Source organism: Anomaloglossus baeobatrachus, chromosome 11 (assembly GCF_048569485.1).
Source record: "Anomaloglossus baeobatrachus isolate aAnoBae1 chromosome 11, aAnoBae1.hap1, whole genome shotgun sequence".
NCBI lineage: Eukaryota > Metazoa > Chordata > Amphibia > Anura > Aromobatidae > Anomaloglossus > Anomaloglossus baeobatrachus.
This window is the reverse complement of record NC_134363.1, coordinates 117,655,736-117,727,824: the sequence shown is the minus strand read 5'-3', so window position 1 is coordinate 117,727,824 and position 72,089 is coordinate 117,655,736. Positions and strand designations below refer to the sequence as shown.

Genomic DNA, 72,089 nt, shown 5'->3' with positions numbered 1-72,089 from the left:
TCGGCCACATGTGTCAGACACTACAGGCCGAGCGGTCCTTCGATTAGCGTTTTTGGTCACTACTCGAATGTCCACGTGTGTAGGAGACACGTCAGGCCAAGGGATCACACCAGTAGCGTTGACTGGGAAGCCCAGGAGGATATAGGTTCACACACCCAATCCTGGAACACCCTGTTAACTCCACAGGGGTCCTGGGGTATGCTGTCCGTGCATGTAGGAGTCACAACAGGACAGATGACGCAGCAGCCGCAGCCCAGTTAATGCCACTGGACTGCTATAGCACAACAGGAATGGTAGCAGGGAAGCATGGCGCCTGACCCTCATGTGCTGAGCCACGAATCTTGGCGTGACAGGCACCGTTCGCCTAGCCTTACCTACCGCTTCCAACAAGGCTTATGCCACCATGAATTCTAAGTGAATATGAGTGAAGACTGCGCACCTCCATGTTGTCTCCAGCCCTTTTTATAACCTAGATCCGCCCCAAACCCAGGTTGGAACCACCAAGGTCCAATAGCAGAGTGCTATATCATCAGCGACGTCACCAGTGGCCTATCTGGAACCTCCACGTCACTGATGACCTCATTGCAGCCACGCCCCAAACACTTCACCAGTCATCGTCTGACGACCAATGGTGAGGTGCCAGATCATAAGGGTGGGCCTCTGCGAGCCAGTCCGGAGTGGCCATGTCATCAGGACATCTGCCCTATCAGGGCCTGCCACCTCACGTACATGCTCAGTGAGGTCCTTACCGGACCTAGCCTCTGATGTACTAAGTGCCTGAGCATGCTCAGTAGACTGAACAACAGACTCAGAAATCAGACTATCTGCCTGAGCATGCTCAGTAGGCACATTCCAGAACTTAGACACAGCACGAAGTCCAAGTACCTGTGCAAAGAGGCTGTTAGGATTAATTGTGGGAGCATGCTCAGTAGCCTGAACTGAGGACTTAAGCCTGCTTTACACGTTACACGTTACAATATTGTATGCGATTTGCAACGCCCCCATCGTATGTGTGGCACGTTCAATTTGTTGAACGTGCCGCACAAACGAGTAACCCCCCGTCACGTGTACTTACCTTCCATACTACCTCGATGTGGGCGGCGAACGTCCACTTCCTAGAGTGGGAGGGACGTTCGGCGTCACAGCGACGTCACGCGGCAGCTGGCCAATAGAAGCGGAGGGGCGGAGATGAGCGGGACGTAAACATCCCGCCCACCTCCTTCCTTCCGCATTGTGGGCTGGGAGCTGCAGGACGTAGGTAAGATCTGTTCATCGTTCCTGGGGTGTCACACACTGCAATGTGTGCTACCCCGGGTATGATGAACAATCTGACGTGCAATTCTAGAGAAAGGTACGATGTGTATGCGATGCAAGTTTTAACGTTCAATCGCAATCGCACGTACCTGTCACACACTGCAATGTAACTTACGATGCCGGATGTGCGTCACTTACGATGTGACCCCGCCGACACATCGTAAGATACATTGCAGCGTGTAAAGCGGGCTTTAGTCTCAGAAATGACACAATCAGGCTGAGCATGCTCACTAGGCAAAACACCGGGCTTAGACTCTGGCTGGGGTAAATTGGCACGAGCATGCGCACCAACCACCTCTCCACACTTAGACGTGGTGGAAGGAGCAGCCAACTGGACGACCCGAGGCACGGCAGCCGGCGCCTGGTCGCAACAGGAACCGCAGCTGGCTGTTTGCGGCTATGGTGACGCCGGTCCGTAACATATCTATATATATAATTGCCTTATTCTGTCTGTCTGTCTGTCTGTCTGTCTGTCATGCTCCAAAATTGTGTCCTTACGGTGACACAAAGCTGATTGGCCGCTGGGCTCGCCATGGCCCCGCCCCCCCACACGGATTGGCCTCTCGCCCCGGCTCTCTGCAGGCCCCGCCCCCCTCACGCAATGCACGCTCGCTCTGGCCCAACTGACACGGAGCTCCGACTCCCAGGTGAGTACACACACACACACACATCAAATCACAATCACTCTCACACACACCTCACACATCACATCCACACACTCACAACATCCTGGGATATCGCTTGCTTCTACACCGGCTCCGTCACGATCCCAGCAGCGCCAGACATAACCTTGCGATGCTGGGATCTTGACGGAGCCCGTGAACGCTGGTAACCATTATACACATCGGGTAACTAAGGTCCCTTGGTTACCCGATGTGTATCATAGTTACCAGTGTACACCGGCTCCGTCAGGATCCCAACAGCGCCAGACATAACCTTGCGATGCTGGGATCTTGACGGAGGCCGTGAACGCAGGTAACCATTATACACATCGGGTAACTAAGGTCCCTTGGTTACCCGATGTGTATCATAGTTACCAGTGTACACCGGCTCCGTCAGGATCCCAGCAGCGCCAGACATAACCTTGCAATGCTGGGATCTTGACGGAGGCCGTGAACGCTGGTAACCATTATACACATCGGGTAACTAAGGTCCCTTAGTTACCCGATGTGTATCATAGTTACCAGTGTACACCGGCTCCCGGTACACATGTGCAGGGAGCCGGCATTATACTCCTCTCCCCCCAGGACTACTCCTCCTATTACAGTCCTCCTATTATACTCCTCTCTGAGTATAATAGGAGAACTATTATAGCATGGGGGATGTAGCACGATGGGGAGTGCGCAGAATGGGGGATGTAGCACGATGGGGAGTGCGCAGCATGGGGGATGTAGCACGATGGGGAGTGCGCAGCATGGGGAATGTAGCACGATGGGGAGTGGGCAGCATGGGGGATGTAGCACGATGGGGAGTGCGCAGCATGGGGGATGTAGCACGATGGGGAGTGAGCAGCATGGGGGATGTAGCACGATGGGGAGGTGCGCAGCATGGGGGATGTAGCACGATGGGGAGTGCGCAGCATGGGGGATGTAACACGATGGGGAGTGCGCAGCATGGCGGATGGAGCACGATGGCGGGTGCGCAGCATGGGGGATGTAGCACGATGGGGAGTGCGCAGCATGGGGGATGTAGCACGATGGGGGATGTAGCACGATGGGGGATGTAGCATGATGGGGGGTGCGCAGCATGGGGGATGTAGCACGATGGGGAGTGTGCAGCATGGGGGATGTAGCACGATGGGGAGTGCGCAGCATGGGGGATGTAGCACGATGGGGAGTGCGCAGCATGGGGGATGGAGCACGATGGGGAGTGCGCAGCATGGCGGATGTAGCACGATGGGGAGTGTGCAGCATGGCGGATGGAGCACGATGGCGGGTGCGCAGCATGGGGGATGTAGCACGATGGGGAGTGTGCAGCATGGGGGATGTAGCACGATGGGGGATGTAGCACCATGAGGGATGTAGCACGATGGGGGGTGCGCAGCATGGGGGATGTAGCACGATGGGGGATGTAGCACGATGGGGGATGTAGCACGATGGGGGGTGCCCAGCATGGGGGATGTAGCACGATGGGGAGTGCGCAGCATGGGGGATGTAGCACGATGGGGAGTGCGCAGCATGGGGGATGTAGCACGATGGGGAGTGCGCAGCATGGGGGATGTAGCACGATGGGGAGTGCGCAGCACGGCGGATGTAGCACGATGGGGAGTGCGCAGCATGGCGGATGGAGCACGATGGCGGGTGCGCAGCATGGGGGATGTAGCACGATGGGGAGTGCGCAGCATGGGGGATGTAGCACGATGGGGGATGTAGCACGATGAGGGATGTAGCACGATGGGGGGTGCACAGCATGGGGGATGTAGCACGATGGGGAGTGCGCAGCATGGGGGATGTAGCACGATGGGGAGTGCGCAGCATGGGGGATGTAGCACGATGGGGGGTGCGCAGCATGGGGGATGGAGCACGATGGGGGGTGCGCAGCATGGAGGATGGAGCACGATGGGGAGTGCGCAGCATGGGGGATGGAGCACGATGGGGGGTGTGCAGCATGGGGGATGGAGCACGATGGGGAATGCGCAGCATAGGAGATGGGGCATGATGGGGGGTGTGCAGCATGGGGGATGGAGCACGATGGGAGGTGCACACCTCCCCCCAACACACACACACACACACACACACAGGGAACCACAAACACCGCCATACACAGACACCCACACACACAGACAACGCTGCACACACACAACACCCAACACACAAACACCGCGGCATACATAAATATACGCACATACCGCACAACACACACATTGCACAAAACATACCTCCCCCCAAAACACCCCACACCCACACAAACCGCGCAACACACACACACAACGCGACAGACACACAGCGCTCCACAAACAACGCAACACACATACAACACCGCTCTCACCCCCCGCCACACCCAGACAACACCCAGAACATGTACAGCGCCCTACACAAACACTTGGTAACTACACACAACAACATCTATATATATATATATATATATATATATATATATATATATATATATATATATCTATATCTATATCTATAACAAAAATCATACATGAACTACACAATACGTAAATTCTAGAATACCCGATGCGTAGAATCGGGCCACCTTCTAGTATTTTGTATAATATACAGAAATTGCAGTATCTCCTACATAACATATATATATAGCAGTCTCTGTATAACCTGCATGATGTATATACAGCAATCACAGTATCACCTTTATAATGTCTATAGACCGCTGTATTTTACATTATGGAGGGAATACTGTGACTGCTGTATATACATTATGTAAGTTACATTGTGACTGCTGTATCTACATTATGTAGATGATACTGTGAATGCTGTATATACATTACGTAGGTCATATTGTGACTGCTCAGAAAAAAATATGAGTCATTTCACCAAATGTTTTTTAAGCAAAGTGCATACAAAAAACTATTAAAGTGTCAAGTGCATTAAAAACAGAAGGATTTTTTACAATTATTCATTCAGTGGTAAAATACACAAATCCAGTAAAAATGTGGCCTTTTAAGCAAGTGACCCATATGGCGGTACGTTAAGCCAAATAGTTTGCTCCAATAATACAATCTATGTAATAATGCTGTATCACTCTGTATAGTTATCATGTCCAACCAAAATTCGATACCACAATGTCAATATTCCATTCATAAATCAGTGCAAAACGTCAGTAAGCAGTCGATTATACACCGCACATATAGATACACTTTTCATCACCGACTATATTGGTATAAAGTATAGTGATTTTTCCAGGCAAATTACTGGCCAAAATGTTAAATTCATGAATAGGAAAGAATGGCTGAATCAAACACTGGTTACCAGATTTTACTCACCTCGGGTAAGGAGGGGGTTAATCACCGGTGTTACACATTCACACTTTACATACAGCTTGGGAGCCTTCTCACAGGGGGGGTTGACTCAGGGTAGATAGGGGGTGGCCATCACAATGCATGGGCCTTCCCCGGTCACTGAAGCCAGCCACCTGGGGGGTGGGTTCCACTGGGGGTAGAAGTAGGAGCAACTCACACAATCTTCAGTCAGTTGACCCGGGACACCAGTTCTGGGACACAACACCTCCACCACGTTCTTCTCTTCTCTTCATGGGGCCTGCGGCTTGTAGCGGAGCGCTCAGCCCAGGTTCCTCACGGCTGGAATGGCAACTCTGAAAAAGGATTCTTTCAAACACCAGTGGTTTCTTCCAACTTATCCGAGGTCGAAAGGCCTTCGCCATCATCATCCTTCCCGATGCCTGCTCTGCCTGTGGGGAGCGATACCATCTTCTGCTGCTATTACCATACGCTCCGCCCCGGAGGACAGCGACAGCAGTGGCGGCTGATCTCTGGCCGCGTACCAACCTCGGATAAGTTGGTTGCCCCGTCGACCAACTTATCCGAGGTCGACGGGGCACACCACAGCGGGTGACCTGCACTACCCGGGCGAGCGGCACAAATAGTGAGTAAAGACACCTGGAACCGCAGCATCTGACTTGGACTCTTATTACCGGCGCCGCCGCCCCGCGCCGAAGCGCGAAAGGCCTTCGCCATCATCATCCTTTCCGGTGCCCGCTCTGCCTGTGGGGAGCGATACCATCTTCTGCTGCTATTACCATAAGCCCGCCCCGGAGGACAGCGACAGCAGTGGCGGCTGATCTCTGGCCGCGTATCACAGATGGCGTCACGACAATCATTATATTACAATCCCCATCATCCTCCCTCCTTATTTGTGTACACCTCGGGTACGAAGCCAAGCAGGCCACCGCGACATCCCAAACCACCACACCGGCCCGGTGACGAGTAAAATAGGTACGAGACCCATGCCTGACTACCCCCTGCCTCCTGGGTGCTACATATATACATTATGTAGGCCATATTATGACTGCTGCATATAAATTATGCAGGTGATATTGCCAGCAGCCACTGTATCATCTACTTAATCTTTTTTAAGTGCATTTTATGTTTCGCCACATTGTTTTTTTTTTTCATTTCTGGACTGTGGCCGAAGTTTAGTGTTTCCTGATGTTTTGGCCTGATTCATCATTTCATCAGCAAAATTTGTTGCAAAAGTCCTCCTGTCCAACCCTGGAGTGATTTTTTATAAGTCAGTACAGTAATTTTCACAAAATGTTTGTGGCATTTTACAAAATGGGCAACTATCAGCACTTAGAAAAAAAGCAAAAAAAACGCAAAGACCATTTTTTTTTTTACCACATGTGCCATGTTGATGAATTTAGCACAAAAGACATCAGCGAATACAAGACAAAAAAGAAAGTGACTACAGTAAAAGACAACTATGAATCTGAGCCATAGTGTTTAGAAAAGCAAAGTATCTCCTTATCACTAGGATGTGTGGAAGCATTTCACAGTTACTACCACATAAAGTGACACAGGTCAGATATGAAAACAGAGTCTGGTCATTACGGACAAAATCTGTGGTCACTAAGGGCTCATGTGCACGTTGCGTAATTGCATGCGTCCTGCGTCCCCTGCACAATCTATGTAGATTGTGCATGATACGTGCGCACGTTGCTTTTATGAATGCAGTGATTTGGGTGCTAAAATTTTGACCCAAATCTGTGCGTTCATAAAATGAGCATGTCAACTATTCCGTGCGCTATGGATGCGGCTCCCGCTCTGTCTATGGTGGGGGCAGCAGCCACAGCGCATGAAATCGGCTTTTTTTTTGTTTTAACAAAAATACTGCATTCATTATGCAGTCTTTCTGCAGCGATTTGACGTGCACATGTGCTGTCAAATCGCTGCAGAATATTCAGCAGTTACGTGCGCATGTGCCTGAAATTTCTGCAGGGATTTGACAGCACATGTGCGATTCCAATTGCTGCAGAAACACTGCATAATGTATGCAGTGTTTCTGCAGAAAAAATATGCCGATTTCATGCGCTCTGGATGCTGTCTCCCCCATAGACAGAGTGGAGAGCTGCATGCAAAGCGCACGGAATCAGTGACATGCTGCATTTTTTAAATGCACCTTTGACACAAATTGCTGCGTTCAAAAAGCATTGTGCGCACTAATTATGCACAATCTACATAGATTGTGCTGGGGACGCAGGACGCACGCACTTACGCTGTAGTGCTAACCGCTGCATAAACGTATGAAATTACGCAACGTGCACACGAGCCCCAAGGGTTCAACTGATATTCTCGCTCAAGTGCTATCCTCAGTCTGCACGGACAGTAGTCGAACCTATGATATTCTATGGACTGTGCAGATGTCCGTTTTTTATACCCCTCAGACTTAGTGGCCTATAAAAAAGTGGAGATATGTCCAATTTTGATGACAGGGGTCAGATCAAAATTGGCAAAGGAAGTCTATGGTGCCGTGAAAAAAAGGAGTCTGCACTTAGATGTCATCAGAATGGAGACGGTGGAGACACTTTTTTTCCTCTTCATTTATGAGGAAATCTGATGCAATTCTTATCAAATTCTGATGAGAATAATTGGACCATTTTTCTAATAATTATTGACCATTGTAAACTATATGGAATATGGCACCGATTCATCAAAGTGTTAATTCCAGAAATCAATTTAAAATTTGGAAAAAATTTGCGTAAAGCATAATTAAGTGTAAATGTCCCAACTTTTACCATTTTTCCCCACCAAGATTTGAGGAGCTAGAGCACGACTCTGCCGCTCATTAAATCCATCAATATTGGCGTCATTCTCACACCAGAAATGTTTCTCCAGTCAGATTTGTGGCGAGGAGCTCGGAGGACTTATGTTACCTCTTCTTCCAATCACTTTTCCAGATGTCCCAAACAATCTGAAGGCGACTTCATCAGAGAAAATAACTGTACCCCAGTTCTCTACAGTCCAATTGCTGTGCGTCCTGCAAAGATATTATCTCTGATAAAGTGACCTCCTTTCAGTCTGTTTGTGACATCTGGAAGAATAATAGTCAGAAGAGACAGTGAGCGCCACCTTGAGTCCTGTGTCGGTAAAGCATCTTGGCACCATTCATGTAAGAGGACTTTTGTTCTATAGAGGGGCTCATTCTCAAACACTGCCATGAAAAAAGAATAGGCTCTAATCCTCATCTGACAGGCTCAGTGAACAAAACATTGACATTTTGGGTTCATGGCCAGGAACCTTCCCAGGTCTCAGTAGCATTGAGAACCTGTGGTCAATTCTGAAAAAGACAAGAATGTGCTGTCATCATTCAGGATTTGTCCCAGAAGCCGATACCCAGCTGCTCAGCTGCTGCGGAGAAGGGCAGAAGTCTTGTGTAATAAGGGACAACACTGTAATTATTGAGTCTTTACATAAACTTCATGTATTTGTAAATAAAAGTGTAAAAACTTATGATGTCCTGATAATTGTACTTTAGTAATCATAGAAATATCTAAGTGCGCAGTCACACAGCCATACTATACAGAAGACGATCGCACCGCAATGCATGGCCTAACCGGCGGCTCTCCTGACCGGAGCATGAGAGCTACAAAAAAATACAAACTTTTGTGCTTGGGTCAAGAGTGCTGGTCAGGAGAGCTGCCGGTCAGGAGAGCAACAGTCAGGAGAGCAACAGTCAGGAGAGCAACATTCAGGAGAGCAACAGTCAGGAGAGCAGCAGTCAGGAGTGCCACCGGTCAGGAATGCCACCGGTCAGAAGAGAAATAGTCAGGGGAGATGCCGGTCAGGAGAGCGATGGTCAGGAGAGCGATGGTCAGGAGAGCAACAGTCAGGAGTGCCACCGTCAGAAGAGAAATAGTCAGGAGAGCGACGGTCAGGTGAGCAATGGTTAGGAGAGCAACGGTCAGGAGAGCAATGGTCAGGAGAGCAATGGTTAGGAGAGCAATGGTTAGGAGAGCAATGGTTAGGAGAGCAACGGTTAGGAGAGCAACGGTTAGGAGAGCAACAGTCAGGAGAGCAACGGTCAGGAGAGCAATGGTTAGGAGAGCAATGGTTAGGAGAGCAACGGTCAGGAGAGCAACGGTCAGGAGAGCAATGGTCAGGAGAGCCTTCGATCAGAAGAGAAATAGTCAGGAGAGCAATGGTCAGGAGTTCAACGGTCAAGAGAGCGATGGTCAGGCGAGAAACAGTCAGAAGGGAAATGGTCAGGAGAGCGACGATCAGGAGAGCCGCAGGTCAGAAGAGAAATAATCAGGAGAGCAATGGTCAGGAGAGCAACGGTCAGGAGAGCAACGGTCAGGAGTGCCGCCAGTCAGAAGAGCAATAGTCAGGAGATCCGCCGATCAGAAGAGCAACGGTTGGGAAAACCGCTGGTCAGGAGAGACGCTGGTCAGCAGAGCCAACGGTCAGGAGAGTTGCCGATCAGGAGAGGGATGGTCAGGAGAGAGATGATCAGGAGAGCCGCTGCTCAGGAGAGTAACAATAAAGACAGCCGCCGATCAGGAGAGCGCCAGTCAGGAGAGCACCGGTCAGGAGAGCGATGATCAGGAGAGAGATGATCAGGAGAGCCGCTGCTCAGGAGAGTAACAATAAAGAGAGCCGCCGATCAGAAGAGCGCCAGTCAGGAGAGCGCCGGTCAGGAGAGCGATGATCAGGAGAGCCTCCGGTTAGGAGAGCAACAATAAGGAGAGCCGTTGGTCAGGAGATTGACAGTCAGAAGAGCCGCCGGTCAGGAGAGCCACCGGTCATGAGAGTGCCTGTAAGGAGAGCCACTGGTTAAGAGAGTTCTGGTCAGGAGAGCGGACGGTCAGAAGAATTGATGGTCTGGAGAGTCAATGGTCAGTCCGAGGATTGCGATCGTCGTCTGTGTTAAACCGTCATGTGACTGTGCCCTAAAAGAGCTAAAAGTACTGGAGCAGAAAACTCTGAAAACCAAAATTTTTGTCAGTCTCAAAACTTTTGGCCGCAACTGGATTAATATGCTGCCCAAATTCTTTGTTTGATCCATGTCTGGGCCCAGGAAACCAATTCTACCTCTCTCCACTGTTGTACCAAGAAGTTATTATCGTTCTTTTTACTTTCATTCCTTTCATGTCCACTGCTTGCAGGTATTGTAGGGCGTCTGTCGAGAGCAGTGATCACAACAAACTCAGATATGTATATATATATATATATATATATATATATATATATATATATTTAACTTTCAAACACCCTATAACCCTTAAAGGTCTATAGAAATACTAAAAACATCGCCTGTCCTGAGCACAGCACCAAACGCAGCGAGTCTGCAGATATTTAGCGCCATATTCTTCCTACAGATGGCGCAAGACCGACAACCTTGCCTCATTTTCTAAGAGCTATTTATTTGGATGTGCACGGTGCAACACACACATATTGCTCTGCACGCACACATTACTGTACACACAGATATTACTCTGTGCACACACACACACATTGCTATGCATACATACTGCTATTGCTTTGCACACACACAGATATTGCTCAGCTCACGCACAACTTATTCTGCACGCACACACATATTGCTCTGCACACTCACACACACACACACACACACACACATTGTTATGCATACAAACATACTGCTATTGCTCTGCACCCACACATTACTCTGTACACACAGATATTACTCTGCACACACGCACACACACATTGCTATGCATACAAACATACTGCTATTGCTCTGCTCACACACACACACACATATTGCTCTGCACGCACACATTACTCTGTACACACAGATATTACTCTGCACACACGCACACACACATTGCTATGCATACAAACATACTGCTATTGCTCTGCACACACACACATATTGCTCTGCACGCACACATTACTCTGTACACACCGATATTACTCTGCGCACACACACACGCACACACACATTGCTATGCATACAAACATACTGCTATTGCTCTGCACACACACACATATTGCTCTGCACGCACACATTACTCTGTACACACAGATATTACTCTGCGCACACACACACATTGCTATGCATACAAACATACTGCTATTGCTCTGCACACACACAGATATTGCTCAGCTCACGCACAACTTATTCTGCACGCACACACATTGCTCTGCACACACAACATTGCTCTGCACACACAACATTGCTCTGACACACACAACATTGCTCTGACACACACAACATTGCTCTGACACACACAACATTGCTCTGCACACATAACATTGCTCTGACACACACAACATTGCTCTGCACACACAACATTGCTCTGACACACACAACATTGCTCTGCACACACAACATTGCTCTGACACACACAACATTGGTCTGCACACACAACATTGCTCTGCACACACAACATTGCTCTGACACACACGTTGCTCTGACACACACAACATTGCTCTGACACACACAACATTGCTCTGACACACACAACATTGCTCTGACACACACAACATTGCTCTGCACACACAACATTGCTCTGCACACACAACATTGCTCTGCACACACAACATTGCTCTGACACACACAACATTGCTCTGATACACAACATTGCTCTGACAAACACAACATTGCTCTGACACACAACATTGCTCTGCACACACAACATTGCTCTGACACACAACATTGCTCTGCACACACAACATTGCTCTGCACACACAACATTGCTCTGCACACACAACATTGCTCTGACACACACAACATTACTCTGCACACGCAACATTGCTCTGACACACACAACATTGCTCTGCACGCACACATTACTGTACACACAGATATTACTCTGTGCACACACACACACACATTGCTATGCATACATACTGCTATTGCTCTGCACACACACAGATATTGCTCAGCTCACGCACAACTTATTCTGCACGCACACACATATTGCTCTGCACACACTCACACACACACATACATTGTTATGCATACAAACATACTGCTATTGCTCTGCACCCACACACATATTGCTCTGCACGCACACATTACTCTGTACACACAGATATTACTCTGCACACACGCACACACACATTGCTATGCATACAAACATACTGCTATTGCTCTGCTCACACACACACACACACATATTGCTCTGCACGCACACATTACTCTGTACACAGATATTACTCTGCACACACGCACACACACATTGCTATGCATACAAACATACTGCTATTGCTCTGCACACACACACATATTGCTCTGCACGCACACATTACTCTGTACACACAGATATTACTCTGCGCACACACACACGCACACACACATTGCTATGCATACAAACATACTGCTATTGCTCTGCACACACACACATATTGCTCTGCACGCACACATTACTCTGTACACACAGATATTACTCTGCGCACACACACACATTGCTATGCATACAAACATACTGCTATTGCTCTGCACACACACAGATATTGCTCAGCTCACGCACAACTTATTCTGCACGCACACACATTGCTCTGCACACACAACATTGCTCTGCACACACAACATTGCTCTGACACACACAACATTGCTCTGCACACACAACATTGCTCTGACACACACAAAATTGCTCTGCACACACAACATTGCTCTGACACACACAACATTGCTCTGCACACACAACATTGCTCTGACACACACAACATTGCTTTGACACACACAACATTGCTCTGCACACACAACATTGCTCTGACACACACATTGCTCTGCACACACAACATTGCTCTGCACACACAACATTGCTCTGACACACACAACATTGCTCTGCACACACAACATTGCTCTGACACACACAACATTGCTCTGATACACAACATTGCTCTGACACACACAACATTGCTCTGCACACACAACATTGCTCTGACAAACACAACATTGCTCTGACACACACAACATTGCTCTGATACACAACATTGCTCTGACACACACAACATTGCTCTGCACACACAACATTGCTCTGACAAACACAACATTGCTCTGACACACACAACATTGCTCTGACACACAACATTGCTCTGCACACACAACATTGCTCTGCACACACAACATTGCTCTGACACACACAACATTGCTTTGACACACACAACATTGCTCTGCACACACAACATTGCTCTGACACACACAACATTGCTCTGCACACACAACATTGCTCTGCACACACAACATTGCTCTGCACACACAACATTGCTCTGACACACAACATTGCTCTGCACACACAACATTGCTCTGACACACACAACATTGCTCTGACACACAACATTGCTCTGCACACACAACATTGCTCTGACACACAACATTGCTCTGCACACACAACATTGCTCTGACACACAACATTGCTCTGCACACACAACATTGCTCTGACACACAACATTGCTCTGACACACAACATTGCTCTGCACACACAACATTGCTCTGACACACAACATTGCTCTGCACACACAACATTGCTCTGACACACAACATTGCTCTGACACACACAACATTGCTCTGACACACAACATTGCTCTGCACACACAACATTGCTCTGACACACAACATTGCTCTGACACACAACATTGCTCTGCACACACAACATTGCTCTGCACACACAACATTGCTCTGCACACACAACATTGCTCTGCACACACAACATTGCTCTGACACACACAACATTGCTCTGCACACACAACATTGCTCTGACACACACAACATTGCTCTGACACACACAACATTGCTCTGCACACACAACATTGCTCTGACACACAACATTGCTCTGACACACACAACATTGCTCTGACACACAACATTGCTCTGACACACAACATTGCTCTGCACACACAACATTGCTCTGACACACAACATTGCTCTGCACACACAACATTGCTCTGACACACAACATTGCTCTGCACACACAACATTGCTCTGCACACACAACATTGCTCTGACACACACAACATTGCTCTGCACACACAACATTGCTCTGCACACACAACATTGCTCTGCACACACAACATTGCTCTGCACACACAACATTGCTCTGACACACACAACATTGCTCTGACACAACATTGCTCTGCACGCACAACATTGCTCTGCACACACAACATTGCTCTGACACACACAACATTGCTCTGACACACACAACATTGCTCTGACACACAACATTGCTCTGCACACACAACATTGCTCTGCACACACAACATTGCTCTGCACACACAACATTGCTCTGACACACAACATTGCTCTGCACACACAACATTGCTCTGCACACACAACATTGCTCTGCACACACAACATTGCTCTGACACACACAACATTGCTCTGACACACACAACATTGCTCTGACACACACAACATTGCTCTGCACACACAACATTGCTCTGACACACACAACATTGCTCTGCACACACAACATTGCTCTGCACACACAACATTGCTCTGACACACACAACATTGCTCTGACACACACAACATTGCTCTGCACACACAACATTGCTCTGACACACACAACATTGCTCTGCACACACAACATTGCTCTGCACACACAACATTGCTCTGACACACACAACATTGCTCTGCACACACAACATTGCTCTGCACACACAACATTGCTCTGCACACACATTGCTCTGCACGACTCGTACACTGCTCAGCTGACCACCACCGCCGCCGCCTCCCATTGTTACTTTGTGCCGCCGCCGTGTGTCTGTCCCTTTAAGTGAAGGGGCGGGTCCTGGAGGAAGTGACGGCCTCGGAGCCGCCGCCTGGGGGAGAACATCCCGAGATCCGAGTCCGGCCCGGGACAGACGCAGTGGCCGGAGCGGATGAGGAGACAGTGCGGGAGCGGAGGGAGCTCTGCGGGGCGGACGGACCGGAGGACGAGAGACCAGCACGAGCAGCCGGGAGTCACCTCTGCCCGGTGAGTGCGGCTGTGCCCTGTCATTACTTCCAGCAGTCAGTGGTGCGGACCCACCGGCTCCTGTCCCCCGGTATCCGCACCCCTCACTCCATCACTGAGGCCGATCACAGCCCGGGCTGTCCCACATCGCTTACGATTTTGATTGGTTGTAACAGTGACAACCAAAGTGTAAGCGATGCTCCCCATCAGAAGCATCAGAGGTCCAGAGTGTGGGCAGTGCCATCAATCAGATGTGTCACATGTAGAACTTTACACAGGTTCCCCCCCCCCCCCCAAGTGTCCCCATTCAGAATCCCTGTGTCCCCTCCGCTTTGCCCCCGCGCGTGTCCCCTCCGCTTTGCCCCCGCGCGTGTCCCCTCCGCTTTGCCCCCGCGCGTGTCCCCTCCGCTTTGCCCCCGCGCGTGTCCCCTCCGCTTTGCCCCCGCGCGTGTCCCCTCCGCTTTGCCCCCGCGCGTGTCCCCTCCGCTTTGCCCCCGCGCGTGTCCCCTCCGCTTTGCCCCCGCGCGTGTCCCCTCCGCTTTGCCCCCGCGCGTGTCCCCTCCGCTTTGCCCCCGCGCGTGTCCCCTCCGCTTTGCCCCCGCGCGTGTCCCCTCCGCTTTGCCCCCCGCGCGTGTCCCCTCCGCTTTGCCCCCGCGCGTGTCCCCTCCGCTTTGCCCCCGCGCGTGTCCCCTCCGCTTTGCCCCCGCGCGTGTCCCCTCCGCTTTGCCCCCGCGCGTGTCCCCTCCGCTTTGCCCCCGCGCGTGTCCCCTCCGCTTTGCCCCCGCGCGTGTCCCCTCCGCTTTGCCCCCGCGCGTGTCCCCTCCGCTTTGCCCCCGCGCGTGTCCCCTCCGCTTTGCCCCCGCGCGTGTCCCCTCCGCTTTGCCCCCGCGCGTGTCCCCTCCGCTTTGCCCCCGCGCGTGTCCCCTCCGCTTTGCCCCCGCGCGTGTCCCCTCCGCTTTGCCCCCGCGCGTGTCCCCTCCGCTTTGCCCCCGCGCGTGTCCCCTCCGCTTTGCCCCCGCGCGTGTCCCCTCCGCTTTGCCCCCGCGCGTGTCCCCTCCGCTTTGCCCCCGCGCGTGTCCCCTCCGCTTTGCCCCCGCGCGTGTCCCCTCCGCTTTGCCCCCGCGCGTGTCCCCTCCGCTTTGCCCCCGCGCGTGTCCCCTCCGCCATTTTGAACTATGGTGGAGCTCACCCTGAGCCATCAGTCTTGAGCTACTTGTGTTATTTTAACGAACATTAAAACTTTTTTGCTATCACCACTTACTGTACAGTGAAACATCATCTATTATTCTCTGTTATCAGCCATCTTTTTATCTTTTCTACTCATAGACCTCTGCTACACTAAAAATTTGAGATCCCAGCACGGCCCCCTGCTGCAGGGCTTGACCGGATGCACTAGAGGTCTCAGCACGGCCCCCTCCTGCAGGGCTCAGCCAGATGCACTAGAGATCCCAGCACGGCCCCCTGCTGCAGGGCTTGACCGGATGCACTAGAGGTCTCAGCACGGCCCCCTCCTGCAGGGCTCAGCCAGATGCACTAGAGGTCCCAGCACGGCCCCCTGCTGCAGGGCTTGACCGGATGCACTAGAGGTCTCAGCACGGCCCCCTCCTGCAGGGCTCAGCCAGATGCACTAGAGATCCCAGCACGGCCCCCTCCTGCAGGGCTCGACCGGATGCACTAGAGGTCCCAGCACGGCCCCTTCCTGCAGGGCTCGGCCCGATGCACTAGAGGTCCCAGCACGGCCCCCTCCTGCAGGGCTCGGCCCGATGCATTAGAGGTCCCAGCACGGCCCCCTCCTGCAGGGCTCGGCCGGATTCACTAGAGGTCCCAGCACGGCCCCCTCCTGCAGGGCTCGACCGGATGCACTAGAGGTCCCAGCACGGCCCCTTCCTGCAGGGCTCGACCGGATGCACTAGAGGTCCCAGCACGGCCCCTTCCTGCAGGGCTCGACCGGACGCACTAGAGGTCCCAGCACGGCCCCTTCCTGCAGGGCTCGACCGGATGCACTAGAGGTCCCAGCACGGCCCCCTCCTGCAGGGCTCGGCCGGACGCACTAGAGGTCCCAGCACGGCCCCCTCCTGCAGGGCTCGGCCGGACGCACTAGAGGTCCCAGCACGGCCCCCTCCTGCAGGGCTCGGCCGGACGCACTAGAGGTCCCAGCACGGCCCCCTCCTGCAGGGCTCGGCCGGACGCACTAGAGGTCCCAGCACGGCCCCCTCCTGCAGGGCTCGGCCGGACGCACTAGAGGTCCCAGCACGGCCCCCTCCTGCAGGGCTCGGCCGGACGCACTAGAGGTCCCAGCACGGCCCCCTCCTGCAGGGCTCGGCCGGACGCACTAGAGGTCCCAGCACGGCCCCCTCCTGCAGGGCTCGGCCGGATGCACTAGAGGTCCCAGCACGGCCCCCTCCTGCAGGGCTCGGCCCGATGCACTAGAGGTCCCAGCACGGCCCCCTCCTGCAGGGCTCGGCCCGATGCACTAGAGGTCCCAGCACGTCCACCCCCCCTGCTGTGTATAGGTGTTAGATATGGCGCATGGCTTCCCAGTCCGGTCTTTGGACAGGTCCTTGCTGTTCTCACATTTTCCCGTCACTGTGTAATCTGCCCACAGATCTCGCGCTCTTATGGGGGTGTGCAGGTCCGGGCACAGCTTGTGTTGTCCCCCCATTTGGGGTTAATATATGGGCCGCTTGTCCCATTTTGGTCTTTCCTTCTTCGCTTGTATATTGTGTCAGCCATTGAGTTTTGTTCTTTTTCCTTTCTGAAGGTTTCCCCAGTACTGCTAACCTCGCTGCCCTGGTACCCGCTGCCTGGTGATGTGTCCTCTGGTATCAGTCAGACATTTCTTGTGGCTGGTGTCGTTGCTGTGGTACTGTAGAACAAGCCTCGGGGAGCTGAAGGTCCGCGTCCGTCTGGAAGATGGTCAGGTAGCGGAGGAGAGCCTGCAGGCGGACAGCGAGAGGGACTGCATCACCCTAGAATTCCGCAAGGCAGATGGCACTTTTATCACCTACCTGGCAGACTTCAAACAGGTGAGCGCTGGTGTGATGGGGCACGGCCACCATCAGGAGGCTTCCGGCCTAATGTGAGGCGGAGGTACACCTTGTTTACTGGCCCATGTCATCATGGGTGCTGCTCTTCTACAACAGGCATAATCATAGGTTCACGTTTTAAAGGGAACCTGTCAGGTGGGCACAGGGCATCCGGGGCCCGAGCCTGGCACAACTGCAGCCAGGTATACTTTACTCTGCAACGCAGCAACGTTTGACAGAAGACAAAGCTGACTGGTCTCACCTCTGCCTATGGAGGTCCAAACTATATCTTCTCTGAAACGCTGGAGAGTTTCAGAACCACAGTGGTGCGGTCCGGCCCTGGTTCATGCTGCCCGTGATTTGGGCACCGCAAATCGCCTGACAGGTTCTCTTTCACTACAGGGGGATTTCTGCTCTGACCGGACTGGTTTATATTTGTCATGCGCTGGATTAAGAGAGAATTTCTTATATCAAGAGAGTTTAATTTCTTTTTTTTTTCTGCTAGTGAGAACATTATGCCCTCACCACCTGTGGGCGACATTCACACCCGGAGTATGTGCGCAGAAACTTCCATAAGGTTCCACCACTGAATAGAATTGTGTGAAATCCTGACTGGATAGGAAATGTGCAGTATAGTGTCCTGGGGATAGATGATCAGTGTCTGTATGGACTCCCACTGATCAGGGACCCCATGTCCTGAGTTTGCACCATGCAGCGGTCTGTGGTCGGCCATCTTGAATGGAGCAGATGTGCACTCCCTGCTCTGGTCACCTTCTCGTTATCTGTGGGGGTCCGAGCCGTGGGATTCCCAACAATCAGACATTTGTTTGGTGAGAAGTGTTGGTTATGGGAAGCATATTGTGTGCCGTGGGAAGCATGTGTGCCGTGTTCCCAGAGAGGGAGCAAATTGTCTCGCTACTCCCATTTGTAGGCGGTGGCTGTATTGTAAGGCTGGATTCACACCTCCAGGTCTTTTGGTCTGATGCTCGAAGCGTCCACTCCACACCTCACATATACCTAGGGGGCTGTCATGTTCAGATCAGAAGTTCATGCATCAGACCACGAAACATGGATGTGCAAGTCTAGCCAGAGTCAGTGACCCTCTAAAGCAGGGGTGGGGAACCTTTTTACTTGGGGGGGCATTTGTAAATTTCTACCAACCTTCGAGGCCGCACAAAATTATCAGTGTGAAAATTACCTGGCTATATTTTATCAAGCAATTAATTAACTCACCCCTACTGTGGTGGCCGGAGCTTCTTCTCTTTGGTGCAGCAGTTAATTTTCGGTGACATTGAGCACGTAACGTTGCTTTTCACAACTATGTTTCCAGGTTTGTCTCTGTCTAGAGCGCAGTCAACACTTTGTGATAATAAGATTGGTAAATCATATATATCACATAGGAGACATTGGGACTGCTTTATACACATCACAGGAGACATGTATATGCCCCCAGCCCCTCCTGTGATGTATATATCACGGGAGGGGCTGGGGGCACAGTCGCATCACGGGTGGGGCTGGGGCACAGTCGCATCACGGGAGGGGCTGGGGGCACAGACATCACTGGAGCACAAACATGTCCGGGGAGCAGACATCACTGGGGGTTATCACTGGGGGCAGGCATCGCAGCACTAGGGGGTGGCACACAGAACTGAGGGAGGGTGCACACAGCACTGGAGGGCGGCCACACAGCGCTGGAAGCCGAGAAGCTGCTGCTTGTCTTCTGTGGGATGGGAGCGCAGAGCGCTAACCCCGCCCACAAAGTAAGTCCCAAGTGCACTGGGGCAGTGTGAGGACCCAATGGTACGCTCACGTAGCGTTCAGTAGTGAATGCTTCGGCGCTGGAGTCACATTTACAAGTGATTCGCCCTAGTGTCACATCACCCAACATGGCCTGCTCACACTCTCCGGACAGGAGTGTCTCAGCTGCATAGAAATACATGCAGCTAACCCACTCCTGTCAGGGGAAAGTGCGGCCGTGCCGGGTGATGCGATCTGAGCTAGTGCGAGTCACTTGCAAGTATGACTCCGAAATGTGCACATGAGGATTTATAGCGCCGGGGGCCAGCCCGATCACTGCAGACCCAGGAAGCTGCCTGGGGGCCACAGAAAACTTCATCGCGGGCCGAAGGTTCCCCACCCCTGCTCTAAAGCACCACTCCAGCATTTTGTTTTCTTTTTGAGTCCTGGGGTGGGGCTTTACACCTAAGCCCCCTCTCCCCAGTCTTATTGTTGCCCTCCAGAATTTTTGACCTTTTTTGTCGTCTTGTGACTGTAACTTCTGACTGGCCAGAAGTTAGAAGTAATGTGACAAGTTCTCAATGTAAGTCTATGAGAGCCAGAATGAGGCTTTCATAGAATTGTACTGATTTGTGACCTTTGGCTGCTTCATGAAACACTGGAGCTCCCAGCAGGTCACAAATCGCCGGAGGCCAACTGTAGCAATGGTGATAGAAGATGGCAGAGGACTAGTATAAGACTTGGGGCAGAGGTCTTAGATTTAAAGTGCCACTACAGAAGTAAAATTTAAAAAAAAAAACTCTGGAGTGCTGCTTTTAAGAAACTTTCCGACATTAGAGATAAGTGTCGGTTTAGTTACTATCATAGTCCTGAACATGTTGGAAGACTCGTTATAGGGTCAGATATTTTCTTATAGCGTAGAAACCGCCTGTTAGACCAGCGAGGTTGATTAGTCGGTTTCACACATTTTGGGTTTTTGTTTTGTTTTTTTGTTTTTTTCTACATATAGGAAAAATGGACCCATTCCTGTCAGTGCAATTCTTTTTCCTATTAGTTTCATTGGTTCTTCTTGGTGCAAAAAAATGAATGGAGGTTTCTCAAGTGTCTCCGAGCAGTCAGTGAAGAACGGGCAGCCATCTGTGAGCTGTCTGGATATTTCACTGACCTATAGACTTGCTTAGGAGAATTTGATTTGTGACTAGGATCAAAAACAGACACGTCTCCATTCTTTCTTCTTGGTGGGAGTTTAAAAAACAAAACACCGGACATGTGAACAGCCTCATAGGACATGCACCCATTATATCCTATCTGTGAAAAACATGGATGGAGCACATATGAGAAAATTGGAAGAAGTAAAAGGGGCCTTGGGCCACGTGCACACAGAGTATTTGGTGAGGGTTTTTTTTTACCTCAGTATTTGTAGGCAAAACCAGGAGTGGAACAATCAGAGGAAAAGTATAAGGGTATGTGCCCACGATCAGGACTCGCTGCTTTCAGAACGCAGCGAGTCCTGACCAGGGGGCCGCATGTCTCCTCCGCAGGAGAACGAAGGAGACCGCAGCTGACTGTGCCCACGATCAGGGTTCAGTGTGCTGCGGTCTCCTTGCTGTGTTCTCCCTACGGAGGATGCATGCGAATCCGCAGCAAACAATTGACATGCTGCAGTCTTTAAAGACGCTCCGCAGGTCAGTGCTGCGGAAAAAAGAAGCCTAGTGGGCACGGCATTTCTAGAAATCCTGTCCAGTGTGCTTGTACTGTCCACCGCAGCGTTTTGGACACAGCTGAAGCATTCTGCGTCCTAAACACTGCAAATACCGATCGTGGGCACGCACCCTAAGGCTATGTGCCCACGATGCGTTGTCCCTGCAGAAATTTCTGCAGCGATTTGAACAGCACATGTACTCTTCAAATCGCTGCAGAAACAGTGCGTAATGAAAAGCCAATTTCCTGCGCTCTGGATGCTGCCCCCACCATAGACAGAGCGGGAGCTGCATCCAAAGCGCACGGAATAAGTGACATGTTGCTTTTTAGAACGCAGCAATTTGGCAGCATGCAAATCGCTGCGTTCTAAAATGCAATGTTTTCATGGATTATGCACAATCTTCATAGATTGTGCTGGGGACGCAGGACGCATGCAGTTACGCTGCGGTGCAGAGCGCAGCGTAACTGCATACAATACGCACACGTGGGCACAGAGCCTCAAAGGAACATGGGCACCATTTCTGTATTTATCACGTACTCCTGGTTTTGGCTAAAAAAACTGAGGTAAAAAAACATCAGCAAATACTAGACGTGTGCACGTGGCCTTAGTCCTGAGATAAAAGACTGGCCAAATACCGAACGTGTGCACATGACCTTAATGCTGAGGTAAAAAACTGGCCAAATACTGGACGTGTGAATGTGGCCTTAGTCCTGAGGTAAAAAACTGACCAAATAACTGAACGTGTGCATGTGGCTTTAATACTGAGGTAAAAACCTCACCAACTACTGACTGTGTGCACGTGACCTTAATACTGAGGTAAAATCCTCACCAAATACTGAATGTGGGCTAGCTAGGAGAGGGTCAGTTTGTTTTCTTTATTTTTCTTATATCTGTGAAGCATTTGACATTACACAATGCTGATCTCCATAGATGAATCGGGGTCTCCTTCTCACAAAGCTGCCGTAAACCTTAATACCACATTCACCTATACTGTCAGTGATGCACAGACCGTCCGTCCGGGGCCTCCTGAACGTGGCAGCCTCATAGAAGTGTATCAGGCTAACCAGTCCAGGTCAGGAGACCTCGGCCGCTCTGTATGATGACTGTGACACAGTCATCTGTGTCATCTGCGCCATTATTCCCATTTTCTATATTCCATATTTGCTTCCTGATACTTTCATGTGCTTGTGATAGACTGGATGTGATCATTGTATCCGGTTCAGACGCTTTTCTCCCGATCTATTGATGTCTGGAGGGCGGCTATGCAGCTGACGCACCGTGTGTCATAGCCCTTAGGATGTCGTCTTCTGTATATGTTGTTAGAGCCCTGAATTGCCTTTGTTACTCCCAATTTACTGCAGATTAACTTTGTACAGCTCCCACCCCACCCAAAGAAGAAACGCTCTCATGTGCAGTAATCATGGCTGAATCGTCATGTGGTGCTGGTGCCACCGCAGTATCTTGGCTTCTCCAGTCTCCACCAGTACAGACTAGGGCACTGAGAACTGGTGGTGTCTGGAAGCGCATGTGTTCTGCATATTGTGTCCCAGCAGAGGAAGGGTCTGGATCCTCTTCTACGTGGCCACATCTGGCCCACAGATGCATCCCCGCTCGTCTCACACTTCTCATGTAGTTTGGAGTGTTGCTGCGGGCTTGTTGTTTGCAGGAGGGAAAAAAAAAATCTTCTGTTTCTGCAATGAATAGGAACTGCCCTCACTGTCTGTGCAAAGCCAAGAGCCGTAATGTAGCGGCCATTGTGGTGTTTCAGCCGTGCCAGCAATTTCAGGAGAGAGAAGAGGGTAAAGTTTTCAGGAAAAATAACAAACAGCAGTGATACTAATAATGGATGCAATCTGGTCCCCCGACTAGGAGAAATCCGAGCAGTGCCCTGCTAAAGTACGGATGTGTGCATTGTGTATAATGGACATGGCGTTATGTAAAATATAACAAAGTCGTGGCCAAAAGTTTTTATCCCCCCTTTTTTTTTTCTTTCCCTTGTTTTCTGCTTCAGTGTTTTTAGAACTTTGTCAAATGTTTCTATGGTTAGTGAAGTACTATTAGAATTTCCACTTTTATTGACAAATACATCAATTTTATGTAAAATCTCTATGTACAGTGTTGCCCCTTTACTATACTATATAAGACTTCTGGATATAGTCTTCTGGGACAAATCCTGACAGATGACCCATTCTCATCAGTGTTTGGAGTTTACCACTATTCAGTTTTTTTTGTCCGACCAATTGATGAGGATTGACCAAAATGGATCCAACAAGTCAATGTTAGGCAACGGAGCCACTCGGTTATCACTTTCTCCTTGTGTTATGGGCTCCATCATGCTGGATACACATTGTTCATCACTACATTGCTCCTGGATCGTTGGGAGAAGTTGCTCTTGGAGGATGATTAGATCTTATTTATTCATGGCAGTGTACTTGGGTAAAAATGTGAGAAAGCCCCCGCACATTAATGGTCTCAGGAAGCTTAAGGGTATTGTCTGCACGCTGCGTTCTTGATTTGACAAAAAAAATGCCGACTTTGACAACTGTAAACACTGCGCATGCGTTTTGGATGCATTTTTGACAGTGCGGTCCAACGGTAATTCAGGTCTGCTACATCCCTGTTCTGTCACAGCACCATAGAGCATGACTGGCCGCTGACAGCAGACAGAGCCGCGTGATGAGAATGAACTCTGATGAACCTGACGTAAGTGCCATGACACAGGCAGTAGTGCGGGGCTCCCAGCTGTGAGGTCAGAGGTTCACCTGAGTTCATCGTCATCTTGCGGCTCTGTCTGTTTGCGGCCTGATTTGCGGTCACAGGTGAAGGACTCACCTGTGACCGTAGATCACCTGAGTGACGGCACCACTGATTGCGACTCACTTCAATCTGTCGGGTGATTTGCTGTCACAGGTGGAGGACTCCAGCTGTGGCTGCGGGTAACCTGAGTGACGTCACCACTGATAGCACAACTCACTTCAGTTGCTGGGTGGAGCTCACAGCGAGCGGTTGTGCTCTATGGTCGCTCGTTGTGAGTGTCAGATGTAGCAGTGCTGGAAGCATCATGGTACCTCGAGTGGATTACATCGGACCTCGAGGGTTGTGTTGGGGTTAATAAAGTGGTGAAAGAGGGTGTTTTTGTTTTTTATTTCAAATAAAGAATTTTTCGGTGTTTGTTTTTATTTACTTTCACTTACAGTTTAGTGATGGGGGGGTCTCTCATTGACAACTGCCATCACTAAGCTAGGATTTAGTGGCAGCTATGGGCTGCCATTAACTCCTTATTTCCCCGATTGCCACTGCACCAGGGCATGAGCAGAGTAAAGTCCCGGGACTGTTGCATCTAATGGATGCGGCAATGTTGGGCTGCTGCTGGCTATTTTTAGGCTGGGGGGGAATCCCAATAACGTAGGTCTCCCCAGTCTGAGAATACCAGCCCTCAGCTGTGAGGCTTTATCTTGGCTGGGTATCAAAATTTAAATTGGGGGGGGGGATGGCCCGCATGCCGTGTTTTTTTTTTTTTTGTTTTTTTTTCTTTATTGTACTGCATGACATAGACCCGCCCACCGGTGGCTGTGATTGGCTGCGGTGAGAGCTGTCACTCAGCGTGGGGGTGCAACCAATCATAGGCGTCGGTGGGCAAGGGAAGCAGTGAATATGAGATGAGCCTAATGAGCGGCCGGCACTTTCAGAAACATGAGAGGGCGCGGGAGCCGTGTGACAGTCGTGCTGGTGATCGGCGAGTATGAAGGAAAGGGGGGGATAGGAAGAGACCAACAAAGAGAGAGGTACCTGCATTTTTGTTGACCAGAGTGGATCCAAAATGCAACCAAAATGCAGTGCAAAAGGCACAGCTAAACATTTTGGTTGTGTTTTGACACACCTCATTCATTTCAATGGGTGGGAAATGTTCACAAAATGCACTGAAGTGACAAGCTGCTTTTTTTTTTTAGGAAACTATTTTGACAAATATTTGTCAAACAAAACGCTGCCTAAAAAAAAAAAATAGCAACGTGCAGATGGAAATTTTGATTTCTCGTAGACTTTTCTGGGGAAACAGAACGCATGCATTTTGTCATTGACAGTGAAGTTTAAAACGCAACCAAAACGCAGGAAAAAACGCAACATGCTCATATAGCCTTACTGCTGGCAGACACAGGAGTCCTTGGAGAAGGATTGTCCAGAGAAGAAAAGGTGAGCGCCAACTTATGTCTTAACAGTATGAAGGGGGATTCATCAGAGACTAAGGCTACTTTCATACATCCGGTTTGAGCACTGCGGCTCAATCCGGCTGTGAAAACTATGCAACGGAAGCGGCGAAAACACCGCATCCTTTGCATAAGTTTTTACATGCGGCCCGTCCGTTTTTTTCCGGTTGCGGCATGCTACTGAGCATGCGCAGTGGAAAAAACCGCATGCAGCGAGCGGATGCGTTTTTTTCCGCATCGCGCCGCATCCGGCCTCCATAGGTATGCATTGAAAAATGCGCCGCAGCGGCCGGATGCGGCGCGATGCGGTGTTTTTTGCCGGAGCAAAAAACGTTGCAGGGAACGTTCGATCCGGCCGCGGCATCGGCTAAATCTGCCGCATGCGGCAAAAACCGGACCGAATGCAAGCCCCTGCGGCACAATACGGCACTAATGTAAGTCTATGCAAAAAACCCGCAACCGGCGTTACAAAAGCCGGTTGCGTTTTTTCTGCAGAACGCCGTATTGTGCCGCAGAGCAAAAATCCGGATGTGTGAAAATACCTTAAAACATCTAGAATCACTAAACCACCGTACTATGTGATAACCAATATGTATCAGTCTCATAACTTTTGGAAAAAACTGATGTGTGATGTGTGTATATGATAATATATATATATATAATGTCTATCCTACAGACAGTAATAGCCAAAATTTCTGAGGTTATTTTTGTGTGTAGTCTAAATTCCTGTGCTCCAAAAAAGCAGAAAAGCCATCAGGTTGAGCTCCATTTGTCATATTGTCCTCGATGGCTCCATCTAAATCGCATTTTTCTGGAATACAGTTAGGAGGGGCTATCTTAATGCCCCCAGATCTATAAAAAATACTTTTTGTAATCATCACAGGTGACTGTACTTTTCTGAATCCTCTTTTTGTCATGATTTAAAAAAATGTATATAGTCTTTCTGTAGCACGTATAGTTTCCATGAAGCAGTATCATTATTATAAGGTATAGGAGATATACTGGCAACATTAAGAAAACAGTAATCTACATATCAGAAAAAAATGCTTTATCTTACAAATAGTTTTTATTGAACCAAAATAATTTCACATTCAAAATAGAAACCAAAATATGAGCAGAAATTAAAAGTGCTTAACATTAGACTGTCATTGATACGATTTTTCAGGGTTGTCCCTATATAACATCCAACAGTAATCTGCCACCATTGAGTCTTTGTTCCATTACTTTAATGTCCTGGTGAAACCGCTTGCCTTGTTCATCACTTACATCCCCAAGATTTTGAGGGAAGAAACCTAGATGAGAATACAAAAAGTGCATTTTCAGAGACATGCGACATCCAAGACACTGGTATGCACTTGGCAGTTTCTCAACACCTTCAATATATTCTGGAGATTTATTTTTTCCTAAGTTTTCACAGATCCACTTGAAGCTTTTCCAAGATCTCCTTATCATTTAGAGTTCATTCAAACACATCATCTCTCATAAGTGCTCTGATCTCAGGACCAACAAATACCCCTTCCTTCAGTTTTGCTGGTGAAATGCTGGAGAATTTCTGTGAAATGTACTGAACCCTTGTGAATTTGTCTTTGGCTTTCACAGAGTTATTAATCAATCCCAACTTTATATGTAGTGGAGGAAGAAAGATTTTTGTTAGAGCAACTAAAGGATTATGCTGGACATTGTCTCTACCTGGAGCATAGATCTCTCTGTCCCCAATCACGATGAACATGATGCTCTACTGTATTTCTACTGTCCCATAAACATGAGAAGCAACAATATTTTGTGAAACCTCCTTGCATTCCCATTAGCAGACCAATCACTTTCACTTCTCCACAGATATTCCATTAATGATGCTTATATTGTATAGCATCAAAAACAACTGATAGATTTTCATACCTTTCCTTTAGATGACATGAATAAGCAATAAGGATTGAAGGTTTCAGATTTCCATTGTGAAGCAACACTGCTTTCAGACTTCTCTGGGATGAGTCAATAAACATTCGCCAATCTGCAGCAAAATACTCTTGATTCAGTTCTTCAAAGAGGCCATTCACATTGTTACAGTACACCATTGGTCCATCAACTGTGAAAAATTGTGTTAAAGTGTTACTTTTGTTTCGGTAATAACACACTTTGACATCATCATGAAGAAGATTCTTCTGTTTCAGCCTACGTGCAAGAAGTTCAGCTTTATCTTTTGACAATGAAAGGTCTTTGATGAGATCATTTAATTCATGTTGAGTAAAGTGTTCTGGCTGCTCTATCAGGTACATACTCCTCTTGACTTGAAGTTTCCATGTCTTCGCCAGTATCTTCAGCTCCATAGTCTTCGTATTCTACTTCATTTTCAACCAATCCAGACAACGGTGGCACAGGAACTGGCAAGGTACCATCATGTGGAACTGGCCTAATTGCAAATTCAAGTTCAGGGTAATTAATCTTATATTTGGTCTTTGTAGAAAAGCCCTTCAGTTTGACAAAACAAAAGTAGCAGTCATCACTATGATTTTTGGGTTCTCTCCAAATCATGGGAACAACAAATGGTAAAGCCACTTTTTTTATATTCAACCAGTCATGAAGACCATTTGAATAACTTTAGCAGATCACATGAGGGTCCAGCATACATTGGAAATGCAGAAATAACGTAAGAACACAAATACTTCTATCTCAGAAACTATGTGATAGAGCAAAACTCGGCATATTTTTGGAATCAGCACATCAAACCCCATAAAGCAGACATATTACCTTTGCTGATGTTTTTTTTTTTGTGTTGAGCAGTGTTATTATTGAACTCTCCCCTTCTGTTTTATTGTTTTACTGCATTACAGACTGGAAACGTCAGTGAGATCTAATGTAGCTCCAATAAAACAATCCAATTTCTCCATCTCTTCAGCAATCTGTGGAGTGCAGAGTTCACTACTGGATCTTTAACTCATTAATAACCAGCCTGTGTTGTGCCTTAATGACTAAGCATATTTTCTATTCTTTAATGCCCAAGAGATGAAACTCTTCCCCCCCCCCCCCCCCCCGCATCCCAGTGGCCTGATATAGAGAACCCCCTCCCTCTTGAGTGCATCAGTCACATTCTGTTTATGACGTCCAGGATTGATTATTGGCATTATCAACAAATTAAGAAAAATAATAATTTTATCACCCAATTGCTATGTGCACATCCAATATTTTTTTATGAGTTTTTGAAGCAGAAACACTTAAGTTTATGAAAAGGATTAGAAAGTTTCCATACAGAGTAACCCCCCCCCCCCCCCAAGTCCAGCACTGTCACTTTAACTGGGCCTCTTGCTGTAGGTTTGATAATCTGTTTATAAAACTGTGATTATTTTTTTTAGGACTAGAACCTGCTGTCATGTAATCTTATATATTCATGTATAATCTGTTGCAGACCACTCCACCTAGCTTTCTGCCTATGCACAGTGTACAGGAAAAGCTGCCAATCAGTGATGTGGGCAGAGTTAAACAGAGCTCGGCAGTTAGAGAGCTGGTAGATAAAACAGGCATTTCATCAAAACTGCAGCAAGCAGCCCAGTAAGTGACACCGCTGGAATCAGGATTCCTGCCCCTACATCTGTTGCTCTCATATGGGATAGCAATATCCTAGTGCCAGATTTTGATCAATGTCTTAATGAAGATGGCGGCCTTAATAGTATTATGTATTCTCCAGTTGCGTATTCTCAGAAAATCTCTAAGCTTGGCTTCAATGTTGTGTTAAATTACCATGTAATCAGTTGTTATTGTCTCGGGGCATGTAACCTAGCAAGTCGGGAAACTTATTAGATAGTTGTGAAATACACCCTCCTATTTTTGTCTGCAGCTCCTGTGCAGACCGTAGTGACAGACTGCAAGCAAACCCTGTGTGGTCTGACCTCGCGTTCATTGTCCCATCTGCCCCGAGGTATATTACAGGATGTAGACCAGTCTCTTATCTATTCACCATCAAGTCTGGAGATTATCGGAGGTAGAACTGCTGCTTAAGGCCCCGTCACACTAAGCAACATCGCTAGCAACATCGCTGCTAACGAACAACTTTTGTGACGTTGCTAGCGATGTTGCTGTGTGTGACATCCAGCAACAACCTGGCCCCTGCTGTGAGGTCGTTGGTTGTTGCTGAATGTCCTGGGCCATTTTTTAGTTGTTGCTCTCCCGCTGTGAAGCACACATCGCTGTGTGTGACAGCGAGACAGCAACAACTAAATGTGCAGGCAGCAGGAGCCGGCTTCTGCGGAGGCTGGTAACCACAGTAAACATCGGGTAACCAAGAAGCCCTGTCATTGGTTACCCGATATTTACCTTTGATACCAGCCTCCACCGCTCTCACTGTCAGTGCCGGCTCCTGCTCTGTGCACATGTAGCTGCAGGACACATCGGGAAATTAACCCCATGTGTGCTGTAACTAGGAGAGCAAGGAGCCAGCGCTAAGCATTGTGCGCTGCTCCCTGCTCTGTGCACGTGTAGCTGCAGCACACATCGGGAAATTAACCCCATGTGTGCTGTAACTAGGAGAGCAGGGAGCCAGCGCTAAGCATTGTGCGCTGCTCCCTGCTCTGTGCACATGTAGCTGCAGCACACATCGGGAAATTAACCCGATGTGTGCTGTAACTAGGAGAGCAAGGAGCCAGCGCTAAGCATTGTGCGCTGCTCCCTGCTCTGTGCACATGTAGCTGCAGCACACATCCTGTAATTTAACCTGATGTGTGCTGTAACTAGGAGAGCAGGGAGCCAGCGCTCAATGTGCGCTGCTCTCTGCACTGTAGCTCCGTGCGGTGGTAACCAAGGTAAATATCGGGTTGGTTACCCGATATTTACCTTAGTTACCAAGCGCAGCATCTTCCACGCGGCGCTGGGGGCTGGTCACTGGTTGCTGGTGAGCTCACCAGCAACTCGTGTAGCCACGCTCCAGCGATCCCTGCCAGGTCAGGTTGCTGGTGGGATCGCTGGAGCGTTGCAGTGTGACATCTCACCAGCAACCTCCTAGCAACTTACCAGCGATCCCTATCGTTGTTGGGATCGCTGGTAAGTTGCTTAGTGTGACTGGACCTTAACACTATAGTTTCTTATATTTGATCATCATTGGAAGCTCTTTGTGGATAATTTTCATGCATTTTATCACTTTTCCTGTGTATGAGCACAGTGTTTTGTTCCGTCCGGCGTTTCATTGGCACGGGTTGGATTCCCACAATCGTCCTGCCCGGTGCGCCGTCTCTACTGTGCTGTGCCCGGTGCGCCGTCTCTACTGTGCTGTGCCCTGTGCGCTGTCTCTACTGTGCTGTGCCCTGTGCGCCGTCTCTACTGTGCTGTGCCCTGTGCGCCGTCTCTACTGTGCTGTGCCCTGTGCGCCGTCTCTACTGTGCTGTGCCCTGTGCGCCGTCTCTACTGTGCTGTGCCCTGTGCGCTGTCTCTACTGTGCTGTGCCCTGTGCGCCGTCTCTACTGTGCTGTGCCCTGTGCGCCGTCTCTACTGTGCTGTGCCCTGTCTCTGTTGTGCCCTACCCTATGCGCCGTGTCTGCTGTGCCGTGCCCTGTGCTGCGTCTCTGCTAAGCTTTGCCCTGTGCGCCGTCTCTGCTGTATCGTGCCCTGTGCACCATCTCTGCTGTACCGTGCCCTGTGCGCCATCTCTGCTGTGCTTTGCCCTGTGCGCCGTCTCTGTTGTGCCCTGCCCTGTGCGCCGTCTCTGCTGTGTCGCACCTCTGCCGTGTCCTATCATCATATTCCTGCCCAGTCCAGGCTTGTCTGTCCTTGTGGGGTTTTTTTTCTGCAGATTCTGCCTGGAGCTCTTAGGCAATCTGCTCACGCTGTGTATTTGGTTAAAGAAACTTCTGCACCAAATCTGTACCTCTTGGCAAGAAAAAAAAACAAAAATCAATTGATCGTTTTTGACGCATTTTTTTTTTAAGCTTTTTTTTTTTTTTCCCTTTTTTTTTCCTCCCCATGTGTTTTCTGTGCATTTTCAGTTGGAAACGCACTGAAAGAATTCACATGCTGCATTTTATTTCTGCACCAAATCTACAAGAAGAAAAGAGCAACATGCGCACAAAATGTCAGGTTTTTAATTAACTTTTGCTTGCATAAAAATTTGCATGTGGTTTTGTAACAAACCTGCTATTAAAAAAAAAAAAAAGCATAAAAAATGATAAAAGCGCACTGTGGGCCCATACCCCTATCATCCAGAAAAATGCCAGTTAACCATTGACTCGGATACTCTATTCGCGTCTATCTGCTGATTACGAGTACCGAGCCCTCGAGCTCACCCATCACTAGTGTCCACCCTACGGCATGTGTAGTGTTTCTCATTAGATATAATACATACTGTACCTGCAATTTAGGTGTATTTACAAAGCTCTGATGAGGTTGGTGTACTTACTTTGAAAATATGTCTGACTAGTTGTATAATCCCATATGAAAGTTTAACTCCATTTCTGCCAAGCTCGTGTGACTGACAGCTCCTCAGTGTTCCTCCTCCCTGCTGCTGTTGAATTCTCGCGCATCTCTGGACAAACTGCAGCTGTCAGTCAGGCTGGGTGGGCAGGTTCTGAATACACATGGACGCAGGAGCTCTTATACTCCTATAACTTATTTTAAAATCAGGGTTATACAGCCATTCTGACAAGGATTTTCAAAGTGAATACACCAGGCTCATCCAGTGAATGAAGTCAGTAATGGGAAATGTGGTGATGGCGCCACTTTTATATTTAATCTATGTATTTTTCTGGTGGCCTTGCCTTCCAGGAGGATCTGATGGTCGAGGTCAGGGACTCTGTGTCCACTTTCCTAGTCGGTCTGTCTGGAATGTATGGGAAGATGAACCATGGGAACCTTCCAGCTACAACAGTTATGTTTTGAGAAGCAATTCCTGCCTCCAGGCTACGTCGTTCCACAGACAACTAAGGAAAACAGTTCTGGAGGGAGCGCGGCGCGGCATGGGATGGTGGTGTTTGTGTAAGAAGTTAGAATGCAGAGGGATCAAAGCGTGCCGCCCATTACGTGGCAGCGAGCGATGGAGTATCTTGTTTTTCTTTATCGGTATTCTTGGTGATGGCGGTTATTGAAGTCTGCGCACCATGTAATGTACTGTGCAGCGCCCTGTATGGTACATATCGGGGGCACATAGCTAACCTCACACTATTCCGTAGAGCGATTTAGTTAAAGGAGTTGTCCGACAAACTTTTTTTTTTTTTTTTTATGCCAATCTTTGCTGTATTTATTTTGTTTTCTAACTTTTTTTCCTCTTGAATTATCACTTTATTCTCTGCAGACACTTCATTTACCTGCAGCTCAAGCAAAGTTGACTGTTTTCTTTACAAATAGAATGGTGTTCCAAACGTTATTCCTAAGTCTGAACTGGGTGCAAAAACCTAAAAAAACATCACTATGGGGAGATAAGGTATGCACACCAGTGACTATAGTCACTGGTGTGCATACCTTATCTCCCCATAGTGATGTTTTCTTTACAAATGCAAGAATATCGGATGAATAAGAACTGGAAGGCCAGGAGCTAGAGGAGTGTTGCAGTCCCAATGGTTAAATTTGAAAACTATCCCTTAATTTATTTGGAAGCATTAAGTTATATATGACATGCTAATGATCATACGATCTTATATATGCATGCATTTATATGCACCCTGCGGGTATCAAAGGCACACTTGCTGTGTAATTTTGGGATCAAGGGGATCAAGAGGATTATGCACTATTTTCTCAAATTTGCCAAAAAAAGCCAGCAATGAGATGGTATAAAATAACCATAAATCACCTTTAAAATATTATGGCATTCCAGCACCACTGCCATTGGTTCCTCTGACCTAGGTACTAGAAGTTGCTGGGGTGTCTGGGAGTATTTAAATTTTTTATTTTGGCACTAAGTACTAATAGGCAGGTAGTTATCTACCTGTCTGTTGTGCCCGGCACAGATCTTTGCAGACACAAATAGCTCATAGACTGCTAGCACCTGCCACTGATTTTGTGACATTACGTCACCAAGCAAGAGCTTCTCTTCCCCTCTGCTCTATTGATGGGGCTTTACTGCGGACTGTTATGCTGATTGACAGCTGGCTCCTCGTTACCTGGCTGGGGGGGAGGGGGGCACCGGCTCCCTGTTACATAGCTCGGGTGGGCACCTGCTCCTTGTTACCTAGCTGGGGTGGGGGGGCATGTACTCCCCATTACCGAGCGGGGGGTGAGGGCATGTGCTCCTTGTTACCTAGCTAGGGTGGCGGGGCACGTGCTCCTTGTTACCTAGCGTGGGGGTGGGGACACCTGCTCCTTGTTACCTAGCTGGGGTGGGGGGGAACCTGCTCCTTGTTACCTAGCTGGGGTGGGGGGGCACCTGCTCCTTGTTACCTAGCTGGGGTGGGGGGGTACCTGCTCCTTGTTACCTAGCTGGGGTGGGGGGGGGGGAAATGTGCTCCCCATTACCTAGCGGGGGGTAGGGGCACATGCTCCCCGTTACCTAGCTGGGGGGGTGTCTGCTTCCCATTATCTAGCTGGGGGGGTGCCGGCTTCCCGTTACCTAGCTGGGGGGGAGTAGCGCAGCCATCTAGTTATCTAGCTGGGGGGGTGCCCGCTTCCCGTTATCTACCTGGGGAGGTGCCGTCTTCCCGTTATCTAGCTATCAGGAGGGTGCCCGGCTTCCCGTTACAAAGCTTGGGGACATAACTGGAACAGAAGAGCACAGAACAAAAAAAAAATTGTTCCAGAATCAGTGGAGAAGCGACAAGGCTTAAATGAAAACATCCTGTGATAGGTCCTCTCTAAACCCCCATTAGGTGCCCACACCCATCAAGAAACAGCTGAAGAGCAGGCAGCTTCCCTAGTTTGTTGACCCTGCTATTGGTTATTACTTACAGCCTCTGACATTGGAGTTCTCAGCTGGCCTTCATACAAAGCGTAGGGGATGTTAAGATTTAGAGACTTCTCCAGTGTATGAACTGTTCTGTCCTAGCCCAGGCACTGTCTGCTTTAGCTATCAGTGTAATATTTTGTGTCTGGTTAATATCAGCGACTCATTTGCAGTTTTTGACCAAGTTTCCATTTGATCAGAGAAGTCTTTGTGACATTGAGATAAACAATCATGGGCGATTATTCCAGCACTGGGGTGTTGGGAAAGCTTCATCAGCGTGTACAGAGTAAATGGGGCCCTAGAGATCACAGAAGTATGGAAAGTTTTATGTCAGCTGGATTCAGATCTTGGTGAAATGGCTAAATATTGGTTTGTTAAATACTAGAAATGAATGTGGCGGCTTCATAAAGGGAGGATGATGAATGCCGTGCTTCCCACTATGCTGCACAGTTTCCATATGGAGATAACATCTCATATGCATCGTACTCCAGCTCATACTATTAATCACTGATGGTAAAGTATTCGCTTCCTAATCTGTTTCCCATAAGTCTTGGCCATTGTACGTTTCAGGGGAAGCAGTGACTCGCTTGATTAGATCTTTGTGGAAAAAGAATAACCTTATCCAATGTGATTTAAACAAATTATAAACAAAGTACAGAATGACTGTCCAAACCAAGCACATGCACTCGGTGCACCCTTGGTTTGGACAAACTGCTAAGTGCACCGCCAGATTTACTTGTTTTTTTTGTCTATTTATGGTTCCAGGCCGGATCTTCAAAGTATATTTTCTCTGAAATGTGGGAGCTTTTCATAAAATAACATTGCTGGCTGTACTCGTGTGACCAGGTTCTGATTCCTTATGTTCCACACCATAAATAAGAGAAAAATGGGAGAGGCTCCTGGTGCAGCCAATTGTCTAACACCCTAATGCAGGATTGTGAGGAAGATAAGGGGAAAATGGCTGATCTCCTGGGACACACTGGCACAATTTCTTTATATTTTTATGTTTTAACTAGCAGTAGTACCCGGCGTTGCCCGGGATAGTAACTGTCTCTCTGTCTCTCTCCCAGTCTCTCTCCCAGTCTGTCTGTCTCTCTCCCAGTCTGTCTGTCTCTCTCCCAGTCTGTCTGTCTGTCTCCCAGTCTGTCTGTCTGTCTCCCAGTCTGTCTGTCTGTCTCCCAGTCTGTCTGTCTGTCTCCCAGTCTGTCTGTCTGTCTCCCAGTCTGTCTGTCTGTCTCCCAGTCTGTCTGTCTGTCTCCCAGTCTGTCTGTCTGTCTCCCAGTCTGTCTGTCTGTCTCCCAGTCTGTCTGTCTGTCTCCCAGTCTGTCTGTCTGTCTCCCAGTCTGTCTGTCTGTCTCCCAGTCTGTCTGTCTGTCTCCCAGTCTGTCTGTCTGTCTCCCAGTCTGTCTGTCTGTCTCCCAGTCTGTCTGTCTGTCTCCCAGTCTGTCTGTCTGTCTCCCAGTCTGTCTGTCTCTCTCCCAGTCTGTCTGTCTCTCTCCCAGTCTGTCTGTCTCTCTCCCAGTCTGTCTGTCTCTCTCCCAGTCTGTCTGTCTCTCTCCCAGTCTGTCTGTCTCTCTCCCAGTCTGTCTGTCTCTCTCCCAGTCTGTCTGTCTGTCTCCCAGTCTGTCTGTCTGTCTCCCAGTCTGTCTGTCTCTCTCCCAGTCTGTCTGTCTCTCTCCCAGTCTGTCTGTCTCTCTCCCAGTCTGTCTGTCTCTCTCCCAGTCTGTCTGTCTCTCTCCCAGTCTGTCTGTCTCTCTCCCAGTCTGTCTGTCTCTCTCCCAGTCTGTCTGTCTCTCTCCCAGTCTGTCTGTCTCTCTCCCAGTCTGTCTGTCTCTCTCCCAGTCTGTCTGTCTCTCTCCCAGTCTGTCTGTCTCTCTCCCAGTCTGTCTGTCTCTCTCCCAGTCTGTCTGTCTCTCTCCCAGTCTGTCTGTCTCTCTCCCAGTCTGTCTGTCTCTCTCCCAGTCTGTCTGTCTCTCTCCCAGTCTGTCTGTCTCTCTCCCAGTCTGTCTGTCTCTCTCCCAGTCTGTCTGTCTCTCTCCCAGTCTGTCTGTCTCTCTCCCAGTCTGTCTGTCTCTCTCCCAGTCTGTCTGTCTCTCTCCCAGTCTGTCTGTCTCTCTCCCAGTCTGTCTGTCTCTCTCCCAGTCTGTCTGTCTCTCTCCCAGTCTGTCTGTCTCTCTCCCAGTCTGTCTGTCTCTCTCCCATTCTGTCTGTCTCTCTCCCAGTCTGTCTGTCTCTCTCCCTCCCAGTCTGTCTGTCTGTCTCTCTCCCAGTCTGTCTGTCTGTCTCTCTCCCAGTCTGTCTGTCTCTCTCCCAGTCTGTCTGTCTCTCTCCCAGTCTGTCTGTCTCTCTCCCAGTCTGTCTGTCTGTCTCTCTCCCAGTCTGTCTGTCTGTCTCTCTCCCAGTCTGTCTGTCTGTCTCTCTCCTAGTCTGTCTGTCTGTCTCTCTCCTAGTCTGTCTGTCTGTCTCTCTCCTAGTCTGTCTGTCTGTCTCTCTCCTAGTCTGTCTGTTTTTCTCTGTCTGTATTTGTATCTGTCTCTTTCCCCGGCTGTCTCTTTCCCCGGCTGTCTCTTTCCCCGGCTGTCTCTTTCCCCGGCTGTCTCTTTCCCCGGCTGTCTCTTTCCCCGGCTGTCTCTTTCCCCGGCTGTCTCTTTCCCCGGCTGTCTCTTTCCCCGGCTGTCTCTTTCCCCGGCTGTCTCTTTCCCCGGCTGTCTCTATTTATCCGTCTCCCCACCGACATCTTATTACCTCACACATAAGCTTCTTATACTAACAGTTTATTTTGTTCCTATAGCAACCACCGACAGTTGCTATTAATAGCCTGTAGCTCCCACCTCCATTCAGTTTAATGGAGGCAGGATTTTGGAGAGTAACTGTAAAGTGTGGGGTTAAATTTTCCCATCAAAACATATTCTATGACGTTCCCTGAGTCACATGAGGCGTCTGTGCAAAATTTCGTGATTGTAAATGCGACGGTGCAAATTCCTGTAGAGGACACACACACACACACACACACACACACACACACACACACACACACACACACACACACACACACACACACACACACACTCTGAGCTTTATATATTAGATTATAAGCTAGAGACTAGAAGGCCAAGGACCAAGCACATGCATATTCGTCAGCGTTGTTCGTGACACTGGGCGGGCACTGTGCGGAGTTGGAGCCGATGGTCACAAGATATGTCCCCTCTGAGGCTTTGTCTGTCGATATCATAATTCTATATGAACATATTGAATAGGAAACTGGGAATTCCCAAGCTCTTCCATTCGGACTACAAGACAAAAAGAGTTCATCATCGATAAAGAAACCAAGGGTATTATCTAGGTGAACAGGTCTGTCTCACCTGGCAAGAGATCCAAAGTTCAGGCAGCAGTCGCATTAAGGCCACTTTACACGCTGCGACATCGCTAGCATCGGCTAGCGATGTCGCATTTGATAGCACCCGCCCCCGTCGGTGGCACGATATGTGGTGATCGCTGCCGTAGCGAACATTATCGCTACGGCAGCATCACATGCACATACCTGCACAGTGACGTCGCTGTGACCGGCAAACCGCCTCCTTTCTAAGGGGGCGGTTCGTTCAGCGTCACAGCGACGTCACAGCAGCGTCACTGAACCGCCGCCCAATAGAAGTGGAGGGGCGGAGATGAGCGGCCGGAACATGCCGCCCACCTCCTTCCTTCCTCCTTTTCCGGTGGACGCAGGTAAGGAGATGTTTGTTGATCCAGCGGCGTCACACGTAGCGATGTGTGCTGCCGCAGGAATGACAAACAACATCGTTACTGCAGCAGCAACGATAATTGGGAATAGGGGGATGTCACCGATGAGCGATTTTGAACGTTTTTGCAATGATTCAAAATCGCTCATAGGTGTCGCACACAACGACATCGCTAAAGTGGCCGGATGTGCGTCACAAATTCCGTGACCCGTGTAGCGTGTAAAGCCACCTTTTAGATCAGAGGTCCCCATCCTTTCTTACCTTGAGAGCCACATTCAGCTCTGAGAGAGGGTCGCGACCACATCCAGCGCTCGACCCCTTACTGTAGTGACACCCAAAGCCCCCATTACCGGTATGACAGTCAAAGCTTTTAGACAAAAATCACACCGAAGCAAAATGCCAAGATTCAGGGGTTTCAACATTATTCTGATTCAGATCTGCTCTTCTGTGGGGAGCTACTTGCAAAAGTCACCATATGGAAACCCGCTCTTCACAGCTGTTTGCTAGACCTGTTGCTTATGCTACAAGCTGGCAGACAGTCGCGAGCCACACATCACAGGCCCATGAGCCACATGTGGCTCACGAGTCACAGGTTGGGGACCCCTGTCTTAGATGATCAATCCCAGCCCTCTGAACAGGCATCGATGGCAGACCGAGATCCACATATGTGAGGCAGGCTGACGGTAGCATTGCTGGAGGACGTATAGTTTTGGCACTTTGCGGTTAGTGGGCATACAGAGATGAGAACCATCACTTTATACCATTCACGATGGAAAGAGGTCATTACTTTGTCTTCTGAACTTGTATTCATCCTGATTAGATTAATCGAATGTTGATCTGTTCCATTTTGGCCAAAGGAACTGCTGAGGGACAGCATCTGGTCAGGGGGTTGGTTGGATTGGCCTTATGTCCTCCTGGAGCCATGGCAGAGGGAAGAGGCTCCTGCTGCAGCAGATTGCCCTACTGTTGCATACAGAATTGTGAGAGGCAGAGAACATGGTTGATCACTTGGGACCGTTTTAATTTTAATGAATTCTTTATCCATTGTTTAATGGACCGTTTTGCTATTTTTGCAGCATTTGTGAATCTATTTTAACGGAAATCATCAAGTCGATTGATCACCCATTAGCTGCCTAATTCTGGGATGATACGGAAGATGCACGTTATTAGCAGTAACGTTACCCTGCTTTGTGCCCAGTCATGTGTGTCTTGTAGCCGCTCACTTTGGTATTTCTCTATAAAGCAGTCACACATCAGATAGTTCTGCATTGTGTAAAGAGGATTATTTTATTTTGTACAGGTTTAACATGCAGAACATCCGGGGTGTTGGCCGCGGCACTTTGAACATCTTGGTACGGTCTTTGAAGAAATCGTTGCTTTCTGGGAAGAGTAAACCTTCCATGTGTGCAGTGTAATTCCAGGTGTTACCTCCGTAATATTGATGGACTGGAGCACGCACCTCTGCTGGGCGTAGTATATCAGCAGACTGGGTAATAATAATATAGAGACCTTGTACCTGCAGTAAAGATACAAATCTCCACAAATGCACCTCTTTTATGGTTCTTGGCTCTGCCTGTAGACAAATGTCATTTGTATGTAAAGTGCAAATTTACATTTGATGAACTGACACAATAATGCAGGGAACGGCAACCTTTTCAATTGTTAAAGTGGAAAATGCCACTCTCGGACACCCCTGAAAATGGCTTAAAAGGTTATTTCCTTATTTATAAATAGTATTGTCAAATACAAGCAATTTCACAATTTACTGCTTGTTAAAATTTTCAGAGATATTAACACTTTTCTTTAGTGTAGAGCTGGTTACCTTGGAGACAGACCATTGCTTCTAGACAGCAGAACGCGTGCACGGCTTACAAGCTTTTTTATTTCTATCTATTGACCTTGTAAGAACTGTTTTGACGCTGACCAGGATTGTTGGAGTGCACTGTTACCTGCCCAATTTACAAGCTGGATCGCAGCAATGGTCAGTCTTTTAGACAACGAGCTGGGAACAAAGGAGAAGAGATCGTACCTCAAGAATGGCTTCACATTTTATTGAAGAGTTAATTGTAAAAGTGCTTGTCTTTTCAAGTGCTATCTCACATTATCCAGCTATGATGAGCAGAAGAACCCTTTAACAAACAAAAGGACCAGGCGATGAAATTCCACCTGGCTGATCCGTCACTCACCTGAGATCTGTCGAGGAGAGTCATGAGGCCTTCATACACATCAGGCTCAGTTGACATTTATTGTACATGCTCTGTTTATACAAGGACACATGCAACCGACAATTCTTATTCCCGCACAAAACAGACAGCAGAGTGTTTTATGATTGGATGGCGGGTCTACAGTGGTCAGTAATCGGGCACTCATCACCCATGTAAAGGGCTCATAACTCGTAGGGTGCATTCTTCTGTAGTCAACAAATTGCTTATTTTACAGCCACTAAAACTCACCGTGGCCCCTACAATTCTGAGCGTCTTACACTTCAGTTCTAAAAATATTCTATTCATTTCCTTTTATCTGTGGGAGTCGGCTGAGAATAACATGGAAGGCTGCAAGTTCAGCTTTTCCTCACTGGATATTATAGTATATATAGTGCAGTGTAGAAGAATTAAGGGGGCTTTACACGCTACGATATCGTTAATGAATTATCGTCGGGGTCACGGTGTTAGTGACGTACATCCGGCGTCATTAACGATATCGCAGTGTGTGACACTTATGTGCGACCTAAAACTATCGCAAAAGCGGTCAAAATCGTTTGCCGCGGAGAGGTCGTCCTAAAAGAAAATATCGTTTACCTCTCATTATCGATGTTGTTCCTCGTTCCTGCGGCAGCATACATCGCTGTGTGACACCGCAGGAGCGAGGAACATCTCCTTACCTGCCTACATCGGCAATGCGGAAGGAGGAGGTGAGGTGGGTGGGATGTTTACGTCCCGCTCATCTCCGCCCCTGCACTTCTATTGGACGCCTGCCGTGTGACGTTGCTGTGACGCCGCACGACCTGCCCCATGAGAAAGGAGGCGGATCGCCGGCCAGAGTGACGTCTCAGGGCAGGTAAGCCGTGTGACGGGGGAGCGCGATTTTTTGCGCGACGGACAGCGATATGCCCGTGTCGCACAAATGATGGGGGCGGGTACGCACGCTAGCGATATCTGTACCAATATCGCTACCGTGTAAAGCCCCCTTTACTGTTTGGATGTGTTTTCTGTACATATACACACCATATACAGCAGGTGAAATAAGTATTGAACATGTCACCAATTTTCTGAGTAAATATATTTCTAAAGGTGGCTCAGTGGTTAGCACTGTATGCTGGCTCAGTGGTTAGCACTGCAATCTTGGGGCGCTGGGGTCCTGGGTTCAGATCCCACCAAGGACAACATCTGCAAGGAGTTTGTATGTTCTCCCTGTGTTTGCGTGAGTTTTCTCCGGGTTCTCTGGTTTCCTCCCAACACCACAAAGACATACAGATAGGGACCTTAGATTGTCAGCTCCAACAGGGACAGTGTTGCTTTTGTATGTAAAGTGTTATGGAATTAGTAGTGCTATATAAATGAATTAATATTATTATATTATTAAAGGTGCTATTGACATAAATTTCTCACCAGATGTCAGTAACAGCCCATCCAATCCACACAGGCAAACACACACTACAACACTACACTACGACAAGCAAACACAAACTACATAAATGTAGTGATGCATAATAAGGAGAAATAACACAGAAAAAGTATTAAACACACTTACGGAAATTTATTTAATGCTCTATAGAAAAGACTTTGTTGTTGATGAAGCTTCAAGACACCTCGTGTATGGAGAAACTTCACATGCATTGCTCAGGTGTGATTTTTGGACCGTTTTTCCACACAAACACTCTGCAAATCCTGAAGGTCCCATGAGCTCCTTCTATAAACTCTGAGCTTTAGTTCCTTCCATAAATGTTATATTAGATTCAGGTCAGGTGATTGGCTAGGTCATTCTAGCAGCTTTATTTTCTCTGAAACCATTATAGGCTAGGTTCGCACACTGCGTCTTTTTGACGCTGCGTTTTTGTGCGTTTTTGGCCGCTAAAAACGCACAAAACCGCACCTGCGTCGAAAAAACGCATGCGTTTTTGCCGCGATTTGGTGCGTTTTTGGCTGCGTTTTGCTGCGTTTTGGATCTCTGCGTTTTGCTGCGTTTTTCCAATGCATTGCATGGGGGGAAAACGCAGAAAAACACAGGAAAGAACTGACATGTCCATTTTTTTTTTTTTAACTCAAACGCAGGTTAAAAAAACAGATGTGTGCTGACAGCAAAAATGAAAACTCATAGACTTTGCTGGGGAAGCAAAAAGTGCGAAAAACGCACTGTGCGCACATAGCCTTAAGGCCCCGTCACACTAAGCAACATCGCTAGCAACATCGCTGCTAACGAACAACTTTTGTGACGTAGCAGCGATGTTGCTAGTGATGTCGCTGTGTGTGACATCCAGCAACAACCTGGCCCCTGCTGTGAGGTCGTTGGTTGTTGCTGAATGTCCTGGGCCATTTTTTAGTTGTTGCTGTCCCGCTGTGAAGCGCAGATCGCTGTGTGTGACAGCGAGACAGCAACAACTAAATGTGCAGGCAGCAGGAGCCGGCTTCTGCGGAGGCTGGTAACCACAGTAAACATCGGGTAACCAAGAAGCCCTGTCATTGGTTACCCGATATTTACCTTTGTTACCAGCCTCCGCCGCTCTCACTGTCAGTGCCGGCTCCTGCTCTGTGCACATGTAGCTGCAGGACACATCGGGTAATTAACCCAATGTGTGCTGTAGCTAGGAGAGCAGGGAGCCAGCGCTCAGTGTGCGCTGCTCCCTGCTCTCTGCACGTGTAGCTGCGTGCACTGGTAACCAATGTAAATATCGGGTTGGTTACCCGATATTTACCTTAGTTACCAAGCGCAGCATCTTCCACGCGGCGCTGGGGGCTGGTCACTGGTTGCTGGTGAGCTCACCAGCAACTCGTGTAGCGACGCTCCAGCGATCCCTGCCAGGTCAGGTTGCTGGTGGGATCGCTGGAGCGTCGCAGTGTCACATCTCACCAGCAACCTCCTAGCAACTTACCAGCGATCCCTATCGTTGTTGGGATCGCTGGTAAGTTGTTTAGTGTGACTGGACCTTTAGTTTCCTTGGCTGTGTGTTTGGGATCATTGTCTTGCTGAAAATTCCACCCTCATTTCATCTTATCATCCTGGTAGATGGCGGCAGATTTTTATCAAGAATGTCTCTGTGCATTTGTCTATTCATCCTTCCTTCAATTATATGATGTTTGCCAGTGTCGTATATACAAATTAGCTGGACCAGAAGTACAAAAGGAAGACAAACTTAAAATGTAACTTTTACTAGATATGCGGATAAAAGTGAACCGTAACTCACCGGTTAAAAACCTAGGTGGCTCAAATCCACCCAATGTGAACAAACAAAGGGCTGTGAACACATAAGCCCAAAACAGTCTGCCTCAGTAGGTAAACATCAATGAAGGATAAATCACACAATTATGATATGATGGCCCTAACTGAGGCAAAGACACACAAGAATATTCCTGTCACAACCCGATCCAGGGGAGGATATGCACCTGTGTGTCTCAGGCAAAAACTCCTAAACCCATAGAAACCGTACAAATAATAGATCCCACACAGGGTGGGAACGGTCTTACCGGGTCCGAAGATTACACACGGGCATAAATATAGGTTGTCGGTTCATACAGGGGGCTGTTTAAACAGCATGTCCAGATCCCTCAGATACCTAAACCCAGTCAGGCATATAGTTGCAGTACCCACTCTAGGCGGCATTTTATGAATTGGGTCCTGATGTACGCCATGATGCGTGACCTGGGCATCTGTTGATTGTCATCCGGTGAAGATACAGTTTGACAGCGTCTTTTCCCATTGGAACTCCCCTGATGATCCGCTTTTTGAAACGTTGGGAGTGGGTACTGCAACTATATGCCTGACTGGGTTTAGGTATCTGAGGGATCTGGACATGCTGTTTAAACAGCCCCCTGTATGAACCGACAACCTATATTTATGCCCGTGTGTAATCTTCGGACCCGGTAAGACCGTTCCCACCCTGTGTGGGATCTATTATTTGTACGGTTTCCATGGGTTTAGGAGTTTTTGCCTGAGACACACAGGTGCATATCCTCCCCTGGATCGGGTTGTGACAGGAATATTCTTGTGTGTCTTTGCCTCAGTTAGGGCCATCATATCATAATTGTGTGATTTATCCTTCATTGAAGTTTACCTACTGAGGCAGACTGTTTTGGGCTTATGTGTTCACAGCCCTTTGTTTGTTCACATTGGGTGGATTTGAGCCACCTAGGTTTTTAACCGGTGAGCTACGGTTCACTTTTATCCGCATATCTAGTAAAAGTTACATTTTAAGTTTGTCTTCCTTTTGTACTTCTGGTCCAGCTAGTTTGTCTAATTACTGTGGATCTACTTGTCTTGGTATACTGCTATCACCCCCCCAGTGTCGTATGTAGAAAAACAGCCCCACACAATGAAGTTCCCATCTCCAAACTTGACTGTTGGTATGGTGTTTTGGATGTGATATGCAGTTGCCTTTTGGCCTCTAAACATGGTGTGTATTATGGTATCCAAAGAGTTCCATATTGATCTTATCTGACCAGACGATATTCTCCAGTATTTCATAGGCTTGCCTAAATGTTGAGGAGACTTTATGCTTGCTGTAACTCTCCACAGGTGTTTTCTTGGCTCTTGGGACAAACCACTTTTCTGATCATTCTTTTCACTACTCTATCTGACATTTTCTGGGGATCACCTGGTCATGACCGGATTATGGTGAAATGTTCTTTCCACTTCCAGATTATGGCTCCAAAGGTACTAACTGGAAACTTCAGTAGTTAGGAAAATCTTGTGACCAATGCCATCAGTATATTTTGCAACAATATAAAGTTGCAAAGGTCTTCAGACAGCTCACTGGCTTTACCCATCATGAGATGTTTCTTGTGTGACACATTTTTAATGAAACCCCTAAGTGGCAGTATTGCTTTCTAATTACTGATAGATTTCAGTTGACAACATGACTTTCCATGGCTTTTTGCACCTCCTGTTTCTTCATCTGTTCAATACTTTTTCTGTATCATTAATTTTTGCACAACCTACAAAATCTGTGAATTTGGCAGCATTAGGTGCATATACTTGTGGACCAGTTACAAACTATACAAGTAACCATAGCGAGATTTTTTTTTTTTTTTTTTTTTTTTTTTTTAGAATATAATTTATCTGCAGTTCAATGGATAAGGCATAAACTTCTGTTTGCTGACAGTCTGACTACTAGCACTCTTGGCGATCCCAAGATTGGTTTCTTCAGCCCCTTCTGGGATGTAGCAGGGGTGCGCATGCTCAATCTTCCATCCATTCGTTGTCTATGGGAGTGTTGGAGGAAGCCAAAATTTAGGAATTGGAGCAGAGCCCTAATTTTTGGATCGCCTAATGTCCCAGTGGTTGGACACCCAGCGATAAGTACGTCATCTCCTCTCCTATGGATGACTTGATTTCCTTGTGAATGAGTGCTCGTCTCCATACTGTGTGAATTATTCTGTGTGAAAATGACTTTAAACTACATTAGATTGATCAGTCATATCGTTGATGGGTAAAGCCGAAAGTAAGTCCATCTCAATCACCACCAGGTGCGCAGATCACACAGGCAATGTGCAGCAACAGGAAATATGAATCGCCCAACATCGGCAATCCGGGCTTTGCAGATAAGATGTCACGGATAGGTATAGTTATGCATTTTGGGTCAGTTATGATCCTTATTTATAGTAAATGGCATGAGTAAGGATAACTGATCCAAAACTTGTCAGGTACTGTACCTGCCTGGATATTCAATAAAGCCCATTGGAATTTTATCAGATGGTTGGTGATGGGCTTTGATCATGGACAGGAATCTTGTATATCTCTATGCTAAATCTGACTTCATTGGAGTATGGTTTGCTTTGGTTTGACTTTGGGAGGAACTGTAGAAAATCGCTGAGATTGTTCTTCATTACGCGCTGACGTTCTGCTGAGTTTAGCCCTTTGTTGTCTCTTTAGCCTCTCTTTGTAGTGGAGGTACTGTAAGTGGATACTTTCATTGCTTTCCACGGTCTATGATGTGGCAGCAACTCTCCCTTACAGTCTTGTGACTCAGCGTGAACTTTGTCTAGAAAGCTGGCGTGGCTTCTCCTCCTCTCCTCTGTGTTCTGCAGGTCACTCTTCTTTATCTTCCTCCTCCTCCTCCTCCTCCCACATTTCATTTGTGTATTACTTTCCCTGCTCTGTTTTTTAGCCAGTTTTTGCTGTGCTCTTAGGAATAAGTCTCACTAATGTGTGGAATTGGGAAACTCCTCAGCGGAGGATGGAACTCTATCTTCTTGGCTGGAGTTCCTTTACTCCTACACTGAGGTCAGAGAGAGAATTTTAGCTTTTTCTGCCAGATTTTTTAAGAGGAGAATAGCGTGATGTGAGGACATGGGCGGCCGGAGGCTGGATGTGCGGCTTCCCGGGGCTATAGTTCTGTAGCCGGATATTGAAGGCGAAAATGACACATTTCTGGCTTTTCATTTTGCACATAGATGGTGATTTAGATAAATTGCTCATCTCCTCGGTGTGATTTATTTTTCCTTCCCCGGTGTGCAGTTTATTGATATTGCTGACTATATCATAAATACGTGTAGAACCCGCGGCCTGAGGGTCCCTAGGCGACATCGTACAGAATCTATAAAGTAGGAATGAAGAATTTTACAAGAATAATGCTGAAAGCTTAGAGCTAGTAGTTTGACGTTTCTTGTATTCTGTTTTACAAAGTGCAAAGGGTAGAAAGTAGCAATGAGCGAGTGCCAAAATTGGAAAAGATTGTGTCCCCCTGAGACCCCCTGAGCACAATAAGTTCTAAAAAAAAATAATAAAAAAATACTCCCCTCGTCACTCGTCTGACCCACTGCCGCAGTTTCCTTCCTCGTCATCCAATCTCTCCCGTGGCCAAGGAGGTTTCAGGCCACACACACCTTGTCCTAGTTTTACGTCAGAGAATACCTGAAGATCTGGAAAAGAACGTTTGTCAGCATCGGAAAGAAATAAAAAAAAAACTGAGCTTTGAGAAGAGATCGGATGATCAGACTGGAAGCGGCAGCAGCGGGCTATAAATTATGTTGTTTTTGATTTTATTTTATAAACCCCTGCCCGACTCATAAATTACACAAAGTGGCACCTGGTAGCATTTTGTTATATTTTCCCTTAACAAATCGCAAAAGATAGAATCCAGTTTGGGCAGAACCAAATTGTGAGTAAAATTCCACGTGTATGTAATTCTAGTCCTAAACCGGGGACCTTATCAGATTATAAATGGAACCCATTTGGCATCATTATATGGGAAATTCTGAAGATTAGTGTAATTGATTAAAGTAATTGATTCTGTCAGCAGAATTTTCGCAATTAAACTAAAAGATTCCCCTTCTGCAGCTCCCGGGCTGCATTCTAGAAAGGTTCCTATTGCTACTGTGCCCCCTTTGAGACCTAAATAAACACTTTATAAATTCTTACCTTTTTGTATGCAAATGTGTTTTTATGGTCACGGGGGGCGGGCTGTATTTCGTCCGTTATTCGCACCCCTGCCTCTGTACGCCGCCCCCCATTGCTCATTTACATACATGAGGACGCCCCGTCATGTAACTGTGTCCTCCCGAGGTCTCATGCATGCCCAGTGGCACTCTCGCGGGACTGAGCACTGTGCAAAGCCTGAACGCTGGTGAGGTGACTGCGCAGGCGCGAGATTATGGGCGGCGCTGTGATTGGCATCAGCAGCGTCCTCGAAGTACCCGCCCATAATCTCGTGCCCGCGCTTTTCCCTCTGCCTCCACCGTTATGCGCAAGCGCGTCTCCTCTATTGATTGGTGGTGTGCTGCTCCTCCCATCTATTTCCTGCTCCAGGGAAAGATGGGTATTAGGTTACCTAAATCATATGGCCAGCGCTTGCGCATAACGGTGGAGGCAGAGGGAAAAGCGCGGGCATGAGATTATGGGCGGGTACTTGTATGATGCTGATGATGACAATCACAGCGCCGCCCATAATCTCGCGCCTGCGCAATCACCTCACCAGCGTTCAGGCTTTGCACAGTGCTCAGTCCCGCGAGAGTGCCACTGGGCATGCGTGAGACCTCGGGAGGACACAGTTACATGAGGGGGCGTCCTCATGTATGTAAATGAGCAATGGGGGACGGTGTACAGCGGCAGGGGTGCGAATAACGGACGAAATACAGCCCGCCCCTGTGACCATAAAAACACATTTGTATACAAAAAGGTAAGCATTTATAAAGTGTTTATTTAGGTCTCAAAGGGGGCACAATAGCAAGAGGAACCTTTCTAGAATGCAGCCCAGGAGCTGCAGAAGGGGAATATTTTAGTTTAATTGCGAAAATTCTGCTGACAGGTTCCCTTTAAAGGGTTTGCCACTCCTAAAATATCAGTCACGTGATTTAAAAACAAAAGAATGTCTTTAAAATTTTAAAAAAATTGTTTAAAAGAACAGAGAGTCCTCAGTGGTTGATACCTTTTAATGGCTAACTGAAAAGATGGTAATAATTGCAAGCTTTCGAGACTACTCAGGTCTCTTCATCAGGCATGGTATAACACAAAATCTGAAGAGTCACGTATTTATACACAACAGGACTTAGAATAGTGCAGTAAAAAAAAAAAAAAAAAAAAAAAAAAAAAAATTAAAATTTAATTTAAAATTTTAGTAATGTAAAGAATTGAGACATTTCTTGTACACAGTAGTGTGGCGCCACCTGGTGTTGAGTGTATAGCAAAGTATGTCCCTCAAATGAGCGGAGTATTGGGGGTCACGCCTGTTCTGTCGCTGCCATGTGGAGTTTTCTTTTTGGTCATGGTTTTCGCACAAGAGTTGAAAAATGGGACACTGTTTAATATCTGTAAAAAGACAAGTGTGAAATGTTGGTTTTGTTTTTCGCTCTTGTAGACTATACATCAGACCCATGACACGCACAGACCATAATACAGGAGATTACATCATATTTTACTGCAGTAAATCTTGGCTTCTTCAGGGCTTGCCCGGTAAATTATCTGCACGAGATTTCCATCAATCAGAATCTACACAAAAAAGGAAGTAAAGCATTCAACCTCAGCTTGGTGGTCAGATACAGGCTACAAATCACAGGCCCTGGGGGAAGGATTAGTTCTCCTTTTTTTTAAATTTGTTTTACTACTTCGTAAATATCATACGCTCTATAAAATTGACAGTTTTATTCATCTTTTATACTCATTCCAAAATGTTGTAGATCCGTGGTGGTCAGGGTATGAAAATCCACAACAGTTTTCTCAAAATTCTGTGCAAAAGAATGAAACGGATTCCTTCCTATATAAGGATATTTAAATAGCCATGTACTGACCCACAGACCTTCTTTGAATCCTTTCTCTGCTGTGTTCACGTGCATGGCCTGGGGACATCATCTTCATTTTTCTTCTTCTTTAAATCCGTCATACAGCTCCTGAGAAATTGGCCTTTTAATTTACTGCTAATTTTTGTATAATGCTTACCAATAGAGAATGGCCATCAGGATCCTCGGGGGAGTGTCTTTAGGCTCCTCTGCGGTATCACTCTATGATTGACACACCCTCAGTAAGGATCATAAAAATCAGCAAATAAAAAGGCCCACATCTCTGGAACCATATGGTGGATTTAAAAATGAAAAACCTGAATACTCAGAGGAACAGTGGGAATAAAGAAAGAGCACAAACTGTCCACTTTTGGTCTGGGGACCGGTATTCTTTAAAGGGAGTTTCACATAGTTTAAAAAGTAAAACAAACTTGTGAATGATAGTTACTCTTTTACATTTAAAAATCAAGAATCTGAGCAAAAATGTCATTGTCTTTTCAGGAGGTGAAGATTTTTCGGATCCTGATATTGGGGGAACTGGAGCGAGGACAAAGCCAATTTCAAGCTCTTTGTTTCATTACTCAACTGCAGAATAATGAGATCATCCCCAGCGAGTCAATGGCCAAGCTGCGACAGGTAAGGATATTAGCCTTGATGATGTAAGGGCACCACCTGCCTGGGTCGGAGGAGACTGGATTGCTCAGTCTAGTTATCGTTCCCTACCTGTGCTCAGGTATAATGCACAGGTTATGACCGGATCCCAGGAATACTACTTGACTCTGACTTCTATTTTTCCTTTATTTCTTTTTGTGACTTACAGCACTAATAAATGAAGTGTGATACAAGTATAAATGCCTATGAATGCAGCCTCTGTCAGGAAATTGTTCGTCTGGTAGTTGTGTGTGATGTCCTGATAAACGTTCTTAAAGGGGATGTCCAATTCTTGGACAATCCCTACTCATTCCCCTTGTTCACCACCATAAAAATAAATAAGCCTATACTGACCTCCGCTGCTATAACATACGAGCTAAGTATTAGCCATCAGGCGACTTCAATTTTCTGTTCATTTTAACTGTTGCATGGCTGCAATTAAGTACACCCTCCTTGATTTGTATGGTTTTATGTATCAGGACATAATATAAAATAAAATAAATCTAGTACTTTTTAAAATATCTTAAAATTAGGTCTTTACAATCTCAGAACAACAACACCTGAAGAGTTACACAATGAACAGTAAGTAGGTCAAAACCAGAGCGTGAAAAATTAAGTGCTCTTATCATTCCGGAGATTTTTATTTTCACCACTTTTCTTTACTGCAGAAACTCCAGTTTGGAAGCATTCATTTCTGCATAGCGCTCTTGGAGTTTATGCACACAATATCTTTTAGACGATGGCGCATCTACCGAGTTAATCTTTTAAAAAAAACTTCCGATTGTTGTGTTTTTCCTCAAGTGTTTTTTTTATTTTTTGTGGGTTTTTTTCTTTTACATTCTACACCACATCTTTTCCGCAGCGGCTTTGGCACAGGCACGTTTTTCGGAGTTCTTGTATGTATTAACAGTGAGCTGTTTTCAAGCGATATCCACCTGACACACACACACACACACACACACACACACACACACACACCTAACTTTTTTTTATCCTTGATATTGTGTTAACACATGCCTTCATGTTTCAGTCCAGCAAAATACCAAAACGTCTGCTTTTATAGAGTCAGTCACACTTGTTAATGAACAATTAGACCTTTCACTAGCACTACCTGTTTCCTACTTACCCCCTTAATTCCTTTGACAGCTATAAGGATGTACTTACAATGGGGAAAAAAGTATTTAGTCAGCCACCAATTGTGCAAGTTCTCCCACTTATAAAGATGAGATTTGCCTGTAATTGACATCATAAGTAGACCACACCTATGAGAGGCAAAATGAGAAAACAAATCCAGAAAATCACCGTGTCTGATTTGGCAAGATTGTTTTTTCAAATTATGGTGGAAAATAAGTATTTGGTCAATAACAAAAGTTCATCTCAATATTTTGTTATATATCCTTTGTTGGCAATGACAGAGGTCAAACGTTTTTTGTAAGTCTTTACAAGGTTGGCACACACTGTTGGTGGTATATTGGCCCATTCCTCCATGCAAATCTCCTCTAGAGCAGTGATGTTTTGGGCCTGACGCTGGCCAACACGGACTTTCAACTCCGTCCAAACATTTTCAGTGGGATTGAGATCTGGAGACTGGCTAGGTCACTCCAGGACCTTCATATGCTTCTTACGAAGACACTCCTTCGTTGCCCTGGTGGTGTGCTTGGGATCATTATCATGCTGAAAGACCCAGCCACATTCATTTTCAATGCCCTTGCTGATAGGAGGTTTGCACTCAAAATCTCACGATACATGGCCCCATTCATTCTTTCATGTACAAGGATCAGTTGTCCTGGTCCCTTTGCAGAGAAACAGCACCAAAGCATGATGTTACCTCTCCCATGCTTCACAGTAGGTATGGCGTTCTTTGGATGCAACTCTGCCTCGCCACTCTGCTAATCCCTTCACTGGCTTCCCATCGCCCAACGACTCCAGTTCAAAACATTAACCATGACATACAAAGCCATGCACAACCTGTCTCCTCCCTACATCTGTGACCTAGTCTCCCAGTACCTACCTGCACGCAACCTTAGATCCTCACAAGATCTCCTTCTCTGCTCCTCTCTTATCTCCTCTTCCCACAATCGTGTACAAGATTTCTCCCGTGCATCCCCCATACTCTGGAACGCTCTACCTCAGCACATCAGACTCTCCACTACCGTGGAAAGCTTCAAGAGGAACCTCAAGACCCACCTCTTCCAACAAGCCTACAACCTACAATAGCCCTCAGTCCAGTAGACCACTGCGCAACCAGCTCTGTCCTCACCTATTGTACCATCACCCATTCCCTGTAGACTGTGAGCCCTCACGGGCAGGGTCCTCTCTCCTCCTATACCAGTCTGTCTTGTACTGTTAATGATTGTTGTACGTATACCCTCTTTCACTTGTAAAGCGCCATGGAATAAATGGCGCTATAATAATAAATAATAATAATAATTCTGTCTCCTCCAAACATGACAAGTTGTGTTTCTACCAAACAGTTCTACTTTGGTTTCATCAGACCATATGACATTTTGCCAATACTCTTTTGGATAATCCAAATGCTCTCTAGCAAACTTCAGATGGGCCTGGAGAGGTACTATCTTAAGCAGGGGAACACGTAGTGTGTTACTGTTAGTAGTCTTTGTTACGGTGGTCCCAGCTATATGCATGTCATTCACTAGGTCCGCACATGTGGTTCTGGGATCTTTGCTCACCGTTCTTGTGATCATTTTGACCCCACGGGGTAAGATCTTGCGTGGAGCCCCAGATGGTGGGAGATTATCAGTGGTCTTGTACGTCTTATATTTTATTATTGCTCACACAGTTGATTTCATCACACCAAACTGCTTGCCTATTGCAGATTCAGTCTTCCCAGCCTGGTGTAGGGCTACAGTTTTGTTTCTGGTGTCCTTCGACAACTCGTTGGTCTTTGGAGTGTGACTGTTTGAGGTTGTGACAGGTGTCTTTTTACTTTTATACTGATAACAAATTGAAACAGGTGCCATTACTACAGGTAATGAGTGGAGGACAGAGGAGTCTCTTAAAGAAGAGGTTACAGTTCTGTGAGAGCCAGAAATCTTGCATGTGTTTAGATGACTAAATACTTATTTGCCACCATAATTTGCAAAAAAAAAAATCTTGCCAAATCGGACAAGTTGATTTTCTGGATTAGTTTTCTCATTTTGTCTCATAGTTGTGGTCTACCTATGCTGTCGATTATAGGCCTCTCTCATCTATTTAAGTGGGAGAACTTGCATAATTGGTGGCTGACTAAATACTTTTTTCCCCACTGTAATTTGTCCTATACTGCCTATGCATTGTGGCTTAGGTTTTGTTAACAAATGACATGGTGTGAGTTATTTATGTGATAGACCTTCTAAGGACCAGCGATTTATTTGTAATTGGCTGATACGTTAAACCATAACATTCAAAGAAATTGTACTTTCAGTTTTTCTCCTGACGGTATATAAAACTCTACACTGATATGAAAAGTTACCTTGCCTTACTCTCATTTCTTTCACATAGAAAAATCCACACACCGTGCGTCAGGCAGAAGACTTGAGAGGATTTGAGAATTTGCAGATGGACGTAGCTGTTAACTTTAGTAAAGGTATCCAGCTGAGCTCTCACATCCACAACATCTGCTCCGAGGCCAGAGAGGCAATCTACACACGGCAAGAAGATGTGAGGGCATGGCTAAAGAAAGGTAAGTCAAGGTTGGCTCATTACTTAAAGAGGTTGTCCACTACTTTAACATTGATGGCCTATCTTTAGGAAAGGTCTTCAATGTCTGATCAGCTGGGGTCCGATGCCCTGCACTGACACATATCAACTGTTCTCGGTGCTGGCAGCAGGAGACCGGAAATGCTCCATTCCAGAACTGCCCCATTTTTTGATAGCAGCAGCGCCCGGGTACTGCACATCCGCCTCCTATTCAGATCGATAGGAAGTGGGTGTGCAGTACCTGGCCGCTGCCATCAGAAGATGGGGCATTTCCGGCCTCCTGCTGCCAGCAACAGGAACTGCTGATCGGCGGGGGTGTAGGGTGTTGAACGCTGGCCTACCTTAAGGCAAGGCTATTAATGTTAAAGTAGTGGCCAACCTGTTTGCTTTCTTAAAATTTTTCATTTTGGATATTAGTTATTGCTTAGTGTGGAATTTTTGTCCTCTGGATCCTCCCTCTGTAATGCTGTGGATTACCTGCCTCTACGCCCATCTTCTTTGGTTGGACTCTTCTTATATCTGGCTTGTAAATGAATAAAAGACCAGGATGGCCTGGAGATAAACAGGGTGGCTAGGAAACTAGCTCCAGAAGTGGTCATTTTTATAGGATACACAAGGAGTTTGCTTAGCTGTAGTTTGAAATCTAAACCACAAAAGAGGAATTACATTTTCCTCAAATTCAGAAAAATTCACAGAAACAAAGGGCAACAGTGTTTACCTGCCCACGTCACAGAAAGAAATGCACTAACAGGATCCAGCAAAACCCCATAATAAAGATGGAGGCACAGGTGCAAAACACTGATGGAGTAACCACTCATAAACTACCAATCTATGGAGGGGATGGATTGCTTAGTGTTACATTTGCACACAAATGGCTTGTATAGGGCGCCATTCACACATGTAGGTGCACAGTGTTCGTCTTACTTGCCTATTGATGATGCCCATATTAGTAGAGTAGGCTACATAAGTGCATCACATAGGAATGGAGAGCCTAGTTTACAAGGGCTACACAAATACATCTGGCTGTATCCTGTATAACGATAAGTGCAAATGCTAAAAAAAAAAACTAAATAAATATATATATATATATATATATATATATATATATATATATATATATATATATATATGTATGTATTAGTTGATATTTTGGCCAAAATACGATGCTCGCAACCCAACGTCAAGGGTCCTCATTTCTTGCCAGTCCCTAAAGTAAACTTAAAAGTTAAACCATAAAAAAGAGTAATTTAAAGTTTACCCAAAATTTTTGAAAAATTCACAGAAACAAAGGGCAACAGTGTTTACTTGCAGGATGCAGCAAGACATGAGGACTTTTGACGTTGGGCTGTGAGAATCCATATTTTGGACAAAATATCAACATATATAAATATATAATTTTTTTATTAACTTATATCTTTATACAGGATGCAGCCAGGCCCATTAATGTAGGCCTTGTAAACTAGGGTCTCCGTTCCTGTGTAGTGCGGTTATATAGTGCTAGGCAGCCCGCCTAGTCTAATAGTATGGGTGTCATCAATAGGCTGTAAGCTGGACACTGTGCACCTATGTGTGAACAGTGCCCTATACTCGCCATTTGTGTGCAATTTTAATACTAAGCAATCACCCCCTCCTGGGAGTGGCAAGTGTGAGTGGTTGCTCAATCAGTGTTTTGCATCTGTTGCTTCCTTCTTTATAAGGCTAGGTTCACATTTTTGTTGTTTTGCATCAGTCACATGCGTTGCTTGACGCTTGTGACTGATGCGTTGTACAACTGATGACAAGAATAGAATTCATTGTCTGATTCCGTTGTAAAACGTGAGAGAGAGCGATCAGCTGATCGTTCACAATAGCCGGCCGCCGGGTGATCAGCTGATCGCTCTCATTAGCCGGCCGCCGGGTGAGCAACTTATTGCTCTCATTAGCCGGCCGCTGGGAGATAAGCTGTTCGCTCACATTAGCCGGCCGCCGGGCGATCAGCTGATCGCTCACAGAAGGCGGCCGCCGGGCGATCAGCTGATCGCTCACAGAAGGCGGCTGCCGGGCAATCAGCTGATCGCTCACAGTAGGCTGCCGGGCGATCAGCTGATCGTTTGGCCACCAAGAGAGAGCATGCACAGCGGAATCAAAAGGATTCCGTTGGTCAAAAAACATTACATGCTGCGTTCCTGTCGCCCGACGGTCAGTTGTTCCACAACTGATCAGTCGGAAGGAGGATGCAACGCAGCGTCATCAGTCACAATCCGTCGCTCATACAAGTCTATGGGAACAACGGAATCCGCCAAACGGATTCCGTTGTTTACCAGAGCCGCGGATTGTGACTGATACAAATTGACGGAAATGTGAACCTAGCCTTAGTGGGTTTTGCTACATCTTGCGAGTGCATTTGATTCTTTGGCCTGAGCAGATAAATAATGTTGCCCTTTGTTTCTGAGAATTTAGCTGTAGTTTAATGAATATCGTAACTTCAATTTTACATAGTGTCGAAATGATGGGATATTTTTTTTTCTCCTTTTAGATCTGAGGATGGAGGTGTCCCCTAAAAATGCTGACACATTTACTAGTAGATTAGCCTGAAATGTGCCTGTAGGATCCATAACTAAGATTTATGACTGATATGTCCCATACTGACACCTAAAGTATAGAAAATTGCACATACCCTCCCCAATCTCCTCGGCATAGCTAAGATCTAAGGTAGACTGCATGATGTATTGTGGGGAATCAAGTGAAGCTGAAAATGTGTTCACCTCTTTTCCTCTTTCTTCCCTGTAAGGTGTGGATGGCTCCATGTTTGAGGTCCTTCCTCAGTCGTCCTCTTTGCCCGTCCTGTACCCCTGCAAGGTCTGCTCTCATGATTGGAAATCCTGCATCTGCTCATATCGCCTAAGTCTGGAATGGATTCCCTGTAGCCTAAAATACTGCAAAACTAGGGATTCATCCGGGAAGACTACGTCTTACAAGTGCGGCATTCGCAGCTGCCAAAAAGGATACATCTTTCACTTTTATGTGACCCAGAAGCAGCTTTGCCTGTGGGATGAAGAGACCTAGACACGACTGCTGCGAGGATGTCTATACACCAGCGTGCCCATGAATGAAATAGGACCACAACTTCTTCAGATCCAGCAACTACATTTGCCTTAAAGACTTTTTGATACTGTGAAGTTTTAGGATCTTCTAAGAAGTAGATCTCCGCACATCTACCTTACATTTAGCTTTTCTCTTATTGTTGAGAAGATGCAGGCGTATCCATATTAATTGCACAATGACTGGACCTTTTCAGCACTCCTATGTGCCTTACCATGAATATGATTTATTTTTCTTAAACCCCAGAAGAAGTAAAAGTATACCAAGTGTAGGTCTCCAATAGGACATTATGGAGAAAACCAGTATTAAAGGAACTGTGAACATCTGGGAATTATTTAACCCTTCCTTTATCAGAAGGGCCAGTCATCTATTTTTTTTTATTTTTCTTACATGAATTCTTGCTGGTCCTTGTGGCATCAAGGGGTTAAATGTCACAGATTCTCCGTGTGCCTTCTTCACTCTATATAATGTATTTTAATATAGTTCTGATATTTTTGTATGAAGATGCCTTTTTCTTTTTTTTTTTTTTTTTTTGTATCAGGTCCAGAAAAGAGAACCTTGTGAACAAAGTATTTATCATTTGTATGAGAAATAAAGTGATTTTTAAAATTGCAATTTACTTCCCTTTCTAGAAGAAATCTGCTCAAATGCATTCATGGTGATGCATTGCTCGCGTTTACCATCATTGTATGTGTTATATTGGGCCATTTTCTTAGCAGATTATTGGATGATGTAGAGCAGTTAAAGATTTGAGCAATGGTTTTGTAGATTTGTGCCCCTACCAGCGGATCTGAGCAATTTGTGACACCCTCCACCCCCAGGTGTTGACATCTGCACTCAGGTTAGATCTGCACCTGCAGTACGGAGGTAGGCATTTTTAGGATTCCTACTACTGTTTCCCCAAAAATAAGACTTACCCTGAGAATAAGCCCTAGCATAATTTTACAGGATTTTTAGAGAATGCTTAAAATATCCCTAGTTACAGTCAGGGCCAGCTTTTTCTTTTGGGGGGGGGAGGAGTCAAACTGCACAATTTTTCAGGGCCCCACTCTCTTAGGAACTCCATTTGTATTCCAAGGTTTAAGATAGTTTGACCTTTGATGACCAAAGGTCTCTTAATTGCAAGAGTCTAAACTGTAAAACTAAAAACTTAACAGGAGACACGCTAGTATGCAGCACTGGCATTAGGGGGAAAGGAGAGTAAACCGGGCAATGTTACAGGGCCCCCATTTTCCTAAGGGCCCGATGTTTATATCCTGATAACACTGCTTCAGGACCTTTGTGACATCACGTCATGTGACCAAAGGTCTCTTAATTGCAGGAGTCTAAGCTAAAGAGACAGGCTGGAGTGTATGGAGAGAGGATTGATAGAGTAGAGCAGGGGTCTCAAACTCAGGTGGGTGTATGGGCCGCATATAGAAAAGAAAAAAATTGAGGGGCCGCATTCTTTGCAGGACAAAGTGACATCTTTAATGAATCCATAGTTTTTTTTTTCTATACACCTTTGGGTCACTTTTTTGAACATTTTTTGCTTATTATAACGAACCTGCACCTTATTGTTTAGTTAAATTTCTCTCTCTCTCTCTCTCTCTCTCTCTCTCTCTGTCTCTCATAGATATCTATCTATCTATCTATATATATATATATCTATATATATATAATTGCCTTATTCTGTCTGTCTGTCTGTCTGTCTGTCTGTCTGTCTGTCTGTCTGTCTGTCTGTCTGTCTGTCTGTCTGTCTGTCTGTCTGTCTGTCTGTCTGTCTGTCTGTCTGTCTTGCTCCAAAATTGTGTCCTTATGGGGACACAAAGCTGATTGGCCGCTGGGCTCGCCATGGCTCCGCCCCCCCGCACGGATTGGCCGCTCGCCCAGGCTGCGCCCCCACACGGATTGGCCGGCTGCTCGCCCAGGCTCCGCCCCCCCACAGATTGGCCTCTCGCCCCGGCACCCTGCAGGCACTGGCAACTCGGCCACGCCCCGCCCCCCTCACGCAATGCACGCTAGCTCTGGCCCCGCCCCCCCACGCATTCCCCGAACCGACACGGTCACGGAGCCACGACTACCAGGTGAGTACTGTACCCCTGGGAGCCCACATCAGCGTACGCCGCCAAACCAGCCGACACATACCCTCGCATTGCTGGGACTGGCCGGCGTATGCTGGTGTGGGCTCTCGTGCGAGCGGGGGACGAGATACGCTGGTAACCATGGTAGCATAGTTACCAGCGCATCAAGGTCCTGCAGCGGCGGAAAATACACACACACACACACATAACAGCACACACACATACACACACACACACACACATCAGATCACACTCACTCTCACACACACCTCACACACATCACATCGCATCCACACATCAAGGTCCTGCAGCGGCGGAACATACACACATACACACATCAGATCACACTCACTCTCACACACACATCACACACACACATACACACACACATCAGATCACACTCACTCTCACACACACATCACACACATCACACACACACATCACACACACATCACATCGCATCCACATACTCACAACATCCTGGGATATCGCTTGCTTCTCGGCGGCGATACTGTGCTGTGAGCTTCCAGGACCTGCCGGAGGATCACATGGCCAGAAGCATGTGGTATCTCCGGATGTTGTTAGTATGAGCGCGTATGTGCAATATCGTCAATGTGTGTGTGCGTGAGTGTATGCGATCGGGTGTGTGTGAGTGTATGCGATCGTGTGTGTGTGTCAGTGTATGCGATCGGGTGTGTGTGAGTGTATGCGATCGGGTGTGTGTGAGTGTATGCGATCGGGTGTGTGGGTGTGTGTGAGTGTATGCGATCGGATCTGTGAGTGTCGGCAGAGGAGCACGGCGTGCTGGAGGAGGCTGGGAGGAGAGAGGCTGATCCTGGGGAAGGCTGGGATGGGGAGGCTGAGAGAAGAGAGGCTGATGCTGGGGGAGGCTGAGGCTGGGGTAGGCTGGGAGGAGAGAGGCTGATGCTGGGGACCGAAAAGGCTGATGCTGGGAGGAGACAGACTGATGCTGGGGGAGGCTGAGGCTGGGGTAGGCTGGGAGGAGAGAGGCTGATGCTGGGAGGAGAGAGGCTGATGCTGGGGGAGGCTGAGGCTGGGGTAGGCTGGGAGGAGAGAGGCTGATGCTGGGAGGAGAGAGGCTGATGCTGGGGGAGGCTGATGCTGGGGGAGGCTGAGGCTGGGGTAGGCTGGGAGGAGAGGCTGATGCTGGGGACAGAAAAGGCTGATGCTGGGAGGAGAGAGGCTGATGCTGGGGGAGGCTGAGGCTGGGGTAGGCTGGGAGGAGAGAGGCTGATGCTGGGAGGAGAGAGGCTGATGCTGGGAGGAGAGAGGCTGATGTTGGGAGGAGAGAGGCTGATGCTGGGGACAGAAAAGGCTGATGCTGGGATGAGAGAGGCTGATGCTGGGGACAGAGAGGCTGATGCTGGGATGAGAGAGGCTGATGCTGGGGACAGAGAGGCTGATGCTGGGGACAGAGAGGCTGATGCTGGGGACAGAGAGGCTGATGCTGGGGACAGAGAGGCTGATGCTGGGGACAGAGAGGCTGATGCTGGGGACAGAGAGGCTGATGCTGGGGACAGAGAGGCTGATGCTGGGGACAGAGAGGCTGATGCTGGGAGGAGAGAGGCTGATGCTGCGGGTAGAGAGGCTGATGCTGCGGGAGGAGAGAGGCTGATGCGGGCAGAGAGGCTGATGCTGCGGGCAGAGAGGCTGATGCTGGTGCAGCATGGGGGATGGAGCACGATGGGGAGTGCGCAGCATGGCAGATGGAGCACGTTTGGGAGTGCGCAGCATGGCGGATGGAGCACGTTTGGGAGTGCGCAGCATGGCGGATGGAGCACGTTTGGGAGTGCGCAGCATGGCGGATGGACCACGTTTGGGAGTGCGCAGCATGGCGGATGGAGCACGTTTGGGAGTGCGCAGCATGGCGGATGGATCACGTTTGGGAGTGCGCAGCATGGCGGATGGACCACGTTTGGGAGTGCGCAGCATAGCGGATGGAGCACGTTTGGGAGTGCGCAGCATGGCGGATGGAGCACGTTTGGGAGTGCGCAGCATGGCGGATGGAGCACGTTTGGGAGTGCGCAGCATGGCGGATGGAGCACGTTGGGGAGTATGCAGCATGATGGGGAGTGCGCAGCATGGCGGATGGACCACGTTTGGGAGTGCGCAGCATGGCGGATGGAGCACGTTTGGGAGTGCGCAGCATGGCGGATGGAGCACGTTTGGGAGTGCGCAGCATGGGAGATGGAGCACGATGGGGGGTGCGCAGCATAGGGGATGGAGCACGATGGGGAGTGCGCTGCATGGGGGATGGAGCACGATGGGGAGTGCAGAGTATGGCGGATGGAGCACGTTTGGGAGTGCGCAGCATAGCGGATGGAGCACGTTTGGGAGTGCGCAGCATGGCGGATGGACCACGTTTGGGAGTGCGCAGCATGGCGGATGGAGCACGTTTGGGAGCGCACAGCATGGGAGAGGGAGCACGATGGTGGGTGCGCAGCATAGGGGATGGAGCACGATGGGGAGTGCGCTGCATGGGGGATGGAGCACGATGGGAAGTGCACACCTCCCCCCAACACACACACACACACACACGCGCACTGCACAACACACCACACACACACTGGGAACCACAAACAACTGCCCTACACAGACACCCACACACAGACAACATGCACACACACAACACCCAACACACAAACACCGCGGCACACACAAATATACGCACATACCGCACAACACACACATTGCACAAAACATACCTCCCCCCAAAACACACCACACACACACAAACCGCGCAACACACACAACGCTACAGACACACAGCGCTCCACAAACAACGCAACACACGCAACACACATACAACACCGCTCTCACCCCCCGTCGCACCCAGACAACACCCAGAACATGTACAGCACCCTAACTACACACAACAACATCTATATCTATATATATATATATATATATATATATATATATATATATATATATATATATAATATAGAACAAAAATCATACATGAACTACACAATATGTAAATTCTAGAATACCCGATGCGTAGAATCGGGCCACCTTCTAGTATATATATATTTGCCTTATTCTGTCTGTCTGTCTGTCTTGCTCCAAAATTGTGTCCTTACGGTGACACAAAGCTGATTGGCCGCTGGGCTCGCCATGGCCCCGCCCCCCCACACGGATTGGCCGCTCGCCTCACCTTGCTCCAAAATTGTGTCCTTATGGTGACACAAAGCTGATTGGCCGCTGGGCTCGCCATGGCCCCGCCCCCCCGCACGGATTGGCCACTCGCCTCGGCTCCGCCCCCCCACGGATTGGTTGCTCGCCTCGGCCTGGCCCCGCCCTCCGCATGGATTGCCCGCTCGCCTCGGCCCTCCGCACGCATCGCCAGACATAACCTTGCGCTGCTGGGATCGTGACGGACCCGGTGTACGCTGGTAACCATTATACACATCGGGTAACTAAGGTCCCTTGGTTACCCGTTACCAGTGTACACCGGCTCCTTCACGATCCCAGCAGCGCCAGACATAACCTTGCGATGCTGGGATCGTGACGGAGCCGGTGAACGCTGGTAACCATTATACACATCGGGTAACTAAGGTCCCTTACTTACCCGATGTGTATCATAGTTACCAGCGTACACCGGCTCCCGGTACACATGTGCAGGGAGCCGGCATTATACTCCTCTCCCCCCAGGACTACTCCTCCTATTATAGTCCTCCTAATATACTCCTCTCTGAGTATAATAGGAGAACTATTATAGCATGGGGGATGGAGCACGATGGGGTGCACAGCATGGGGGATGTAGCACGATGGGGGGTGCGCAGCATGGGGGATGTAGCACGATGGGGAGTGCGCAGCATGGGGGATGGAGCACGATGGGGAGTGTGCAGCATGGGGGATGGAGCACGATGGGGGGTGCGCAGCATGGGGGATGGAGCACGATGGGGGGTGCGCAGCATGGGGGATGGAGCACGATGGGGGGTGCGCAACATGGGGAAAGAAGCACGATGGGGAGTGCGCAGCATGGAGGATGGAGCACAATGGGGAGTGCACAGCATGGGGGATGGAGCACGATGGGAAGTGCGCAGCATGGGGGATGGAGCACGATGGGGGTGCGCAGCATGGGGGATGGAGCACGATGGGGAGTGCGCAGCATGGGGGATGGAGCACGATGGGGAGTGCGTAGCATGGGGGATGGATCACGATGGGGGGTGCGCAGCATGGGGGATGGAGCACAATGGGTGGTGCGCAGCATCGGGGATGGAGCACGATGGGGAATGCGCAGCATAGGGGATGGAGCACGATGGGGGTTGAGCAGCATAGGGGATGGAGCACGATGGGGGTTGAGCAGCATGGGGGATGGAGCACGATGGGGGGTGCGCAGCATGTGGGATGGGGCACGATGGGGGATGCGCAGCATGGGGGATGGAGCACGATAGGAGGTGCACACCTCCCCCCAACACACACACACACACAACACACCACACACACACTGGGAACCTCAAACACCGCCCTACACAGACACTCGCACACACAGACAACGCCGCACACACACAACACCCAACACACAAACACCGCGGCACACACAAATATACGCACATACCGCACAACACACACATTGCACAAAACATACCTCCCCCCAAAACACACCACACCCACACAAACCGCGCAACACACACACACACAACGCGACAGACACACAGCGCTCCACAAACAACGCAACACACGCAACACACATACAACACCGCTCTCACCCCCCGCCACACCCAGACAACACCCAGAACATGTACAGCGCCCTACATAAACACTTGGTAACTACACACAACAACATATATATATATATATATATATATATATATATATATATAATGTGTGTGTGTATATATATATATATATAACAAAAATCATACATGAACTACACAATACGTAAATTCTAGAATACCCGATGCGTAGAATCGGGCCACCTTCTAGTGTGTGTATATATATATATATATATATATATATATATAAGCATTTTTAATGGTGCAAACAAAAATGTCATGCTTTTTCTTTTGAATTTTATCACCTTATTAGTAATCTTAGCCAACATATTGTAGTAATGTCCCCCATCCTTGTGGTATTGTGCTCAGTAATATTGTGCCCATCCTTGTAGTATTGTGCCCATCCTTGTGCCCTGTAGTATTGTTCCCATCCTTGTGGTATTGTCCCCAGTAGTATTGTGCCTATCCTTGCACCCTGGGGAGGCTGGAGAAGAGCGCACAAAAGAGGCCTGGGGAGGCTGGTGAAGACTGCACAGAGGCCCGGGGACGCTGAAGAGCAGCACACAGAGGCCTGAGGAGGCTGGAGAGGCGTGCAAATAAGTGGCCTGGGGAGGCTGGAGAGGAGAAGACAGAGGCCTGGGGAGGATGGAGAGAAGCGCACAGAAGAGGCTTGGAGAGGATGGAGAGGGGCACACACAGTCCTGGGGAGGCTACAGTAGCTGACACAGCTCTGATGAGGCTGGAGAGAAGCGCACAAAAGAGGCCTATGGAGGCTGGAGAGGAATGCACAGAGGCCTGGGGAAACTACAGTAGATCACCCAGGCCCAAGGAGGCTGATGAAAAGTGCGCAAAAAAGGTCTGAGGAGGCTGGAGAGAAGCGTACAAATGAGGCTTGGGAAGGCTGGAGAGCAGCGCACAAAGGCCTAGAAAGGCTGGAGGGGCACACCGTCCTGGGGAGGTTACAGTAACTCACACAGCCCTGTGGAGGCTCGGGAGGAGCGCACAGAAGTGGCCTGGGGAGGCTGAAGAGGGGCGCACAGAGGCCTAGGGAGGCTGGAGATGAGCGCACAAAAGAGATCTGAGGGGGCTGGAGAGAAGCATGCAAATGCGGCTTGGGATTGTTGAAGAGGAGGGCACAAAGACCTGGAAAGGCTGGAGGGGCACACAGTCCTTGGAGGTTACAGTAACTCACACAGCCCTGTGGAGGCCAGGGAGGAGCGCACAGAAGTGGCCTAGGGAGGCTAGAGAGGAGCGCACAAAAGTGGCATGGTTAGGCTGGAGAGGAGTGTACAGAAGAGACCTGGGGAGGCTGGAGAGGGGCGCACAGAGGCCTGGGAAGGCTGGAGAAGAGTGCAGAGGCCTTGATAGGGGTGCTGAAAGGCCTGTGGAGGCTGGGGAGAAGTGCACAGAAGAGGCCTGGAGAGGAGTACAGAGGCCTGGAGAAGCTGGAGAGGAGCGCACAGAGGCTTACAGAGAGGCGCATAGAGGCCTTAGGAGGGTAGAGAGGGGTGCTCAGAGGCATGGGGAGGCTGGAGAGGAACGTACAGAGGCATGGGGAGGCTGAGGAAGCTAGAGAGGAGCGCACAGAAGAGGCCTGGAGAGGAATGCACAGAGGCCTGGGGAAACTACAGTAGCTCACCCAGACCCAAGGAGGCTAATGAAAAGTGCACAGAAGAGTCCTGGGGAGGCTGGAGAAGAGTGCAGAGGCCTTGAGAGGGGTGCTCAAAGGCCTGGGGAGGTTGGAGAGGAGCATACAGAGGCCTTAGGAGGCTGGAGAGGAGCATACAGAGTCTTGGGGAAGCTGGAAAGGAGCGCAGAGGCCTGGGGAGGTTGATGAAAAGTGTACAGAAGAGGCCTGGGGAGGCTGAAGAGGAGCGCACAAAAGAGGTCTGAAGAGGCTGGAGAGAAGCGTACAAACGAGGCTTGGGAAGGCTGGAGAGGCGCGCACAAAGGCCTATGAAGGCTAGAGGGGCACACAGTCCTAGGGAGGTTACAGTAACTCACACAGCCCTGTGGAGGCTCGGGAGGAGCACTCAGAAGATGCCTGGGGAGCCTGGAAAGGTGCGCACAGAAGTGGCCTAGGGAGGCTAGAGAGGAGCACACAGAAGTGGCCTGGGGAGGCTAGAGAGGAGCACACAGAAGTGGCCTGGGGAGGCTGGAGAGGAGCGCAGAAGCCTTGACAGGGGCGCACAGAGGCCTGGGAGGCTGAAAAGGGGTGCTCAAAGGCCTGGGGATGTTGGAGAGGAGCATACAGAGGCTTGGGGAAGCTGGAGAGGAGCACAGAGGCCTGGGGAGGCTGATAAAGAGTGCACAGAAGAGGACTGGAGAGGCTGGAGAGGAGCATACAGAGGCCTGAGGAGGCTGGAGAGGAGTGCACAGAGGCCTGGGGAAGATGGAGAGGAGTGCACAGAAGAGGCCTGGGGAGGCTGAAGAGGAGCGCACAGAAGGGGCCTTGGGTAGCTGAAGAGGAACGCACAGAAGAGGCCTTGGGAGGCTGAAGAGGAGCGCACAGAAGAAGCCTTGGGAGGCTGAAGAGGAGCGCACAGAAGAGGCCTTGGGAGGCTGAAGAGGAGCGCACAGAAGAGGCCTGGGGAGGCAGAAGAGGACTGGAGAGGAGCGCACAGAGGCCTGAGGAGGCTGAAGAGGAGCACACAGAGGCCTGAGGAGGCTGGAGAGGGGCGATCAGAGGCCTGGGGAGGCTGGAGAGGGGCGATCAGAGGCCTGGGGAGGCTGGAGAGGGGCGATCAGAGGCCTGGGGAGGCTGGAGATGAGCGTACAGAGGCCTGGGGAGGCTGGAGATGAGCACACAAAATAGAAGATGCCTTGGGAGCCTGGAGAGGAGAGCACAGAGGTCTGGGGAGGATGGAGAGCAGAGCACAGAAGAGGCCTGGGTAGACTGGAGAGGAGTGCACAGAAGAGGCCTGGGGAGGATGGAGAGGAGCACACAGAAGAGGCCTAGGGAGGCTGAAGAGGAACGCACAGAAGAGGCCTAGGGAGGCTGAAGAGCAATGCACAGAAGCGATCTGGGGAGGCAGGAAAAGAGCACGCAGAAGAGGCCTGGGGAGGCTGGAAAGGAGCATACAGAAGAAGCCTGGGGAGGCTGGAGAGGTGCATACAGAGGCCTGGGGAGGCTGGAAAGGAGCGCACAGAAGCCTAGGGAGGCTGGAAAGGGGCGCACAGAGGCCTAGGGAGGCTGGAGGGGCACACACAGTCCTGGGGAGGTTACAGTAGCTAACACAGCCCTGAGGAGGCTGGAGAGGAGCGCACAGAAGAGGCCTGTGAAGGCTGGGAAGACTGGAGCATACAGAGGCCTGGGGAGGCTGGAGAGGAGCACACACATTCCTGGGGAGACTGGAAAGGAGTGCACAGAAGCCTATGGAGGTTGGAGAGGAGCGCATAGAGGCCTGAGAGGAGTGCACAGAGGCCTGAGGAGACTTAAGGGGCATACACAGCTCTGGGGAGGCTACAATACCTCACACAGCCCTGGGGAGGCTGTAGAGGAACAAACAGAGGCTTGGGGAAGCTGGAGAGGAGCGCAGAGAGGCCTGGGGAGGCTGGAGGGGCACACATAGGCCTGGAGAGGCTGGAGGGGCACACATAGCCCTGGGGAGGCTACAGTAGCTCACACAACCCAGGGGAAGCTGAAGAGGAGCGCACAGAGACCTAGGTAGGCTGCAATGGCTCACACACCCCTAGGGAGGCTGGAGAGAAGTTCAGAGACCTGGGGAGGCCAGAGAGGAGTGCACAGGGGCCTGGTGAGGCTGGAAAGGAGCACACAGAGGCCTTAGGAGACTGGTGAGAAATGCACAGAGGTCTGGGGAGGCTAGAGAGGAGCGCACAGAGGCCTGGGGAGACTGGAGAGGAGCACTTGAAAACCAGAATTATATACTCTCTAAAACGTAACATTTATTTTATCATTAAAATACTAAGCCAATACTGAAAAAATGGAATAATATCCAAATATATCAAAAGAGGACATCAACAAGTCGTGATTTGTGATAATTCAGTGAAGTCCTAATATAGGTCAGTGGGCAAGGGGTGTACACCACCTGTTGCGTTAACGGGTATATTAATGATGAACTAAGGGGATCTAAAAGTTCCCTGATGTTCACCCTACCTGGCAACGGAGGTCAAAAACACCTTAATTTTTTGGGTGCCCCCCGTTCCTCGGCGGCTAGCCCTAATTGCCCCTGTCACTATAAATGATCTTATCCCACCACCAGGTGCAATGTGCTGGAGTGCAGACTCAGTCATGTGTCATGGTCAAATAATTGGTAATAAAAGGTTATACCCAAATTTCATGTAAATACTTGAAATTTCAATTCTCAGTTTCTAAATTAACCTATATGGCTATGCAACTGGGAACATGCATGAAATAAAGGGTCTACTCAAAAGATGATGGACATGTGGTCCTAGTACTTATCCTGCCAGGACTAGCTTGATCCCGACGCGTTTCCCCCCAACGTCTTGGGGTTCATCTGGGGATATCGATAAATCAGAATATCTCTAGTTAGTTTGGGCCATCAATCTCCTCATCATTTCTTAATATCCATGAATTAAGAGTTCTGTATAGTCCTTATGTGGATCTAGTTGATGTTCTGTATCCCCCCGTCAGATGTTGTATGTACAGTGAAGCCTCCTCCCAGCAGCAATACTGTGGAAGGCTCTGTAGCCAGTGAGTGCCTGTAGTGGCAGCGTTTCACTGCTGCATCAGATCCATAACAGACTGGAGAGGAGCCCACAGAAGAGTCCTGGGGAGGCTGGAGAGGAGCGCACACAGGCCTGTGGGCACAAACAAACCTGGAAGACGCTGGGGCAACCGCTCCTCTTCTATGTGATGAAAGCACATTGGAAGCTTACCCCGCCCACAAAGTATGTCCTTCAGTGTATGCATCGTTGAGCCTAGAGAGTATGGGCTCCTTCCAGGTTGGTTTAAAGGGCCAGCAGGTAGCAAGACATGGCTGCCGCCTGAGCACAGCGGCCAGTGGGAATCTGCCTGGCGGCCGCAGGAAAGGTCATCGCGGACCGTATACTGCCTGCGGGCCTGAGGTTCCCCACCCTTGGTCTATATGTAGAGAAATGTAAGCCATTACCTCTGACCGATCTGTCTGCCGCCCATCATGCATGAGCTGAGAATACGTTAGTCCGACGTCAACCTAAGGCTTCGTTCACACATATCTTTGTCTTACCTGTGCTGTTATCACTAGAGATGAGCCACCCCCCTAGAGTTCGAGTTCAGTTCGGTTCGTCGAACGGTGCCCCGTTCAACGAACCGTTCGACGAACCTCTCGAACCCCATTGAAAACAATCGGAGGCAATCACAAACACCTAAAAACACCTGGAAAACACTCTCAAAGTTGTCCAAAAGGTGCCAAACAACTCCCAAGACAACACAAACACAAGGGAAAGTGACAAGGACAAATACCCATGCGAAAACTAATCAGCTGGACGAGGAAAAAGAGGAGGAGACACAGATATAGGCATGGCATGCCCTTCTAAAATCATGTAAAACACCGCAAGGAGACTCCAAGCATAGTCTCCCTTTTTTCTAAAAATTGGGCCACACAGACACCCCTTCAGTGGCAGCACTTGTGCCCTAGTTGCAAACAGGATGTTTTGATTTGCATCAAGCACATTCCAAAATACGCCAGCTTTAACTGTCCCCAGGATGACACCGGGGTAGGTAGCACAGTCCTTGCTGAACCAACACTTGGTCTTCTTGGCTCATTTTTAAAAACACAGCAAGCGGACTCCAAGCAGAGTCTCCCTTTTTCCCAAAAATTGGGCCACAGACACCACTTCAGTGGCAGCACTTGTGCCCCAGTTGCAAACAGGATGTTTTGATTTGCATCAAGCACATTACAAAATACGCCAGCTTTACCTGTCCCCAGGATGACACCGGGGTAGGTAGCAAAGTCTTTGCTGATCCCAGATCTGTTCATCTTGGATCATTTTTAAAAACAACGCAAGGATAACTCCAAGCAGAGTCTCCCTTTTTCCAAAAATTGGGCCACACAGACACGCCTTCAGTAGCAGCACTTGTGCCCCAGTTGCAAACTTGACAGGTAGATTTGCATCAAGCACATTCAAAAATACGCAAGCCTTAACTGTCCCCAGGATGACACCGGGGTAGGTAGCAAAGTCTTTGCTGAACCATGACTTGTTCATCTTGGCTCAGTTTTAAAAACCACAGCAAGGGTTAGGCTATGTGCGCACGTTGCGTACAAGCCCTGCAGAAATTTCTGCAGCGATCTGAAGAGCACATGTGCGCTTTAGATCGCTGCAGAAATGTCCGTAGTGAGCGCCGATTCCATGCGCTCTGCCTGCAGCTCCTGCCATAGACAGAGCAGGAGCTGCCGGCAAAGCGCAGGAAAGAAGTGACATGTCACTTCTTTTTGCGCAGCGCTTCGGCAGTAGCCGAAGCGCTGCGCTCTTAAACGCCACGTGCGCACGGCCCCTGCACAGTCTCCATAGACTGTGCAGGGGACGCAGGACGCATGCAGTTACGCTGCGCTACAAAGCGCAGCGTAACTGCATGTTTTTACGCGACGTGCGCACATAGCCTAACTCCAAGCAGAGTCTCCCTTTTTTCCAAAAATTGTGCCACAGACACCACTTCAGTGGCAGCACTTGTGCCCCAGTTGCAAACAGGTTGTTTTGATTTGCATCAAGCACATTACAAAATACGCCAGCCTTAGCTGTCGCCCGCATGACACCGGGGAAGGTCTAGCAAAGTCTTTGCTGATCCCAGATCTGTTCATCTTGGATCATTTTTAAAAACAACGCAAGGGTTACTCCAAGCAGAGTCTCCTTTTTTTCCAAAAATTGGGCCACACAGACACCCCTTCAGTGGCAGCACTTGTGCCCCAGTTGCAAACTTGACAGGTACATTTGCATCAAGCACATTCCAAATCCACAAGCCTTTACTCTCCCCAGGATGACACAGGGGTAGTAAAGTCCTTGCGGATCCATGACTTGTTCATTTTGATGAACGTTAGTCTGTCCACACTGTCACTGGACAGACGCGTGCGCTTATCTGTCAGCACACACCCAGCAGCACTGAAGACACGTTCAGAGACAACGATGGCAGCTGGACACGACAAGATCTCCAAGGCGTAAGTGGCGAGCTCAGGCCAATTTTCAAGATTTGATGCCCAAAATGAGCAAGGCTACAGTTGCAAAGTCATGGCATCGATGTTCATTTGGAGATACTCCTGTATCATCCTCTCCAGCCGTTAACTAATGTGTCAGACTTCTTGTCTCTTTTGGCCTTGCAAAGGATGGTCTAAAAAATGATGAAACGATTCAATAAAATTGCTGTTACCAACACCAGATACGGTGCTGCTGGTACGGTTAAACTGTTGATGACGAGACCGTCCCATGTTTGTCAAGTTACAACTGGGAGATTCACTCCGTGCACCACTGTGGTTTGGTGGAAAAGCCGAGCTAAGATCGAGTAACAGCTTCTGCTGATACTCCTGCATACGTGCGTCCCTTTCTATGGCTGGAATTATGTCACAAAATTTGGACTTGTACCGGGGATCTAATAGTGTGGCAACCCAGTAGTCATCATCACTTCTAATTTTGACAATCCAAGGGTCATGTTGTAGGTAGTGCAGCAAGAAGGCGCTCATGTGTCTTGCGCATCCATGCGGACCAAGTCCTTGCTGTGTTTGCGGCATATAGGTGCTAACCGTTCTTTCTTCCTCTGACATCTCCCCCCAACCTCTTTCAACTGAAATGTGACCAAGGTCTCCCTCATCTGCTGAGTCTTCCATGTCCATGGACAGTTCGTCCTCCATTTCTTCATGTTCTCCTGCACCTTCCTCAACATTTTGCCTGCTGCCATGCGCCCTTGTTAATCCCTCTCCCCCACCGTCCCATGCCTGCCGGCTTGGTGATGATGAATGTCTGGACCTTGTTGATGTTGTTATACCTTGCGCATATGAATCCTCCTGTAGTTCCTCCCCTTCCTGTTGAACCACCCCCTGACTCCGAATAGTGTTTAGC

At 48.4% G+C, this 72,089-nt stretch overlaps 1 protein-coding gene across 1 annotated transcript; it reads left to right on the top strand.

Annotated features, from left to right (window-relative positions):
- Positions 1 to 15,012: 15,012 nt before the first annotated feature.
- OAF (out at first homolog) lies at positions 15,013 to 57,889 on the top strand. Its single transcript, XM_075327112.1, has 5 exons — positions 15,013 to 15,183; positions 17,924 to 18,188; positions 50,345 to 50,479; positions 53,996 to 54,176; positions 56,964 to 57,889. Exons 2-5 carry the CDS (start codon positions 17,973 to 17,975, stop codon positions 57,236 to 57,238), a joined length of 807 nt encoding a protein of 268 aa, XP_075183227.1. The 5' UTR covers positions 15,013 to 15,183; positions 17,924 to 17,972; the 3' UTR covers positions 57,239 to 57,889.
- Positions 57,890 to 72,089: the final 14,200 nt, after the last annotated feature.

Excerpts from the sequence above, each read along its gene's own strand:
- OAF (XM_075327112.1), top strand. The coding sequence starts at position 17,973 with ATGTGTCCTCTGGTATCAGTCAGACATTTCTTGTGGCTGGTGTCGTTG. Across the intron at positions 50,480-53,995 it reads CAATGGCCAAGCTGCGACAG|AAAAATCCACACACCGTGCG; the intron begins GTAAGGATATTA and ends TCTTTCACATAG. Across the intron at positions 54,177-56,963 it reads GAGGGCATGGCTAAAGAAAG|GTGTGGATGGCTCCATGTTT; the intron begins GTAAGTCAAGGT and ends CTTCCCTGTAAG.